Source organism: Triticum urartu, chromosome 1 (assembly GCF_003073215.2).
Source record: "Triticum urartu cultivar G1812 chromosome 1, Tu2.1, whole genome shotgun sequence".
NCBI classification, from domain to species: Eukaryota; Viridiplantae; Streptophyta; class Magnoliopsida; order Poales; family Poaceae; genus Triticum; species Triticum urartu.
This window is the reverse complement of record NC_053022.1, coordinates 34253939-34326027: the sequence shown is the minus strand read 5'-3', so window position 1 is coordinate 34326027 and position 72089 is coordinate 34253939. Positions and strand designations below refer to the sequence as shown.

The 72089-nt window shown below is 45.0% G+C and overlaps 3 protein-coding genes and 1 pseudogene across 3 annotated transcripts; 1 reads left to right on the top strand and 3 right to left on the bottom strand.

Moving 5' to 3' along the window:
- Nucleotides 1–9977: 9977 nt before the first annotated feature.
- Nucleotides 9978–10810, bottom strand: LOC125548055 (defensin-like protein CAL1). Its single transcript, XM_048711774.1, has 2 exons — nt 10634–10810; nt 9978–10538 (listed from the first exon to the last, which is right to left on the bottom strand). The coding sequence occupies exons 1-2, from the start codon at nt 10695–10697 to the stop codon at nt 10354–10356; spliced, it is 249 nt and encodes an 82-aa protein (XP_048567731.1). The 5' UTR covers nt 10698–10810; the 3' UTR covers nt 9978–10353.
- Nucleotides 10811–20018: 9208 nt separating this feature from the next.
- LOC125547946 (defensin-like protein CAL1) lies at nt 20019–20806 on the bottom strand. Its single transcript, XM_048711703.1, has 2 exons — nt 20595–20806; nt 20019–20479 (listed from the first exon to the last, which is right to left on the bottom strand). The coding sequence occupies exons 1-2, from the start codon at nt 20656–20658 to the stop codon at nt 20295–20297; spliced, it is 249 nt and encodes an 82-aa protein (XP_048567660.1). The 5' UTR covers nt 20659–20806; the 3' UTR covers nt 20019–20294.
- An 11817-nt stretch (nt 20807–32623) lies between these two features.
- LOC125533330 lies at nt 32624–32762 on the top strand (annotated as a pseudogene).
- Nucleotides 32763–46280: 13518 nt separating this feature from the next.
- On the bottom strand, nt 46281–48521 carry LOC125547841 (bidirectional sugar transporter SWEET14-like). The gene is made up of 5 exons (XM_048711621.1): nt 48313–48521; nt 47695–47731; nt 47226–47598; nt 47007–47126; nt 46281–46928 (listed from the first exon to the last, which is right to left on the bottom strand). The coding sequence occupies exons 1-5, from the start codon at nt 48362–48364 to the stop codon at nt 46629–46631; spliced, it is 882 nt and encodes a 293-aa protein (XP_048567578.1). The 5' UTR covers nt 48365–48521; the 3' UTR covers nt 46281–46628.
- Between the last annotated feature and the right edge of the window lie 23568 nt (nt 48522–72089).

The following is a 72089-nucleotide window of genomic DNA, read 5'->3' as shown; positions in this document are numbered from 1 at the left end:
ATATTAGTAGACGTCAAGAAATGCCTATGAATTATTCACTTGTTATTGAACCATTTTACGTTTGGGGCTTTGATTATATGGGACCATTTCCTTCCTCTAATGGGTATACACATATTTTAGTTGCTGTTGATTACGTTACTACGTGGGTAGAAGCTATTCCAACTAGTAGTGTTGATCATAACACCTCTATTAAGATGCTTAAAGAAGTTATTTTTTCAAGGTTTGGAGTCCCTAGATATTTAATGACTGGTGGTGGTTCACATTTTATTCATGGTGCTTTTCGTAAAATGCTTCCTAAGTATGATGTTAATCATAGAATTGCATCTCCTTATCACCCATAGTCTAGTGGTCAAGTAGAATTGAGTAACAGAGAGCTCAAATTAATTTTGCAAAAGACTGTTAATAGATCTAGAAAGAATTGGTCCAAGAAACTTGATGATGCATTATGGGCCTATAGAACTGCATATAAAAATCCTATGGGTATGTCTCCGTATAAAATGGTTTATGGAAAAGCATGTCACTTACCTCTCGAACTAGAACATAAGGCATACTGTGCTATTAAAGAGCTCAATTATGATTTCAAACTTGCCGGTGAGAAGAGGTTATTTGACATTAGCTCACTGCATGAATGGAGAACCCAAGCCTATGAGAATGCCAAACTATTTAAAGAAAAAGTTAAAAGATGGCATGACAAAAGAATACAAAAGTGTGAGTTTAATGTAGGTGATTATGTATTGCTATACAACTCTTGTTTAAGATTTTTTGCAGGAAAACTTCTCTCTAAATGGGAAGGTCCTTACGTTATCGAGGAGGTCTATCATTCTGGTGCCATAAAAATCAACAACTTCGAAAGCACAAATCCAAAGGTGGTGAACGGTCAAAGAATTAAACATTATATCTCAGGTAATCCTATAAATGTTGAAACCAATGTTATTGAAACCGTAACCTCGGAGGAATACATAAGGGACACTTTCCGAAACGTTTCAGACTCCGAAAAGGAATAGGTACGTGGTACAGTAAGTAAACCGACTCCAAAACAGTTCTAGTGGCAATATTTCTTCGTTTTGGAATATTTAGAAAAATAGGAAAATAAGAAGCAGTCCGGGAAGGACACGAGGCTTCCATGAGGGTGGGAGGCGTGCCCTACCCCCTGGGCATGCCCCCCTACCTCGAGGGCACCTCGTGCGCTCTCTGGACTCCGTTTCTTGCACGATACTCCTTTTGGTCGGTAAAAATTCATTATATAATCTCCCGAAGGTTTTGACCACCGTATCACGCAAATATCTCTTGTCTTTGTTTTAGCTGTTTCTGCTGCAGATTTAGAGCAAGATGTCTTCTCAAGAGTAAGTCGGGGAGAGTCGGGTGTCTCATCAAACACCAGGTCTAGGGGCAAACAGCGATGCCTATCACTTTGGGCCCTCAACGGGGGAAGAGATGGAAGCTGACTTGAAAAGGATAGATGCCATGGAGGAAGACCAAGAAGTTACTTCTCGTTTCCGGGCAGGATTCACGATGGGGGAACTACAGAGCTCAGCTATTCCAAACTTGGTCATCCCTTCCAATGTTAGATTTCTTTCTTATGAAAATATGAAAAAGAGTGTTACTTGTTCTCCCGCAGCTATGCAACATCCTTGGGTGAAAGGAGCTTTAGCCATCACTGGCAAGCTCCGTAAGGAAATAATGAACCTCAAGCAGCAAGTCAACAAGCTCGAGGAAGAGAATCGTATCCTGAGGGGCATCATCGCCAAGAATATCACATCACCACCCTCGAAGAACGAGACATAATCACACGGGTATGGGCACTCCCCTTGGCAACTGCCAAGCTTGGGGGAGTGCCCTGGTATCGTATCACCATCACTTTATCTTTACCGTTTTTCTTAGTTCGATCCTTCTGGTAATATCTTGATCTAGTAGAATAAAGTTTTAGTATGATCTAGTTGTGAGTTTTGCTTTATGATCCCTCTATATAATCGAGTCCGTGAGCTATATAATAAAGATTAGTGTTGAGTCAAGGGCTTTATTATTTTGATATGATCTTGAGGGAATTAAATAAAATAAAAGAGAAGAAATAAAGAGATCATATGGATCTTATGGAGAGTAATGAGCTCACATATAAAGAGTATGATGAATAAAAGTTGTTGAGAGTTGACAAACATAGTTTTGGCCATCGTTGCAATTAATAGGAAGTAATAAAGAAAGAGAGGTTCACATATAAATATACTATCTTGGACATCTTTTATGATTGTGAGCACTCATTAAAGTATCATATGCTAAAGAGTTGACGTTGCACAAGGAAGAGAACGTAATGGGTTATGTTTTCTTTCATCTGAGATAAATTATATTGTCATGGATCATCAAACATGTTGAGCTTGCCTTTCCCTCTCTTGCTAGACAATTCCTTTGCACCAAGTAGAGATACTACTTGTGCTTCCAAATACCCCTAAACCCAGTTTTGCCATGAGAGTCCACCATATCTAGCTACTCCCTCCTTCCATATATAGGGCCTAATGCATTTTTAAGACCACCTTTGACTATTGACAAGATTAATAGTACATGACATGCACAATGTGAAAATTATATCATTGAAAGCTCCTTTCACACACGAATTTAACGGTGTGCTTTGTGTAAGTTGCATGTCATATATTATTGCTCTAATATTTGGTCAAAGTTATCCTCGAAAAACGCATTAGGCCCTATATAGATGGAAGGAGGGAGTATATGGATTGAGTAAGATCCTTCAAGTAAGTTGTCATTGGTGCAAGCAATAAAAATTGCTCTCTAAATATGTATGACTTATTAGTGTGGAGAAAATAAGCTTTATACGATCTTATGATGTGGAAGAAATAAAAGCAACGGACTGCATAATAAAGGTCCATATCACAAGTGGCAATATAAAGTGATGTTCTTTCGCATTAAGATTTTGTGCATCCAACCATAAAAGCGCATGACAACCTCTGCTTCCCTCTGTGAAGGGCCTATCTTTTACTTTTATCTTCTACCTTCTATAAGAGTCATGGTGATCTTCACCTTTCCTTTTTACATTTTATCCTTTGGCAAGCACAATGTGTTGGAAAGATCCAGATATATATAGCTAATTGGATGTGAGTTTTCATGAACTATTATTGTTGACATTACCCTTGAGGTAAAACGTTGGGAGGCAAAACTATAAGCCCCTATCTTTCTCTGTGTCCGATTAAGACTTCATACCCATAAATATTGCGTGAGTGTTAGCAATTGTGAAAGACTAAAAGATGGTTGAGTATGTGGACTTGCTGAAAATCTCTTATATTGACTCTTTCCTATGTTATGATAAATTGCAATTGTCTCAATGACTGAGATTAGAGTTTGTTGGTTCTCAATAAAGTTTATGATTCATACTTGAAATTGTGATTGAATTGTTATTTTAGCATAAGAGATCATATGACAAGATATATATACATTGTTGTTCTAAGAATAATCATGATGCCCTCATGTCCGTATTATATTTTTATCGACACCTCTATCTCCAAACATATGGAGATATTTTTCGATTTCGGCTTTCGCTTGAGGACAAGCGAGGTCTAAGCTTGGGGGAGTTGATACGTCCATTTTGCATCATGCTTTTATATCGATATTTATTGCATTATGGGCTGTGAATACACATTATGTCACAATACTTATGACTATTCTCTCTTATTTTACAAGGTTTACATGAAGAGGGAGAATGCCGGCAGCTGGGATTCTGGGTTGGAAAAGGGGCAAATATTAGAGACCTATTCTGCATAGCTCCAAAAGTCCTGAAACTTCACAGAAGTTATTTCCAGAATATATAAAAAATACTGAGCGCAAGAAGTACCAGAGGGGGGGCACCCACCAGCCACGAGGGTGGGGGTGCGCCCTACCCCCCTGGACGCGCCCCCTACCTCATGGGCCCCCCTGGTTGCCCTCCGATGCCCATCTTCTGCTATATGAGGTCTTTCGTCCGAGAAAAAATAATAAGCAAGATTTCGGGACGAGACTCCTCCGCCGCGAGGCGGAACCTTGGCGAAACCAATCTAGGGCTCTGGCGGAGCTGTTCTGTCGGGGAAACTTCCCTCCGGGAGGGGAAAATCATCACCAACGATCCTCTCATCGGGAGGGGGTCAATCTCCATCAACATCTTCACTAGCACCATCTCATCTCAAACCCTAGTTCATCTCTTGTATCCAATCTTTGTATCCAAACCTCAGATTGGTACCTGTGGGTTGCTAGTAGTGTTGATTACTCCTTGTAGTTGATGCTAGTTGGTTTACTTGGTGGAAGATTATATGTTCAGATCCATTATGTATATTAATACCCCTCTGATTATGAACAAGAATATACTTTGTGAGTAGTTACGTTTGTTCCTGAGGACATGGGAGAAGTCTTGCTATTAGTAGTCATGTGAATCTGTTATTCGTTCGGTATTTTGATGAGATTTATGTTGTTATCCCTCTAGTGGTGTCATGTGAACGTCGACTACATGACACTTCACCATTGTTTGGTACTAGAGGGAGGCATTGTGAAGTAATAGGTAGATGATGGGTTGCTAGACTGACAGAAGCTTAAACCCTAGTTTATGCGTTGCTTCGTAAGGGGCTGATTTGGATCCATATGTTTCATGCTATGGTTAGGTTTACCTTAATACTTTGGTTGTAATTGCGGATGCTTGCAATGGGGGTTAATCATAAGTGGGATGCTTGTCCAATTAAGGACAGTACCCAAGCACCGGTCCACCCACATATCAAATTATCAAAGTACCGAACGCGAATCATATGAACGTGATGAAAACTAGCTTGACGATAATTCTCATGTGTCCTCGGGAGCGCTTTCCTTCATATAAGAGTTTGTCCAGGCTTGTCCTTTGCTACAAAAAGGATTGGGCCATCTTGCTGCACTTTATTTACTTTTATTACTTGCTACTCGTTACCAATTACCTTATCACAAAACTATCTGTTACCGATAATTTCAGTGCTTGCAGAGAATACCTTAGTGAAAACCGCTTATCATTTCCTTCTGCTCCTCGTTGGGTTCGACATTCTTACTTATCGAAAGGACTACGATAGATCCCCTATACTTGTGGGTCATCAATTTTCCTCTCTTTTCCTTTCTTATCAGGACAACTTATTATTTCCTTCCTTATTGATTCCCGAAACTGCTCCTTGATACCCAGGAAACTCGAAGATATTTTTAAATTACGAAGTTTGGATTGAAGGGAGCGATGTGGGACTATTTAAAATCTATATGAACCTCCAATTGTAGCACAATGGGAGCTAGCGTAGTTGGTCGAATCATGATTTGTTGGGCACGAGATTGCAAGTTCGATTCTGCGCACTACTTTTTGTTGCACTGTTGGGATGGGTAGGCCGGAAAAATTGGTGGGCTGTTCACCTTCGAGTGGGCTTGAAAGAACAGAACGTGGATTTAAAAGATCGAGAGACTTCATTGAGTCTGACTAGGACGAAAAATCGGATGTATGGACGAAAATTTAGGAGAAGGAAGCGATAACCCTTTTATTATTAGGTAAAGATAAAGATAACGATGAGCGGAATTTGACCAAATCAAGAAATAAACCCATTAGGTGACACCACTCTGCAATCCAAATAATTTACCACAATGATAATTATTGGTAGTGACATTGCTATATATGGGCAAGTGAAATAGTCAAAACATGTGAACACAATTGTAGAATCTGATGAAATGCAAAACACACACGCAACACTCACGCACGCACACCACAACTCATACCCAACTATGCATGCCTCTAACTAGATCTACAGCCTCCACGCGCAATATATTTTGAGGAACTCTCGAAGCAATCTAGCTTGAGAGTGGCGGGTACGTCGTCCTCCATGTAGTCGTAGACGTGTGGGGTACATGCAAGGGAAAATATGCCGGGTGAGACACCCAAGCAAATTCCATGGATCAACCTCAGGCGGGCTGCCTCTACTATGCACTCTTCATACCTCTCTTCTTGTATTTTGGCTATGAGATTGGCCCCAATAGCGTGGTGCCTCAACTAAAACCGACTCTATTACTTTTTATCTTAGCACCACATTCCCCAATGTTTAACACGAGTATGAGTGTGTGCTAAGAAACCTTAGCACCCAATGTCGACCAACATTGCTCATGCCATGCTAAGATAAAAAGTATTACCATCGTTCTGCGCTATAAGGGCCATGTCATAGATAAAAACAAGAGCAGCGGGATGTTTCAGTGGGGAAAATGCATGGTGAGGAGAAAAAGGATAGCTAGTGGGTCCCTAAAGTATGTGCTATGAAAAGAGTATATTGAACATTTTTTTTTCTTATACTCAATTTACTTTCCTATTTTGTAGAACCGACACATTGATTTTGCTCTAAGCCTCAAAGCCCATGATCAATTTGATGCATTGGAAAAAGAGATTGAAATCCCCGATATCTGCATCTATACAAAGCCACCAACAGTAATCAAGGTAAAATTAATGATATTTTCTCGTACTAGCAACATGTTTAATAGTTGCATGCATGCAGTCATAATAACAATCAGCTACTTCCTCTACTCGGTTTTCTTGCATGCATGTGGGGTATTAATGATCACAGAAAAGAAAAGCTAACTTTCAGAGCAGACATTAAATTTTATATTGATACCTGTAATTTGAGTTTATGGCCTTGTATATAAAAATGAAGGGAATAATTATTAAGAAGAAGAAACCTGTGGGTAGTGAAGGAATTAATGCCCAGTGAAGCATGCAAGACGGAGCGAGTACGACCCTTAAATAATCTAATGGTTCTGCTGCATTTTGATTATATTATGGATAATATGATCGGACTTGTCATACAAAAATCATAACACAAAGTATCGTATATATGATTCTTAATGTGAGGCTGGTATATATTTGTGCTAAACCTTGGCCTCCGCCTCTTTGCTGCCGCCGGGATGCATCGCCTGAATGTTGTCGTGCCGTGATGTTGAACTTTTTGGTGAACATGTCAAGTAGTACATTGCCATTGCAACGCACGGGCATATGTGCTAGTTTAAAACTATGCATGTTGCTCGTCAGGCAGGCCGAACAGATTATAGCTGGAATCCATCAAAACTGGTTGGTGGCAATGAATATAGTGCATCACGCCATGGAGCGTCCATCAAGGTCCGAGGCAACACTCACAGGCCTGCTGTATGCAATGAATCAGGCCCGTATCTGGGCAGGTGCATCTGGAGCAATGGCACAGGGCCCAAAAAAATTAGGGGCCCCAAAATTTCTCTAAGTACTAGTATTTCCATAATTACCAAGGGGTTAACTGATTCTAAAAAATGGTTAATTGAAGTCTAATGAGCCATTAATCAGTATGGTTGAAAGATGTAAGATTGTTACTAATCAAAAAAAACTAAGATTCCATATTAATATGGAAAGATAGTATACTACTTTTTCTATTTGGCAAATGGTAATTCTTGGAACACGTATGCAAAAAAAAAAACATTTTTAGACTTTTCTACCCATGGGACCTAATTTTAAGTTTGCACAGGGCCCCATGTTTTGGAGGTACGGCCCTGCAATGAATATATAGTGCTGGGTCCTAAAAAGGAAAAACGAGCCTGATGTATGCTACCTGCTGAAATGAATGGTTGCCAACATTTTCCAGTCACTCCTTGTGATGAAGGGTATCGTTGGCCAGCTGCTCAACACAAATGAGACCATAACTCCGCTTAGTCAACAATGCAGGACCAATGCACCTAATGCATGTTGTTATATTTGCCATAATACTACTTTAATCATGGAGCTGCCATCCTCAAACTCACACGTAAGCAGAGCAGATAATGGAGTTTGAAAAGGACCAAAATGGATTTGTGTTGACAGTAGGAGGGTGTGGAAGAGCGGAGTTGCACGTTCTCGAAAACCATGAGCTTCATGTTGTGAAGCCAACCTGCTCCAGCGAGGCAATGAAGTGTGTTCTTCAATGCTACTAACCTGGAAGCCCTAAGATCGAGAGGGAGAGAGAAACAAAATGGAAGAGAGAAGTAGAGAAGAAGGATCACATTGCAATACTACAAGAACTAGAGAAGGGGTTAGTATGGATGGAGATGTGAGATGGAGATGGATTTAAAGGAACGGATACTAAAAAGGAGTAAAAGGCAAAACCTGGAGAAAAACTCTAAAATGGCCGACTAGCCGATTCCCAAATAAAACCGCATGAAAAGAACCCATGCAAACAAGCTTTAAAGGAAAACCGTCCCCTCCCAACGTTACTTAGCTGACCAAGATCAGGAACTCTCTGAGCAGCGCTTGCTACAGACCAAAGACGATACCAGATAAATGAATTGCTAAGGTATTGTAGAAGGTCTTATTTAGAAACAAAGGAATGGATGTGAGTTGTAGCGTGCAAGAAAGCAGCAACAAGGATGATATCTTACTTCAAATAAAGGCCATGAAGAGTTACTAGCGGCTTCATTTTCCAGTTTCTTCCTATGATCAAATGGTGCCAGATCATGTTCTAATTAAACAACATAGTATCCTGAAAGCCCTCTCATAAACTATGTAGTCCATGTAGCATTCTGTAATCAAATGCCACTAAATTAGATTCAATATTTGAAATTGTAATTTGGAAACTCCTCACAATGTGTAGTAGAAGAAATTCTGATTGGAAAATGATCGTGTACGGACCTAATATTTTGAGAAAATATAGAAGGAAATGCAATTAAAATGAATGTCATAATCCGCTTTGTGTACCATTTTCCTAGTTTCTCATGATAAGGGAAAGGTTATCTTCAATAGTTACAAGAAGTCCATCATCGCATGATTGGCAACAAGCACAAAGAATTCCAATTGATTGACCGGTCATGCATGTAAGGGTTTTCGTCTATTAGTGATTAATGCAGATGGACAGAACAGGCATTGATACCTAAACTATATGACTTTTAAATAATATGTGCATGTTTCACGGCTAAATATAATAGACTTTTTGTTTCTTTTATCACATAAGTAACTGTGATAATTCTCAGAGAGAAAATAAAAGTCATGTTCTAACATCAAAGGAACAAAACAATTTTTATTTATATTCATGCAAAATTTTACGGGGCTCGCAGCCGACGAAGATGTCGGACACGCGAAACAGTTTGTCCTAGTTGTGAGTATATCGCGCTGCCTACCTTGTGGTCCGTGTTAAACCGTGTGCAACACAAAGTTTTTAGAGTGGTGCTTGTAAAAGTGACTCAATTTTTTATGTAGCACCAGTACTTACCTGTATAGCATAGACGCCTACTTAGTCACCTCAAAAAAGCATTGATGTTTAAGAGAAAATTATTTATTTATTCGAACAACTCTCTAAACATCTTACATTGTCTATGCTTATCGTGTGATTGGATGGATGTATATCCATCCTCCTATTGCCCCCAGACCCCACGCTAAGTCACTGACACTTCCTTATTACTTGTAGGAGTATCCAGAGAGCTTTACGAAAATATCTCCATACGGTTAGACTCTGGAGGCTTCTGCAACCCAGATTGTTCTTCCAAGGAAATGTTGGTCTATGCATGTTTTTTTATGTTCATGTTCAATTTAATATTTATTAAAAGTAGAAAAAATATGCTTTGTAGACCAGGTTTAATGAAATCCCAATGCACATAAAAATTCGCATAAGATAGTTCATGAGTAAAAAAGAGATTCATACTCATGTTAATGCTCCTTTTTTTTTCTTTTTTGCGGGGGTTATGTTAAACTTGCGCAAAAAGAAAACTTGGTTTCTTTTTGACAAGTCAATGCTCAACATATAGTTCTTCGTCAGTCCATGTAGAGAAATGAAATGGCCAGGCAGCTTCGTAAAATGTCTCGTCGCATAAAATTATACTATCTCCATTTCTAAATATATAAGCCCATTTAGATATTTCAATACAGACTACATACGGATGTATATACACATATCTTAGAATGTAGATTCACTCATTTTGCTTCGTATGCAGTCTATGTTGAAATCTCTAAAATGTTTTATATTTAGGAACGGTGGGAGTAGTAGTCACAATAATAGCATTTCTCTTTGAACACGATCATATTTACACATAGAGAGAGAGAGGGATGCATTGCACATGTCCATCCATGCTGAAATAACGACCATATTTAGTACATCACCACACACAAATCAGGCACAAACAGGCGTACAGCGAACTAAACAACCGAGACCCCGATTGGTTTTCTACTTTATTATAGTTCTATTCTATACTAAGAGGGACACACGGACGAACAGAACAAAAGTAGCTAACGGCACCGATGAACTATCTAACGTCACGGAACAGAAATACTACTACTGACGAACGTGGAGGCACGATACGGATGATCGGACGTCTCGGCGCTGGCCGGCAGGGCGGCCGGGGCGAGCAGGCGGGCTAGCAGACCCTCTTGCAGAAGCACTTGCGCTCGAAGTGCTGCGTGTGGCACTCGCCGCCGGGGAAGCTCTCGGTGTGGCAGACGCCGGCGCAGTTGCTGCTGCTGAGGCAGGCGCCCTTGAAGTTGTGGCTCTGCGACAGGCAGTCCCGCGCCTCCGCCAGCTTGGTCGTCGTCGTCCCCATCTCTGCATGCACATCGACGAGACCACGGTAAGCATCATCCAGGAAACAGATCACGGCTCGCTGGGAAGAGTGAGGATGCATGGGAGGCGGCATTTACCTGTGGCCAGGAGGAGCACCAGAAGCAGGAGGGCGGATGCGGCGCTGCGACGAGAGAGCGCCATCGAGCTGCTGATCTTCTTCACTCGAGACGACGTATTGGACTGAGGAGCTACCCTGCTGCTGCTACGTAGCAAAGCGAATGGACACCAGTGAGTGAGAAGCAAAGAGTGGGCTGGGCTGATGGGGTTTATATAGGCAGACGGCAGATTAGTGTTAGTGTGGGTGCCGATAATCGTAACATCTGTTAAAATAGGTCTAGCGTCTCATGTACACGTACCCTGTACGAATGTAATTGTATGCTGATTGTTATATATATAAAAAAACGTGGAAAGGCTTTGCCCCATGGAAAATCCTAAACCCTATTTTCTAACTTGATATTAGAGCCTACCCTAGCCGTCGCCGCCTCTCCTCCCGCCGCCGCCCCCGCCGCCGCCACAGTTTCCTCGTGGCCGCCGCGATGTCCACCACGCCGACACCCACGATGACCCCCTCCTCTGCGCTCACGCTCACCACCTCCTCTGCGCTCGTCCCGATCGCCCCCGTCATCGCCCCACCCGCCGCGACGGCTCCCACCCCGGTCCTTCCGCCCATCACGGTCTCGCTTGACCGCAGCAACTTCATGCTCTGGAGGGCTCTTGCCCTCCCCAACTTCGCCGGAGTTCGCCTCCACAGCTTCCTCGACGGCTCGGCCACTGCGCCGCCGCCGACCGTGACGACAGGCACCGGCGAGGCCGCCCGCACTTTGTCCAACCCCGACTACGAGCAATGGTGGACGCTGGATCAGAAGGTTCTCGGGCATCTCCTCGGCTCGATGAGTGTGGAGATCTCCGCGCAGCTCATTGGCTGCAGGTCGGCCGCCGCCGCCTGGGCGGCCGTGCACACCATGTTCGCCGCCGAGAACAGTGCCGGCGTGCGCAACCTCCGGCGCCAGATTCAGGCGCTACGCAAGGGAGATCGTCCCGCCAGCGAGTATATGCAGAAGGTTAAGGCCCTCGCTGACTCGATGGCCGCCGCCGGCTCTCCTCTTCGCGATGATGAGATCATCGACTACATGCTGACAGGGCTCGGTTCGGCGTTCAACCCCATCGCCGCCTCCATGAACTTCGCGGGCGTGCCCATCACGTTCCCCGCGTTCTACTCCAGTGTTCTCCACTACGAGGCCCTTCAGCAGCAGCAGTCTGAGCACGAGGATTGGCAGTCCTCCGCCAACGCCTCGTCTCGGCCGGTCTACACCAACACTTCCGGCTGAGCCTCCGATTCTGGCCGCCCGAGCAGCGGCCGCCCCTCCGCCGGTTCCCTCCCGCCCGGCTCGGGCGGCTATGGCAACGGCCAGGGCAACGCCTCTGGTCGTCACAACAACAACAACGGCGGCAATGGCCACAGTGGAGGAGGAAACGGAGGTGGCAACGGGGGTGGTCGCAACCGCCGTTGGCGTCCTCGGTGCCAGCTATGCAAGAATTGGGGTCATGAGGCCGGCGACTGTCGCAGCCGCTATGACCATGACCACCGCGCCGGCAACTCCGCGTCCACATCCTCCTCCCATGAGCCGCCGCACTGGATTCTGGACACCGGTGCGACGGACCACCTGACGAATGATCTGGATCGTATGCACTTCCACGAGCGCTACGGCGGGAAGGATCAAGTGCAAGTGGCAAATGGTGCAGGTTTGTCTATTTCGCATATTGGTCATTCCACTATACCCGGTTCATCCCTTCGTTTACGCAATATTCTTCGTCTATCACACATTCATCAAAATCTTCTCTCCGTTTATCGTCTCGTCCTTGATAATGATGTCTTTGTGGAATTTCACCGTTTCTTTTTCCTTGTCAAGGACACGGTCACGAAGAAAATCCTTCTTCACGGTAGATGTCATGGTGGACTCTACCCCATCCCGTTTGGTCGCGCGTCGTCATCCTCCACCCGCCAAGCGTCCCTCAGCGTCAAGACCACCCCGTCCCAGTGGCATCAGCGTCTCGGTCATCCCTCGAATAATATTGTTCAAAACATTGTTAGGAATAATGATTTAGTGTGTTCTTCTGAACGTCAGTCTTCCGTGTGTGATGCTTGTCGGCGTGCTAAAAGTCGACAATTGCCTTATCATTTATCACATCATGTTTCCACTATGCCTCTTGAGTTAATTCATTCTGATGTTTGGGGGCCAGCTATTGCTTCTTCCGGAGGTTATAAATATTATGTGAGCTTTGTTGACGATTACTCTCGCTTCTCTTGGATTTATCTCCTTAAGCATAAGTCTGACGTTGAGCAAGTAGTTTATGCCTTTCAGGCTAATGTTGAGCGTCTTCTTCACACTAAAATCATAGCTGTGCAGTCCGACTGGGGTGATGAGTATCACCGGTTGCATCGTTATTTCCAGCGCACTGGCATTTCTCATCGTGTGTCTTGTCCGCACACGTCTCAGCAGAACGGCATTGCTGAACGCAAACACCGTCATCTTGTTGAAACAGGCCTTACTTTGTTGGCTCATTCTTCTCTCCCATTGCGTTTTTGGGATGAGGCTTTTCTTACGGCATGATATCTCATTAATCGCATGCCTACACCTGTTCTTCAACAAGATACGCCCATATATGGACTCCTTAAGGTGCACCCTGATTATAAGTTTCTTCGCACTTTTGGGTGTGCCTGCTAGCCTAGTTTGCGTAAATATAATGCACACAAACTTGCTTTCCGATCCACCATGTGTGTTTTCTTGGGCTATAGTCCGATGCATAAGGGATACAAGTGTCTTGATCGTTCCACGGGACGTATCTACATCTCCTGTGATGTTGTTTTCGACGAGTCTGTCTTTCCCTATGCCACTCCCGGGGTCATTGTTGGGGTCTCTTCTTTGGCTGATGTTCTCTCTTTTCCTCCCACTGAACCGGCCACGGGTGACCATATGCGCAAATACGACTTGTCCTATTTGTCTACTGACACGCCTGTTCCAGGCCCTGTTGCTTATGTGCAGGCTTCTTCGGCTCCGCCCTCTCTGGCGCCCAACATGCATGGCGCATGCACGCCCTCTGCCCGCCGCCCTCACGTGGCCGTCGTGCAGCCCTCCTTGGCGATCGACGTGCATGGGACATGCACGTCTCCCCGATCGGCTCCTGCGTCGCCCGGCTCAGTCGTCGCCTCGCCCGGCCTGGCTGGCCCATCGGCTACCGCCTCGCCCGGCTCGACCGGCCCGTCCACGGACCCGGCCGCTTCGCCCGGCTCCTCTGCGGCCTCCTTGCCGCGCGGTGACGTGGTGTCCCCCGTCCCGGTGCTCGAGGATGATGCTCCGCCCTCGCCAGCGCAGCTCGCGTCGCCCTCTGTCGAGGGGAGTCCCGCTCCCTCGACCGCGACGCCCCCAGCTGCTCCTGCACACACCATGGTTACCCGCACCCGCGATCATACTCGTCGTGCTCTTGTTCCTACTGACGGGACAATCCGCTATGATCCCCGTCGCCATGCGTTTCTTGCAGTGCCTGTCTCTCATCGTGATGCTCTCCGTGAGACTGCCTGGCGTACCGCGATGGTTGATGAGCTCACTGCTCTGCATCACAACAAGACTTGAGTTCTTGTGCCTCGGCCGCGCGGTGTTAATGTTGTTGGGAGCAAATGGATCTTCAAGACCAAGCATCGTCCGGATGGCTCTGTGGATAAGTACAAAGCTCGTCTGGTCGCCCGTGGTTTCACATAGCAGCTTGGCATTGACTATGGTGATACCTTCAGTCCGGTTGTCAAGCCGGCTACCGTTCGTTTGGTTCTTGCCTTGGCTGTTTCTCGTGATTGGAGTCTTCGGCAGATTGATGTCAGCAATGCTTTCCTTCATGGATATCTCTCTGAGGACGTCTATATGCAGCAGCCACCTGGTTTCGAGGATGCTCGTTTTCCCTCGCATGTGTGCAAGCTTCAGCGAGCGCTCTATGGGCTCAAGCAGTCCCCTCGTGTCTGGTACGCTCGGCTCAGTGCTCGTCTTCTCGCTTTGGGATTTTCCTCCTCCAAAGCAGATACATCTCTGTTTTTCTTCCGCTATCGTGATGTTCAGATCTATATGCTTGTCTATGTGGATGACATTGTCATTGCCGGATCTTCTCCACGTGCGGTTGATGGTCGTGTTCATGCCCTTGCTGCCAGTTTTCCTATCAAGGACCTTGGGCTGTTGGAGTATTTTCTTGGTCTGGAAGCGTCGTATAATTCAGGGGGGATGACATTGACTCAACGGAAGTATGCCTTGGATCTTTTACACCGTGTGAGCATGGAGAATTGTAAGCCTACTTCCACACCGTTGTCTACTTCCGAGCAGCTTGCACGAGTGTCTGGACGGCCTCTTAGTGCCGATGATTCTTTCCGGTATCGCAGTGTTGTTGGTGGACTGCAGTATTTAACACTCACCCGTCCGGATATTTCATTTGCAGTGAACAAGGTGTGTCAGTTTCTCTCACAGCCCACTGATGCTCACTGGGAAGCTGTTAAGCGGATTTTACGCTATGTGAAAGGAACGTTGCACACAGGGCTGAAATTTCGCAAGGCTATCTCTACTAGCATTAGTATCTTCACTGATGCGGATTGGGCAGGTTGTCCGGATGATCGTCGTTCAACTGGAGGTTTCGCCATATTCGTTGGACCGAACCTCATTTCCTGGAGTTCGAAGAAACAACCAACAGTGTCGAGGTTGAGCACAGAGGCCGAGTACGAAGCCTTGGCAAATGGAGCTGCTGAAGCCATCTGGGTAGAGTCACTACTCAAAGAGCTTGGAGTGTCTCAGCAGCGTGTTCCGGTTCTCTGGTGCGATAACTTAGGGGCCACATATCTGACTGCCAACCCAGTTTTCCATGCACGTACCAAGCACATCGAGATTGATTTTCACTTTGTGCGTGAGCGTGTTGCTTCTGGAGCTCTTGAGGTCAGATTCATTTCTTCTAACGATCAGCTGGCTGATGTGTTTACTAAACCAGCCACCAGACAGATGCTAGACCGTTTTAGTACCAATCTAAACCTTGTACAGAGTAGAAGTTCAGATTAAGGGGGAGTGTTAAAATAAGTCTAGCGTCTCATGTACACGTACCCTGTACGTATGTAATTGTATGCTGATTGTTATATATATAGAAAGACGTGAAGAGGCTTTGCCCCACAGAAAACCCTAAACCCTATTTTCTAACTACATCCACAGAAAACATCAATCCGTAAACTCTGTAGAACCTCGCGTGGTGCCCATTCGACGTTGCTACCCGCACCCAGGTCCATTAATTCATTCCAATTCCATGTCGAAACTGATGGGGTAGGGACACAGGGCAAGGTCCGGTAAATTCAGTGAGCAGAGCAATGACCCGGTTGCTACCTCCCCCGCGCGATCAGCACTGCACAGAAGCAGGCAGTGGACACTCATTCATCCGTTGCCGAAACTGTTGGAGTGGGGACTAGGTGAAGTGGTCATTTCACGGGCTGGATTTCCTTACCGATGAATGGCCCGCCAAGGTCACATGCAGCTCGTCAGGCAACCCGAGGACCTCTACTCTACAGGGGTAAAGATTGCAGCTGGATTCCATCAAAACTGGTGGGTGGCCAGCTCCAAAAAAAAAAAAAAACTTGGTGGGTGGCCTGGCGATGGAGCGTCCATCAAGGTCGCAAGCAACACTCACGGGCCTGCTGTTACTGTATGCAATGAATATAGCGCTGGGTCCTAAAAAGGCAAAACGAGCCTGATGTATGCTATCTGCTGAAATGAATGGTTTCTTCTTCTGCCAACATTTTCCATGCCTGTCCAGTCACTCCTTGTGATGAGAACCAGATCCATGCAGTATGTATTGTGTATGCAATATCTATTTTTATTCCCAAATCATAACAGTCAGTAATTTTACAACAAAGGGGCACATGGCGCACACCGTAAATGACAACAATATTGGTTCTTATCTAATGGAGGCAGATATTTTGGGGTATGGTTCCGTTGGACGCCGGATGATGGACCGCGGGCTCAAGCACTGAGATTCAGGTTTAATAATATAGGGATTTTAGGAATACTGGCCATGAGCTTGACGTGTAAACCTGATAATAAGCACACGAAATAACGTCCAGGCGTGGCCCATGTCTCATAATCTTTTTTACGCATACGTGTTTGTCCTCTTGCTTAAATATAAGTCTGAAGTAGTTATATGCAGGAGGGAGGTACTAATAAATGTTGCAGATAGAGTGGTACAGTGTGTTTAAATGAACAGTTGGGGTGGGGTACCACGTCTTAATAGTTCACACAATGCCAGTGTGGTCTCATGTGATTACGATCGCATTTGATTTTGTTTTCCTCTTGACCATTGTTGGTGGCTTGGTGCCTTTTTAGACTAGGTTTTGTATTACCAAATCAAGTAACTCTGTACGTCAAGATTATGAGCGCCCAACTGTATAACTCATGGGAAGAATGAGATCCCAGTTGAGGTAACTGTAGATTATCTTGACAGTTATTATAAGTCACTAAATTTGGTAAGGAACTATAGCATGGAGGAAATCATCAAAGGGAAGATGCCGTTGTACGAGGACAGTCGACCAAAGTGCGTAAAAACTACAGAATTCCCCACGCCTTGGCCTCCTCCGCCTATGTGATGGGTTGCGTTGTCGGTAGACGGTTCATTCTCGTGCCAGGATGGTCGCGCTTCGATTAGCATGGTGCTTCGCCGAAAGAACGGATCTATGATTTTTGCGGCATACAGATACATTTTCCACTGTAATGATGCCCTGGAAGTGGAAATTCATGCTATTATGCAGGGTATGGCACTGTCCATTCAGCATTCGGACTGCCCAGTGATTGTTCAATCAGACTCTTTAAATGCTCTGGCCATTCTCTCGAGCGACAATCTCTCCAGGTCGGCCTATGGTCATCTTGTTGTTGAGATTAAAGCTCATTTGGTAGTCAGGAAGTTTGTTCCTCTAAAAGTTAGCAGATATCAAAATAGGGTAGCACATCAATTGGCACACTATAGCCGCACTGAAGCTGGTACTGCGGTATGGTTGAACTCAATTCCTCCATGGTGTGAGGAATTGGTGTCTCGTGATTGTAACCCTCTCGTTGTGGAATAAAACATCCTTTCTCCCCGCAAAAAAAAAATTGTATGCTCACAGGAGTGCTACTTAAACATTAACACATGTCGAGTCTAAAAAAAACAACAAGAACCAACATTTAGAGTATATATTTTTGTGCGTAGAATTTGGACCCAAACATTAACCCACAACCAATAGTAGAATATATTAAATGCAGCTAATGTTACGGCTGGAGAAAGTTGGTGGGACAGGTGATCATCTGCAAATATTCTTCGTAACAAAGGTTGTCGTTGGCAAATTGCTCAACACAAAACGAGACTATAACTCTGCTTAGTCAACAGCGTGGTACCAATGAACTTAATGCATGCTCTTATACGGGCCCTAGTAATACTTTTATCCATGGACTCGCCATCCTCAACCTCAGGCACATCCCCTTCCTTTTCCTCTTTCCCACACGTCAAACTCTATGTGGCATCATTAGCAGATAATGGAGCGTGCAAAGGGCAAAAATGGATTCATGTTGATGGCAGGGAGGTTCTGGAAGTGCAGAGTTTGAGATGATACTTTATGGAGCACGTAATTTGGGGAGAGGTGGAAAGTGAGAGGTCCACTCATGGTGGCAATGAACCAGGAGATTTCGATGTTTCACGTTCTCAACAACCATGTGCATAAGGTTGCGAAGCCGACCTGCTCCGATAGGCAACGAAGTGTGTTCTTCAACGGTAGCTTGGAAACCCAAGGGTCCAAAGGTATAGAAACAGAATGAAGCTGGGGGTAATCCTCCTTTTCGAAAAAAAAATAGAAACATAATGAAAGAGATAATTAGATAAGGAGGAGCACATGAACACACTACAAGAACTAGAGGAGGGACTAGTATAGGAGGAGATGCGGGGTGGAGATGGATTGGCGAGAAAATGCACATCGGTGATGGCATCCTTTCCAAATAAATGAGAGATTAACTCCTACCGTCAGCCCGATGGGCCGTGGTCACTAATTGACGCTCGGAATACAAGTCGTTTATATAGGTATACTTCATCCTAAGACATGCATATACGCGACGAGTAGTATGAGGCTGGTTGTAATGGGAGTATCATAGTTAATATCATGCATGCCAAGTAGGCAATTTTGATGATGTGGCATAGAATTAAATGAAGAAAGAAATGGTTGAGTATCATATCATGATACCGTATCATAATAAATGCAATGCTACTATGTGTCATGCATGGAAATAAATAAAGTCATCTATGATACTAGTACATGATACTATGCATTATGGAGGTAGTATCACACACTAGTATCATATGCATGATACTAACTTATGATACTACCCATTACAAGCAGCCTGAATACACCACGAATCACGGCGTAGTGGATGGTGAAGATATAGACCTTGCGTGTCACTATGTCCACCAATGCACTTTGGCTTATCTAATGTGCCTTCTAATTAGCAAGCTTAACGATTAAATGAGTAACTCATTAACTTGGCTCGTTAAACTCGTTCTATTAATGAGCTTAGATTAAAACTCGGTGAGTTCGAGCAAGTCACGAGCTTTGGTTTTTAACTCGAGACCTACATTCATTCAATGCACCAATCATGCGAATAGAATTTTGTACTGATATAAATCAATACTCGGGAGAACCAACCTGAACGGTGTTTGTATGATATAGACATTTCAGTCTGAAAAAAGCATGGCTGGCTTGATGGCTCACAAGGTTGTATAAAGGAAGAAAGCTATAGATCAAACATGATACCAGATAAATGAATTGCTAATGTATTACATAGAAGGTCTTGTTTGAGTAGGGCATTTTAGAGCTCGGCCTCCATGGAGGCCAATTGTTTTTTGAAAAATACAAAATTCAAACTGGTAAGTTTTAAAAAAAATCTTAAAAAATGTGCAAGTATATAAGTATGTCGTGTATATGTGTGTAAAATTTCAAGATGAAATACCTTGAAATGCGAGTTGTGCAAAACAAATCATGGACTTTGACGATGAATAGTGCTTGTACTAACAAGGCGAAGATTTTTTTTTCTTGTGTGTATAGTACTCATTTTAATGTATTTTGTCATGAAAATCGACACACTTGTACTTATGCCTCTAATTATTATTTTTGAAAAAATTAGAACGTACAAATATGACTTTTTGATCATCTCAAGTTCGGCCTCCATGGAGGCCGAGCTCCATTCAACATTTTCAGTCTTGTTTAGAAACAAAGGAATGAATGCGTGTTGTAGTGTGCAGGAAGGCAACGTCCAATTCATCTTGTCACGTTAATATGGAGTAGTCACAGTAATAGTAGTAGCATTTCTCTTTGAAGATAACAAACAATCAGAGAGAGAGAGAGAGAAAGAGAGAGAGATTGCACACGTCCATCCATGCTGAAACAACGACCATATTTATTACTGAATGGAGTACATCGCCACGCACAAATCAGGTGACAACGAACAGGACGCACAGCGAACTAAACTAGCGAGACCCCGATTGGTTCTCTACTTTATTAGTTCTACCGAGCCGAGCGGGACACACGAACAAGTAGCGACGAACGTGGACGCAGTGGCGAACGGAACAAATATAAGCTAACGGCACGGATGATCGAGCTAGCATGGGACGTCTCGGTGCTGGCCGGCAGGGCGGGGCCGGCGCGCGGGCGAACTAGCAGGGCCTCTTGCAGAAGCACTTGCGCTCCAAGTGCTGCCTGTGGCACTCGCCGTCAGGGAACTTCTCGGTGCGGCAGACGGCGGCGCAGTTGCTGCTGCTGAGACACGCACCCTTGAACTTGAAGCTCTGCGACAGGCAGTCCCGCGCCTCCGCCACCTTGGTCGTCGTCGTCCCCATCTCTGCATGCACATCAACCAAACCACGGTAGGAGGGAGTAAGCAACTAAGCATCATCCACGGAGCAAACCACAGCTCGGTTGGTGGGAAGAGTGAGAGGCTGGGAGGCCGGGCGTACCTGTGGCGACGAGGAGGACCAGCAGGAGGAGGGCGGACGCGGCCATGCGACGAGAGAGCGCCATCGATCTGCTCTGGCTCACCCGAGACGACGTACTGGACCGAGCTAGCTAGCAAAGCTATCCTGATGTTGCTGCTGCGACGGGGGACTCTGTTAGCTAGCTAGCAAAGCGAATGGAGGAGAATGGGCACCAGTGAGAAGCAGTGTGGCCTGTGGCTGTGGGGTTTATATAGGCGGACGGCAGATTTGTCGGTGTTTAAGTCGTGGGCTTAACAAACGTACTAGTGTTCTTCACAAACGCAGCCCATACAGCCAGCCATACTGCACCCAGCCATGCAGGTCCAATAAATTCATTCGATTCCAAAAGCAGTGGAGTGGAGAGTAGGAATTTCACGGGCTGGAATTATTGGGTGTTTAGTCGTGGGCTTCACAAACGCATTTGCGCACCGCATTCAGTTGCTGCCCTCCCACCCAGTTGACACCTCCCCCGGTCTCGTGGTAGTGCAGAGCAGAGCAGTGGCTCATTACACGTTGCCACCCACCCAGGTCCATTATTTCGTTCCATTTCCATGTCGAAACTGGTGGATGGGGACTCTGAGGGAGTGGCCATTTCACGGGCTGGATTTCCACGGATGAATGGTCATCAAGATCACATGCTGCTCGTCAGGCAGGCCGAGGACGAGGACCTACAGCTGGATTCCCTTTGGAACTGGTGGGTGGCTGTGGAGCGGCCAACAGGTCAGAGGCGAGTGCGTATCCTGTGCAACGGGTGCACCGTGCACAAAAAATCCAAGATATAGGCACGCACAGAAGTTCAGCTGGATAACAGACATCTTCAAAAGCTTTAGCAGTTGAGGCAGCAGGATGGCGTGCTCTCGCGACTCGCGTGGCGATATGCCCGACGAGAGTTGGCACGTCTCCTTCGCCGCCGACTTGCAGACGCGTACGCTCGCGTTCCATGACGGCATTCTGATTCTCCGGCGGGATGCTCTCTGCCTCGTCTTAATCGATGGGTTCGGGGTCACAATCGACGCAAGTTTTCTCCGCGTGGGAGAACACGTCGACATTGTCGACGTCATCTCGCTACCGTGCCACTTTGCGAAGGTGCGGGATCGGCTCCCGGCGGCGCTAGCAGATGCGGCGCAGGGCCCGACACGAGGAGCGGTACACGGGAGTCGAGCGGGCCACCAGGCGAGCGTGCCAGATCGAGTCGGGGCGGACCCGAGCCCCACCCACCGCCCGCCAATGGCGGATAGGCGACACGTGGGCACAAATCCGAGCCTCCATTCGCAGCCGCTGGTATAAATCCCCTGCCTCGTCCGATTCTTGACCTAGATATCGCCTTCTCCCACTTCTGGGTAGCGGCGGAAAACCCTAGATCCAGGAAGCCGGGGTCGTTCGAGTGGTGGGAGGGCAAGGTGGGTGGAGATCCCCGTTCGTTCGCGGCGGTCACTGCATCACCTACCATGGCGGTGGATGCGGGGCAGGACTTCCGCGGGAGGCGCGGCGGAGCAGGCGCGGGCCGCGCGGGCCGCGGGGCGGGGCAGATCGCTGGCCGCGGCACCGGCCGTGGGGGTGAGCGCAACAAGTTCTCATGGAGGCGCGAGGCCGGTGGCGGATCTTCCTCATCTAACACCGCGCCGGCCTCGGGGGACTCTTCGCGCTGGGACGAAGCGGCGGCAACGAAGCACCGCGAGATCCAGGACGGTGGGGTCTGGGTGCAGAAGACCCAGGCAGTCGTGGGATCGGATGATACCGTGGCTGGGAAACAGATGACATCTCCGCAATGTCGTCCTCGGGGGAAAAACCTTGCTCGGGTGCCTTTCTCCAAAAAACCAGGGGCATGTCCTATTCGCAAATCATATGAGCATCCTCCTACTCGTTGCCCTCAAGCATTATGTGAAAGATGTAGCAAGTTGGGTCACCTAGCATCTCTGTGTGTGGAATTTTTGCCTTATTAGGAATGTATATCCCCAATGTGTGCATTTCAATCTAAGGGTCAGGGATTTTACTACATTCATGATTCATGCACAGCAAACTAGCAGAAAGAGAAAACCCACAACATTGTGGTCACCATTGTTGAGGGGGAGACCTCCACTCGGCAAATGGAACTAGATCTAAATGATTATCTGGCTACGGGCTGGCGTTGTTCTGCACACGCTACAGGTCCAGAGGTATTTGTGGTGCATTTTCCTAACCCTAGAGCTGTTGCACAGATCTGTTATGTGGGAAAAGTGGCTCTGAAAACTAGTGGGGCTGTTATTCATGCCAAGCAGTGGTCGTCAGCCATTGGGGCAAAAGGTGTGATGGAAGTAGCTTGGGTGAGAATTAGCAATGTCCCGTTAGATAAGAGAAGCGAAAGAAACCTTGCTTATGTTGCATCGTTAGTGGGGGTTCCGATGGAGATTAATGCTGCTACGCTGCACCGCCCATCCTATGCTCGGGTGCGGTTGGGATGCAGAAATGTTGATGAAATACCTGTGGTTGCTGAAGCTGTTCTGGGTGGACACTTTTATGATTTCTATTATGAAGTTGATCATGTTCTGGTGAGAGACCCTGATAGAGAAAAAAATGCAGCTCATATGTCTTTTGGTTATGAGAAGAAAAACAACATTGGATCTACCTCTCAGTCGAACCCCGGAGCTACGCATGGTGGTTTACCTACTGGGCTTGGGGGAAAATCTTCTCCCATTCCCTAGGCGGAAAAACTGACCCCATTCGGGATTCGCGGGAGAGTGTGGAATCGGATGATTCACTGCACACTACTTTACTCCTGTAAACCATGGCTGACGAATTGGAGCATGGTGAAAAAGTAAGTAAGTGTGTTGAGAGACCTACTAATGTTTTATGTGTGAGTGAGAAAAAATCTTATTCTGATGTAGTTAAATCTCTACCTCAGGTTGTGGAGGTGGATACCATAAATGATGCAAACCTGAAAGTTATCACTAATTACATGGTCGAGTAACCTGGGACTGGAGTGGAAAATGAGGTGATCCCTACACTCCCTCTAGTTACTGAAGCGAATCTGCGTTTCAGCCTACGCAATGTGCAGAACACGATGGAGAAGGTGGAAGAAAAAGCCATGGCAGCAGCTAAGGAGAGAGACATAGAAGGTACCCCCAAAAACCCCAACTCTTTCGATGCTTTAAATGATCCTGAGCTTATTATTATAGCTATCAAGATGGGTGTGAATATCCCTGATGCTGATTTTGAAAGCATGGATATTATTAGGGAACTGGAGAAATGTAAAAATAAGGATAGTATGAATGATAATCATATCAATCCTGCTGTTGGGGGGGGGGGGCTATGATTGTAACCAATGCTAAAGGAGATCAGACTCCTTTAAATATGAACTGGGGGATGAGAATGATGTTGATGATGATAAATTTACTTTTGTTCGATCTAAAAAGAAAAGAGAGAGAAAGGTTAATGTGGTCATTGCTAGACCTATAACTAGAAGTCAAAGAGGAGAGATTTCCTTGCAAGATGACAATGGTAACTCTACTCAGCTTCCTAGTAGAGTTACCAAGAGGGGGGCAAAAAGAAAAAAATGAATGGCATATTTTGGAACTGTAGAGGGGCAGGTAAGAAGGGGATGACTACCTGCTTCTCTGATATTATTAGAGATCATTCCCTAGATTTCATTGGCCTCCAAGAAACTAAGAAAACTAAGTTTACCCCTAAGTATTTGAGAAAGATTGATCCCTTTGAGAGATTTAACTGGAACTAGGTACCCTCTGTTGGCAAATCAGGTGGCATTTTGTGTGGCATCAAAAAAGAAACCTTGGATATTGTTTCCTGGACGATAGGAAAATACCTCATTCAAGCTAATGTTTTTGATGTTAAAAACAAATGCACGTGGGCCATCATAGTCGTATATGGGGCTCCACGGGAGAATAACAAAGAAGAATTCCTTGAAGAATTAAGAGTGGTATGCTTGCAGGTTAGATTACATTACATTGTGGGGGTGACTTCAACATTCTCAGAGAGAGTAGCGAGAAAAACAAACACCTGACTCACTCTCGCTATGTGGATAAGTTCAATGATGTTATCCATTCCTTAAACCTGCGAGAAATAGATATGGGGGGAGGTAAATATACCTGGACGAACAGTCAAAAGCATCCTACGTTAGAGAAGCTGGATAGAATTTTGATGAGCTTTGATTGGGAAGATATTTTTCCCCTTATCTCAGTCCGCAAGCTGGTTAGGGATGTGTCAGATCACAACCCGCTGCTCCTATCCACGAGCCCTGTGAAAAACAACCCCCTTCACAATCGTGAGTTTCGATTCGAGCTTAGCTGGTTGAAGAACGAGGAATTTTATGTTAAAGCTAAGAACATTTGGGAGCAGCGGGTAAACGTTAGCGATCCAATCAATATCCTCAACATTAAACTGAAACGTCTCAAGAAATACTTCAAGGGTTGGGGTTCTCACTCTTTTGGCCATGCCCGAAAGAGGAAAAATGAGATCAAAGAGGAATTAGAGGAGATTGAAAAGATAGAAGAGGGCGAGCCCCTGACACCGGAGTTGTATGAAAAAAGAACCACCCTATGCGCCAAGCTTAATGACATCCTTGCTGGTGAAGAGCTCTTTTGGCTACAACATTCGAATGAACGTTGGTTGCTAAAAGGGGATCAGAACACAGCTTTTTACCATCGTGTTGCGAATGGTAAAAAAATAAAAAACACCATACACTCCCTGACTGACAGAGAAGTGGTGATTGAGGGCACAAAAAATCTTCTAACTCATGCTACTTCCTATTATAAAGAGTTGTTTGGACCGGCCAGAGGAAATATATTCCAGTTATCTCCTGATACCTGGGTGGAGGGGGGAAAGCTTACTAGTGAAGACAACATCCTGCTCACTAGCGAGTTTACGGAAGAGGAAGTTAAAAAGGCCATGTTTAGTATGGAGAGCATCAGGGCCCCTGGACCGGATAACATCCCGGTTGAATTCTACAAACACTGTTGAGATTTTGTGGAGATCTAATGCGGCTTTTCAAAGCTTTCCATGACAACACCTTAGATATTGCACGCCTAAACTATGGTGTGATCACTCTGATTCCTAAGATGAATGGGGCTAAGAAAATCCAGCAATATCGCCCCATATGCTTACTTCGGTGCCCCTATAAACTTATCACTAAAGTGCTTGATAATAGGGTTGCTGTTTATGCTGATAAGCTAATTAGTTGACACCAAAATGCATTCATTAAACACAGAAACATAATGGATGGAATCCTCACTCTTCACGAGGTGTTGCATCATGCGCATGTCAAGAAAAAGTTGGGGTGGTTTTAAAATTGGACTTTGAAAAAGGTTACGACAAGAAAAACCGGGACTTCCTCCTTGAGTGCCATCGTAGCCGTGGTTTTGGCCCAACCTGGTGCGGATCGGTTAAAAAAATCTTGCACAATGGCACTGTGAGCATTAAGCTAAATAATGAGGTGGGACCTTATTTCCAAAGCCACAAAGGGGTCCGTCAAGGTGACCCCCACTCTCCTTTCCTATTCAATCTAGCTGTTGAGACCCTCTCAAAGATGATACGTAATGCCCAAAAGGAAAAGCTCCTAACTGGGCTTGCCCCTGACTTGATTGAAGGGGGAGTAGCTATCCTGCAATATGCAGATGACACTGTCATTTATTTTGAACATGATAAGAATGATGCTGTAAACCTGAAACTGCTTCTATACATGTTCGAACTTATGTCTGGTTTAAAAATCAACTTCCTTAAAAGTGAGGTCCTCTGTGTTGGGGGGGATGAGGACACGCTGGCCTTTTATGTGGAACTGTTCAATTGTAATATTGGACACTTTCCTATGAAATACCTGTGAGTGCCAGTTAGCTTCTCTACACTGCGCGTCCTTGAATGGGATTTCATGGATGATCGATTCCTAAAGTGATGTGAGGCCTGGATTGGGAATGCAGCATCCTCGGGAGGGAGACTGATATTACTCAATTCCTCACTCATGAACATTGTGTATTACTACATGGCTATGTTTCTTCTTCCGAAGACGGTGATCGTAAAACTAGACAAACACTGTAAACTTTTTTTGGCAAGAACATGATGGGCGAAGACGTTACCATTTGGTGAGGTGGTACAGAATATGCAGATCAGAAAATAAAGGGGGCCTGGGCGTGAATGATTTGCATCAACAAAATGTTAGCCTCCTCACCAAGTGGTGGTGGAAGTTAGAGAACCAACAGGGGCTTTGGCAAGAGGTTATATGGGCCAAATATTTCAAAAAAGATACGGTTGCCTCGGTAAAAAGTAAATTTGGCGATTACCCCATATGGAAAGCCATTATGAAAGTTAAAGAGAATTACTTTGCTGGGAGAAAAGTGATTCTTAATTCAAGCAACTTGGTCAGATTATGGGTTGATCCTGTCAATAATGAGCCTCCTTTACGTGATAAATTTCCTATGTTATACAATATATGCAACGATAAAGAAATCACAGTCTCAGATTTCAGAAAAGGAGTTGATGGGGACTTTTTTAGAAGGAGACTTCACCCACCTCTAATGGAGCAATGGAGGGAACTGTGGGTGGTGGTGGACTCCTGGCCTCAATCAGATGTGCCAGATGAGGTAATCTGGGCTTTGGGGAAGAAGAGTAAATTCACAACCAAGTATGTCTATGAGTATCTAGAAAAAATGTGAGGGGATGTGACTACAAATGGATCTGGGCATCCAAGATTTCCTTAAAAAATTCAAATATTCCTCTCGCAACTCTTTCAAGATGCTGTCCTCACTAGAGATGTGATGGGCAGAAGGAAATGGGCAGGCAACCCTACATGCTTGTTTTGCAACGAAAGAGAAACCTCTCAACACCTTTTCTTCACATGTCCTGTGGCTAGAGTTATGTGGAGAACTGTTGGATGTGTTCGGATCGTTGCCCAAATAATGTGTGGCAATATTTTGCCTAGTGCTATATGTTCCTTCCTGATGGGGAAAAATTCTATACTTTTGGCTTGGCAGTAATGTGTTGGGCTTTGTGGAACTGTCGTAACAAAGTGACGTTTGAGTCCAAACAGATGAGGTCCCCTTTATAGGTGGTTTACTCAGCCTGTGGGTATTTGAATTACTGGGCAGGGCTGATGAATGGAGCTGAGCGCGAGGCCATGGAGCACGGAACCAAGATGTTGAAGATCAACGCGTCGACCTTGATGCGTATATGTGTAGCACCAGGGGATGCAGGACAGGGATGATTCAGACACGGGGAATCAGAGAGGCAGGGATGATTCAAACGTGGTCCCTGTGCGTTGCTAAGTTTAACTTTGTGTCATATGCAAAACTTTAGTGTCCTTGTGGTTCCTGCGTGAGCTTATGTTTGAGCCTCATGTGGCTGATATGATCCTAGACTTTGGTTACTTCTGGGTTGGTGATGCTGGTTCTGATAGTGTCATTGGGTTTTCGCCCCATGATAGGTTGCTCGATGACGAGTGTCTATTGTGGGTTTCCCAGTGATGCGTTGAGCTCGCATTTCCCCTTTCGGTTTCCTTCCAGTCTGACAAACTTTTGTATTTCCGTTATGAAAATAATGGAAAGGGGTTATGCCCGGCTAAAAAAAATCCATGATACATGTTTTCAAAAACTCGCTACATGAAAACAACAAACATGCACCATGTCACAATTTTCTGGTTACCGCTTAAACTCATAGCTTCTGGTTTTTTATTTTGACAATCATATCTTGAATAGTAGTCCGTTGGGTAAGAAGTAACGAAGACATCGACAAGATTTACAGAGAAGTGCTAGAGCATGAAGAATGAAAGATCATATATAAACCACACAAAACATGCATGGGGTTGGTAAGAAGAATAGGAAGATCTTTTGCGATGAGTATGTTAATAATGATTGTAACAGTACTTTTTAGAAGTAACGAATCATGTCAATAATGTAACAAGTCATTTCAGTATGCTAAACGATTTGTAGTAGCAAAACAACATGGTCATGAAAAAACAAGCTATGGTAGTAGCAAGTTAAAGAGGATATATGCAAGAAGGTTTCAAAGAAAATATAAAGCGGCACTTACATAATTAAGGAAAACTAATGACAAGTCATATCGCTATAATTAAGATGAGCGGAATTTGACTAATCTATCATTCTTAAGAAGTTGCTCCCCATTCTCTTATCATGCACATTGTCCACATCAGCGGATTGCCACATCAGCGTTCACATGAGTCCATCATTTTCATTTTTTGTCTAACCACTAATTAATCTCCTACTTTTGAGTGCCTACTCAAATGCACATGCACGTACAGTTCAGCAACAAGAATAGATGCTTAGTTCCCCATTAATTAATTGTTCAGTTTCCGACCGTGAGAGCCGAGCAACCTCCCTCTTAATAGTTCAGTTTCTTTTCTTAAGGCTGGTCATAATAGGCAAGAACATAAGCTAGTAACTTACACACTTCCCTAGACTATGTTACTACCTCCATAGTGGATAGGAACATCTATGTAGTGTCATGCAACGATGTATTTATTAGGTTATAGACTCATTGTTTTTTGGAGTGTGTGATGTTCCGGTAACTTAGCTAGTTACCACAAGCACCTCTCTCTTCATTAAATATGTGCCACATAAGCAAAGTTGTATTGGAGTGTGTGATGTTACTCCTAAGTTCCTCCCCATTGTGACCAGCCTAAACACTAATGGTTCAATTCATAATCGTAAGAGTCAGTCGAACAACCTCTCGCCTTAAAAATCCTCTCGATCTCCCACATAAAAAATAAAAATGAAATTATTTCACGGAAACAACGCTCCATAAGAAAGAGGTCACCTTTTCCTCTACCTGCACACAACTATGATCTCCTGCTCAGAACAAAAGAATCCACTTCTCTCTACAGCAGAATCTGGCGACCACAGGCGACAGGCCATCTCGACGTGAAGTCCACTCTTGCACGTCCGCAGGTCTTCCTCGCCTTGTACTCCTCTCTACGCGGTTGGGCCGCCGTTCTACTGCGGGCCACCAAGATCGTTGAGGAAGGCATAGCCGATTTGGTGTGTGCATGTCGTTGCTCTACTCCTCTGCTCCTCCGGCAAACACCGCAGTCTGCCTAGCCTCCATGGCTTCATCTCTTTGGGCGTTGGCACACGAGCCGGGTGGCCATCCCATCGCCGGCTGCCTAAACTCCCTGATCGTTGATGAATGCACAACGCCACAACCAATGGGACCTCTGCGCACTATTGCTCCGCTCTGCAGCTGTCGAGTAAATGGCACTCGCGGTCTAAGAACTTGTTCTGCGGGTGCACTTTAGTCACACAACTTGCAAACAGAAAAAATCCGTCACGAAACTTGCGTTGCGGGTGCATTTAAGTCACACACACGAGCTGAACCGGTCGGACGCCCGGTTTTCTCTGTTCTGAGGTCACGTGCGGCGCACGTGGCAGCTGTGGAGGGCTGGATTTTTGTAGATAGCCCCCTGAACTCTCACGTAACGCCGCATTGTTACTCCCTCTGTTCGCTGCCGATGGGAGAGGAGACAGGCAGCGCTGCTGCCTCATCGAGCTCGTCCGCGGCCAGGCCGCCGTCGCCGACGGTGTGGTGGCGTACAAGACATGCCCGCGGAAATCCTGCTCGAGGGCCGGCATGGCAGCCGTGCGGGCGATGGCAACCCGCCCGTGCTCCGGCCGCATCTTCGGCTCGGCGCGCTGCCACATCTCTTGAGGAAAGACATTCGAGTCCCAGATGCGAGGCCATGCACGGCGGGCGCCAAAGACCTCGCTTCACCGACGCCGGTACTGGTACATGCATATGTGCTGATCTTAGTTGGTCACTCACTTGCGCGTCCGCCAGATGATTCATGTGGATTCATCCTGTTTTTAGTTGAGCTGAAGCTTTCCTCTGCTGCTTCTTCTTCTTCCTCCTCTTCGATTTGCAGGAGAGTAGTAGTACTATAATAACAAATCCAATGCAAGGAGGAGGAGGAGGCCCTGCGCCTCATGATCAGCAGCCCAAGAGACCGCCGCACCACTCCATCGACATCCCGGCGGAGAGCAGCGCGCCCCTCACACCGACGGCGGCAGCAGAGGCAGAAGCTGTAGCAGCAACACCGGGCTCCAACGCCAGCAGAAAGTCCGGCTCAGGCTCCGTTCCGGCAAGCCGCCGGCGCCGCAGCGCACGCCGTCCTGCCGGGAGGGGGCAGCTTCAAGTCGTCGGTCAGAGGCTATGAGGCGTCCCTCTCCAGGCTCTTCAGCGGAAGGATCGCTAGGACCTCGTCGCTCCTGGCGGCGGACGATGGCGTGCTCTCGGCCTCCGTGCACGCCGCCAGCAAGACGCCGCCGAGTGTTCCTGCCGCCGCTGTAAGCATTTTGATCTAGTTTTATTTTTCTTTGTTTGGATTATGACGACCGTGAACTTATCAGAACTAATTTGGTGGCAGGAGAAGACGGGCATGCACCGGTCGCAGTCCCTCCGGATGAACATGAAGTTGAGCTCGGCCAAGAGCATCAAGAGGATGAACTCGCTCGACGGCGTATACCGCGTCGTCCCCTCCAGGCCGTGAGCCCCCGCCGCCACCGCCGCGGCAAGCAATGTCGTGTCGGACATAGTCCCCATAGAACCAGGTGGGTGGATGCACATCACTCTCCAACATTCAGTCTGAATTCTGCTGCTACCTCTCTAGCATCGGTCTAAATTCCGTCACACAGAGTTCCTGAAACTGTGCACACAATGTGCTAATGGGTGACACCGTCTACCTGCTCCATGAGAATGGAGGGAGTATCAATGCGGCATTACATGAGAGTTTAGGGGGCTATCTGTAAAAATACAGCCCTCCACATCCACCACGTGACCTCGGAACAGAGAAAACCGGGTGTCCGAACCGGTTCAGCTCGCGTGTGTGACTTAAATGCACCCGCAACGCAAGTTCTGTGACGGGTTTTTCTGGTTTGCAAGTTGTGTGACTAAAGTGCACTCGCAGAACAAATTCTTAGACCGCCAGTGCCATTTACTCGCAGCTGTCGGCGGTGGCGACGACCATGGCTGGGTCAACAAAGACGAATTCCACAAGGGCTCCACCTATGAGGATGGCACATCATCTATCAGAGAGGGCCGGCGCACTTTCTTTCAACAATGAGGTGATGAAATCTACAGTTGACATTTAGCAATAATATTCATGTCTAATGGCATGATGTGCAAGAAGGGGTTGCCAAAATTATCACACGCCATGTTATATATGTACCAGTGATGCCTCCTTTTCTTGCACCTGGGTATGATTTATTTGTTAGAATAAGTTGTGTTGAGGTAGAAAAGCTGTTCATGTTGTAATCCTAGTCTATCTCTTCTTCTGTCTTTCTCCATCTTCTTTACCGACTCTTCTCTGTAATAGATCGATCGATCTACAACTTGTAAGCCACGGCATCATTGATATATATAAACGTGCGGCCCGAGCAAAGGGTTGTACGCTTCCATCATAAGTTTAACATGGTCATCAGAGCCTCTTCCTCCTAGATCGATTTCATCTAGCTACAAGGAAAGCCATGACAGGAACTACCTCCTCCGCCCTCGCCAGCACCATGAGTGCCCTCACCACCGATTCATCCGCCTCCCTCTTCGCCCCATCATCCAGCACCAGCAACGCCGTGTCCATTGGACCTCCACCTCAAGAGAAGCTAAACAGGAGCAATTTTCTCCTGTGGAAGGCCGTCGTGCTGCCTCAAATCAAAGGTGCACAGATGTCGCACTTCCTCGAGCCGACGAGCCAAGCACCGCCGGCCACCCTCACTGTCACTAAGGACGGGAAGGAATAACAGATCGTCAACATGGCTAGAGTCATCTGGTATGCGCAGCAACAGCAACTTCAAGGTTTCCTGATGGGGTCTCTTTCCCGCGAGATCTTGGCCCAGGTTGTTATGCTCCAAACTCCTTCCGAGGTGTGGGCTGCCATCCACGCGACGTTTGCAGCCCAATCACAAGCACAAGCCATTAATACAAGGATTGCTCTTCACAATCTTCAGAAGGGAAGTTCAAGCATGGCAGATTACCTCGCCAAGGTCAAATCTCTCACCGATGAGATCGCTTGCGCAGGAGGAGTCACCCTCTCTGATGGGGAAATCACCTCACATATTCTCGCTGGTCTTGACCAAGATTACAATCCTGTAGTCTCTGTTCTTGCTGCTCGGGTAGAACCAGTCACCGTCCAGGAATTATACAGCCAGCTTCTCTCCTTTGATGCCCGCATGAATTTGCTCCATGGTCTGAACCCTCGTCAATCTTCTCCCAATGCCGCCTCTCGCGGGCGCAACACAGGAGGTCGTGGGCAGCAGGGACGTGGTCGCAGCAACAGTAGCAGCGGGCGTGGGCGCGGTGGTTCTCAGTCCTCGCGCTCGGGTACAGGAGGAGGCGGCTACAACAGGAACCAGATTACAGGTGGAGGTGGAGGCGGCTACAATCACAATCAGAACCATAATCATTACGGGCATAGAGGCACATCCTCTTCCAACAACCGACGGCCCCGCTGTTAGCTATGCAAAAAGTCGGGTCACGAGGTGATGGAGTGCTGGCATCGCTTTGATGAAGACTACGTCCCCAACGAGCGTCATGTTGCTGCAGCCATACGAGAACAAGAAGAAGATGCAGGGATGGTGTGGTATGCTGACTCCGGTGCAACGGATCATGTCACAAGTGAGCTCGAGAAGCTTGCTTTCCGGGAGAAATACCACGGCAGCGACCAGATTCACACCGCAAGCGGTGGAGGTATGAACATTCATCACATAGGTCAAGCATTAATTAGTTCCCCTAGTTCAAAACGTGATCTTCTTTTAAAGGATGTCCTTCATGTTCCACAAGCCAACAAAAATCTTGCATCTATGTCTCGTCTAACTGCTGATAACAATGTCTTCTTTGAAACTCATCCGACATATTTTTTTATAAAGGATCGGGCAACGAGGGAGCTCCTTCATCACGGTAGATGCATTGGAGGCCTTTACCCCATCACATCCGGAGCTCTTAGTCGTCATCGTCGTCGTCAAGCCCACTCTATCGTCAAGCCATCTTTGGCAAGATGGCATCAAAGATTAGGACATCCGTCATCAGTTATAGTTAAGCAAATAGTGAATAAAGACAATCTTCTATTGTCCCATAGTCAAGTTGAAGAGTCTGTTTGTGATGCTTGTCAATGTGCCAAAAGTCACCAACTCCCTTATCCTAAGTCAACTAGTGTTGCACATGCTCCTTTAGAACTTATTTTCAGTGATGTATGGGGTCATGCAAGAGATTCTTTTGGAAGGAAAAAATATTATGTTAGTTTTATTGACGACTATAGCAAATTTACTTGGATATACTTGCTTAAGTACAAATCCGAAGTCTTTTCCGTCTTCCAAGAATTTCAAAAACTTGTTGAACGACACTTTGACAGAAAGATTCTCACAGTCCAAAGTGACTGGGGAGGAGAATATGAGAAACTCAATTCTTTCTTTCGTGAAATAGGCATAGAGCATCATGTTTCTTGTCCCCATGCTCATCAACAAAATGGTTCTGCTGAACGCAAACATCGTCATATTGTTGAAGTAGGGCTATCTCTTCTTGCTCATGCGTCAATGCCTCTCAAGTATTGGGATGAAGCTTTTATCACAGCTACATATCTCATAAATCGCTTGCCCAGTAAAGTGATTGGCAACTTCACCCCTTTAGAGTGATTGTTTCATCAAAAACCCGATTACAACTCTCTCAAAAAATTTGGGTGTGCTTGTTATCCTAATCTTCGTCCTTATAATCGTCACAAACTAGAGTTTCGTTCTACTCAATGTGTCTTTATTGGTTATACCAATCTCCATAAAGGATACAAATGTCTTGAAGTCGCAACTGGACGCGTCTATATTTCTCGTGATGTTGTTTTTGATGAAACTGTCTTTCCTTTTACAAAGCTTCGTCCCAATGCAGGAGCTCTATTACGTGCTGAAATAGCACTACTTCCAGATTTCCTTCCTAATCCAGATCACGGGGGTGAACTAACTAATGCTGATCATGTGATTAGTTCAAAAGAAAAAGAAAGTTTTGATTTTATTGATGAATGTGCAGCAACAGGCGTCATTTTATGTGTGAAGAATCAAACGAGGAAAGAGACAACACCAGATCCGAGGATGATCCTGCTGCACCTGTGCCTGCCGCTGCCAACGCGTGATCCGAGGAGAATCTCAGCGCCAGGTACACGGATGGGCGCGCTATGGATTTAGGTGGCGCTGTGGCGACAGCGTGGAGCCCAGCTCTGGGGCGGATCCTCTCCGTGACTCGTCGTGTGCCACGAATGAGTGGGCCGATCTGTCGGGGAACCAGGAAACAGGTGTGGGGCCCAGCTCCAGCTCTCCGTGTTGCACGCCTGGGCGCGGTTCGCCTGGCGGTTCTCTGGACCAGCCTTCTCCCTTGAATCAGGAGCCCACGGGAGACCATGCGGGATCTTCTGCGCCTGCAACAGACCAGGAGGGATCTTCTGCGACAGAAGGTTCGGCTGCAGCTCCTGTTACGCCCAGATCTTCTGTGGCTAGGTCAACAGTTCCGCCCCGTGTACCAGAGATTCCAACACATATTACAAGGTCAAAAACATGTGTTTTCAAATCAAAGGAATACAAGGATGGTACAATAAGGTATGACAAGATCAAGCGTGCTTTTCTTACTAGTACCGGTGAACCAACTCATTTATATGATGCTCTAGCTCATGAGGATTGGAAAAAGGCTATGGATGTTGAGTATGATGCATTGATGAAAAATAAAACTTGGCATCTAGTACCACCGGGGAGAAGTAAGAATATAATTGATTGTAAATGGGTCTATAAGATCAAAAGAAAGTCTGATGGAAGTATAGACATATACAAGGCTAGACTGGTTGCAAAAGGGTTTAAACAAAGGTTTGGCATTGATTATGAAGATACCTTTAGTCCCATTGTGAAGTCGGCCACCATTAGACTTGTGTTATCAACTGCTATTTCTAAAGGTTGGAGTCTAAGGCAGCTAGATGTTCAGAACGCGTTTCTTCATGGTGTTCTGGAGGAAGAAGTGTTCATGCGGCAGCCACCAGGTTATGAGAATAAAAGCAAGCCAGATTACGTTTGCAAATTGGATAAAGCTTTATATGGGTTAAAACAGGCACCCCGAGCATGGTACTCAAGGTTGAGCACTCAGTTACAGAAACTTGGGTTTACTCCATCTAAAGGAGATACCTCATTATTTTTCTACGGTAAAGGCAACATTACCATATTTATACTTGTTTATGTTGATGATATAATTGTTGCCAGTTCTAGTCCAGATGCCACTACCTGCTTACTTAAAGATCTGAAGCTGGAATTTGCACTAAAGGATTTGGGGGATCTCCATTATTTTCTCGGCATAGAAGTTAAGCAGATAAAGGACGGCATACTTCTTACACAGGAGAAATATACCACTGATATACTCGGGAGAGTAGGGATGGAACGTTGCAAACCTGTAAGTACACCGATCTCAACCTCAGAAAAATTCACAATTGAGAGTGGAGAAGTACTTGGGTCAGAGGATGCAACAAATTATAGAAGTATTGTAGGTGCATTGCAGTACTTGACTCTTACCCATCCTGATATTTCCTATTCTGTGAATAAAGTATGTCAGTATTTGCATGCTCCTAGTACAGCTCATTGGACTGCAGTAAAAAGAATTTTGAGGTATCTAAAGTTTACAGAAGGACTTGGACTTCAGATTGTCAAGTCATCGTCTACACTGATTACTGCTTATTCTGATGCAGATTGGGCAGGTTGTGCTGATGATAGAAGGTCCACAGGTGGTTTTGCCGTATTTCTGGGAACAAATCTTGTGTCATGGAGTGCAAGAAAACAGGCTACTGTCTCAAGGTCAAGTATTGAAGCTGAGTATAAAGCATTGGCAAATGCTACAGCTGAAGTAATGTGGATACAGACTTTACTTTGTGAACTTGGGATTCAAACTCCACAGGCTGCGAGACTATGGTGTGATAATCTTGGTGCAACCTATCTTTTAGCTAATCCTGTTTTTCATGCACGCACAAAACACATTGAGGTTGATTTCCACTTTGTTAGAGAAAGAGTAGCACGGAAGCTACTTGACATTCATTTCATACCTACTGGAGATCAACTCGCTGATGGCTTCACAAAACCTCTCACTATGAGAAGGTTGGATGAGTTCAAGTACAATCTCAACCTTGGTAGAATTCCCTAAGGTTCAGATTGAGGAGGAGTGTTAGAATAAGTTGTGTTGAGATAGGAAAGCTGTTCATGTTGTAATCCTAGTCTATCTCTTCTTCAGTCTTTCTCCTTCTTCTTTACCGACTCTTCTCTGTAATAGATCGATCGATCTACAACTTGTAAGCCACGGCATCATTGATATATATACACGTGTGGCCCGAGCAAAGGGTTATACGCTTCCATCATAAGTTTTACATTATTTTGGTGGCAGATTGAATTTTCATCCCAAATTAAACCTTCACTTAAATATCTTTGCTGCAGTTTTTTTTCTCTTTATACCCACTAAGGTGCAGTCCTTTTCCTTTGAATTTGATAACTATTACTCCATCTGTTCCTAAATATAAGTCCTTTTAGAGATTTCACTATAGAGACTACATTCGGATGTATATAGACGCCTTTTAGAATATAGTTTCACTCATTTTGCTCTGTATGCTATAGTGGAATCTCTAAAAGGATTTGTATTTAGGAACGGAGGGAGTAGTATACAAGTTGCAATTTATACTCCATCCAACATGTTACTGTAAAAGTGCTCCTCCCAGTAGGTCATTATGTAACTACTAAAATTTAAGCCAGCTCTTTATATGTATTTACAGAGTCTATAATATATGGAAGCATCGAAATTAAATATGTGCCCATCCCAAATATGTTGAAATTTTGCATACTGTTTTTCTTCCTATTAACAGAGTCACGAAATGATTCACTGAGGTAGCCAAATACATTACTTATGTATAAGACATATACATGCTTCCTTTTTCTTTGTTAATAGTTAGACATATTATTGTTAATTGTACTAACTGATCTTGATTTTTCATTTGCCGACGCATTATTTCTTGCCTGCTGCATCTTTTCCATTTGGAGAAGGAATTGTAAATTATTATTGCACCCTATTCTTTCTTTGATGATTTTTCTTACACTTATATATATCTAGCAGAATGTGGCAATATATGTCAGTAGTTCGTCGTTGTGTTTCTTATAGGGTATATACGTCCGCTCTGAATTCAGTGCTCCGTGCTCTGAATTTTAAAGGATGGTTTCCTGTTAATGTTTGCATCTTACAATATTTGTATCCGTCATTGCTTTCAGAACTGAAAGTAATATTAGTTTGCATCCATGCAGCAAAGAAAATAAATTCGCATGTGGATAATAGTTATGTCTGATGCAGCAAAGGTGACCCATTCATTATTGTCTGTGAGACTCCATAATTGAAGTGAGGTTCTATGTTTCGAAATGAAATTTATTTTCGTTTAAAGTTAACAGAAAACTTTCATGTTGATGAGAATGATTCTTAATATGGGGTGCCAGGGATCAGGACAAATTCTGATAGCGAGTCACATTTTACAAGCATTCAAACAACTTTTTTTTTATCCAGATGGTTGGTCTTTCCTCTCTCTGAGACTTGTTATGCATGGGAATCTTTTTGTGCTTGCGGCAATATACAAGGCATGTAGTAAATGGGTTTCTATACATCATTCAATGTTACTCAAAATATTATATATAAAATATTTTGCATGTAATTTTATAAATAGGTGTCGATGCATTCCCGCAGCAACGCGCGGGGTATTATCTAGATAAATCAGGAATTAAACCCATTAGGTGACACCACTCAGCAACCCGAATAATTTAATACAATGATAATTATTGATAGTGACCTTGCTATATATGGGCAAGCGAAATAGTCAAAACATGTGGACACAATTGTAGAATTTGATGAAATGCAGTAACTCATACCCAACTATGCATCTAACTAGATCTACAACCTCTACACACGCAATATGTTTTGAGAAACTTCCGAAGCAATTCAACTTTGAGAGTGGCGGGTACGTTGTCCTCCATGTTGTCATAGGCTTGTGGGGTACATGCAAGGGAAAAACGGATGAGACACCCAAGCAAATTCCATGGATCAACCTTGGGCGGGCTGCGTGTACTATGCACTTTTCATACCCCTCTTCTTGTACTTTGGCTATGAGATTGGCCCCAATAGGAGTCAAAGATGCCTTTAGACGTGGCGCTTCTACTAAAACTGACTCTTATCACATTTTATTTTAGCACCACATTCCCCAATTTTTACTTTAGACGTGGTGCTTCTGCTAAAACCGACTCTATTACTTTTTATTATGGCACCACATTACCCAATGTTTAGCACGAGTGAAAAAAATGGATGGCTAGTGGGTCCCTAAAGTATGTGCTATGAAAGGAGTATAGTGAACAATTTGTTTTCTTATACTCAATTTACTTTCCTATTTTGTAGCACCGATGCATTGGTTTTTCTCTAAGCCTCAAAGCCCATGATCAATTTGATGCACCAAAATATATTTTTGGAAAAAGAGGTTGAAACCCCCGACCTTTGCATCAAAAGACGCACACAATTATTTTTGTTAAATTATTGAATAAAGGTCTGACAAAAACATAGATCAAACAACCCCAAACCATCATGCTGCACCTACAAACTCAATGATGGAAGATGCCGTCACAACACCCCACTAGTTAGATCCAGAGTCATCAATTCGATGCACCAAGTGTTTACATGATTAACAACGTATACAATAATGTCACGGCTGTCCTTATCAACAGTCCCATATAGGCTTCCTAAGGGCAATCATGTTTCTGCAATGGCTATATTTTGAATTTTTGTTGACCACCTGACCTGAGTAAATATCTTCAAAAAAAACAGTACTTTATAGAAAAATATATATTATAATTTACATCTAGTCGCGCTCACCCTGCTGGTTCCTTATAATAAGATCATTGCATCTAAGCGATGGATGGATACACTAATGAACACGACCAGAATAAAATAAGAACACTTTGCAACAAGCTACCACTACTAGGAAAAGGGTTATAGATGAAATTGACACTAATGACGCACCAGAAAGTGATGCACCACTACTATATACTAATGGCGCACCATGTGGCGATGCGCCATTAGTGTGGAAGACACTAATGACGCACCGGGCACAAGGTGCGCCACAAGTAACTTTTTTTTTCATTTTTACAAACATACTAATGGCGCATCCGGGCAAAGTGCGCCATTAGTAGTTCTAACTAGTAATGGCGCACCAGCCATGGAATGCGTCACTACTGTATTTTTTTATTCTGTTTTTTGCAAAACTACTAATGGCGCATCGTGGCAAAGTGCGCCATTACTAGTTTAAACTAGTAATGGCACATTCTGCAACGGTGCGCCATTAGTATATTAGGTTACTAATGGCGCACGGCCAGCAGGTGCGCCATTAGTATGTTGGGTTACTAATGGCGCATGGCTGTATGATGCGCCATTAGTAATCTGGGACCAGCTAGATATTTTGGACAGCCACACCTACACACTCACTTTCCTCACTTCATTCCCTCCACCTCCTTCTCCAAGCTTGTCGGCTGCCCCCTCTCCTCCTCACCTCATTTGCACCATAGATTTATCAAAATTAAGTGGTGAAATTACCTTTTTTTGATAGGTAAGTAAGGGGAAAACTATCTTCATGTTGTAGATCTATTTTTTTTTCTCCCTAGCTCGCTCCAACAATGTGCACATGCACTTTTTGTGGCCTAGCTAGATCTATGTATGTTTGTGGTGTTGCATATATGTTTGTGTTTCCAGGTACCGGTATTTAAAATGCGATAGTTGCCAATATTTTGCCGGAATGTTGATTCATTTCCGTTTCGGCGAGAATTTTGGCACTATGCATTCCTTTTGGTCCTATTTTTAGGGAAAGTCATGCCAAATTTTTTCTTGGATCTAAAATATTGTTTTGCTCTACCCCGCAGGCGACCATGGTCCGCACGATGACCGAAGGCATCATGAATAGGTTTTTGAGCTCCGCGAAGGCCGAGATGCTTCAAAAGAACGAGAAGGAGATAAGATGCCCGTGTCGAAGATGCAAGCTGAAGAGCCTTATTGCGGACACGGATTCCGGGCAGGTGGGGGACCACCTGCTCTTGTGTGGTTTCATGGATGGCTATCGGTGGTAAGGTGATGAAGATGACTATGAAGTCGTCCGTGGGGGACGGGCAAGAAATGAGGAAGGGCGGCAAGACAACCACCGCGGCTCGGGCGGGCGAGAAGACGAAGAATCTCCAGGACATGATCACGATGGTGATGTTGTACACAGTCATCATCTAGAAGATGCCGGACATGATGATGAGGAAGATGCCGGAGCAGACGAAGGGCATGATCATGAAGATGAAGATGCCGGCGGAGCAGACGACGATGGACCATCGATGGGCTGGGTGCAGGACCCTCATATTCAAGAGCTGCTTCTTAAGCAGACGGATAACGCAAGAGCTGTCGCCCGAGAAAAGCCAAACTGGATCAACTAGAGATAGACGCGGTTACTCCATTGTATGAAGGATGCAGACCCGAGGATACCCGCCTAAAAGCAATGCTCATGTCTTTGGAGATGAAGGTAAAACACAAAATGACCGACGCATGCTTCGACGAGAACATGTCATTCTGGCACGAACGTCTTCCCAAGGGGAACAAGTGCCCGACCAGTTTCGAGGAGGCGAAGAAAGTCGTGTGTCCTTTGGATTTACCGCACGTGAAATACCATGTGTACATGAACAATTACATCATTTATCGGGGCGAGCACGCGGAGTCTACCATATGTCCGGTGTGCGGCGTCACTCGATACAAGAAGAGGAAGAAATCTCCTCGAAAAGTGGTGTGGTACTTTCCGATCACTCCTCGTCTGCAGCGTTATTTCGCGGACCCTAAGGTAGCAAAGCTCCTGCGTTGGCACGCGGATAAGGAGGAGAAGAAGCAAGAAGATAACGCAAATGATCCGGAGATAAATAAAAAAGACAAGATGCTGAGTCACCCTAAGGATGGGAGCCAGTGGCAAGCGTTGAATTTCGAACACCCAGAATTTGGGAAGGATCCAAGGAACATCGTGCTGGGCGCGAGCACCGATGGAGTCAATCCGTTTGGCAGCCAGAGAAGCACATATAGCACCTGGCCTGTGTTTGTGTGGATGTACAACCTTCCCCTCTGGTTGTGCATGAAGAGGAAGTACATTCACATGAGTATACTAATTGAAGGGCCGAAACAACCAGGGAACGATATCAATCTGTATCTGGGGCTGCTGAAAGAGGAGTTAGACACGCTGTGAAAAACGCCAACCAATACGTGGGACGCCGCAGATCAAGAAAAAGAGCCGAAAACGGAAGACTAAAAAGGGCGCCGGTGCGAGCCAGCCGACACCGAGTACGATCCGTGCTCAGGACGGGCCACCTTCACCTAAGGATATCTCGAGGAGGGTGCATGTGGTGGGTAGGGCGATGCTACCGACAAATATGCTCAATGCTGTAACCGGTGCTATGCGGAGTCTGCACGACAGTGTTCTTTCTTTGGAGAAGCGGCGTCTCAGAGAGAATGATGTGGCATACCCGGTTTTCGTGGCCAAGGTGCCAGAGGGCAAGGGCTTTGTGGATGGCGACATTGGGGGTACGATCGTCCTGCGGTTTGATGACATCTTTACTATGTTTAACCTTCATCCGCTGCACTACACCTTCGTTCGGCTGTTTTCGCTGAGTATGGAGATGCGGATCATTAGAGACAAGACCCCGGACATCGTGATAGTCGACCCCTTCTACATGCGTGCCAAGCTCTTGAGCAGCGCTGGGGACCGCCAAGTCGCGAGTTCACACCTCGAAGGCGTCATTCTGGCAAACCCAGATAAGGATAACTTTTTTGTGGCTTACTTTTCCGAATAAGTCATCCCTTAACCGCCCCGTAACATATGATTTCTTAGATTTCGATCGTTCTTTTTTTCTAACATTCCGTGTTCTGTGCAGTGACACACATTGCACACTCATCCTTTTAAGCCCGAAATATTCCATGGCCACGTATTTTGACCCGAACCGTGACTCCAAGATAGACTATACAAATATTAAGAAAGTTCTTGATGATGTTCTCCCCGGCTACGCCAAATCTGGAGGCACCTTCACCAAGGCAGTTCGTAAGTACGGCAAGCACGTGTTCGCCCACAATACGACGTTCTGCTGCGTCAAGCAGCCGCCTGGCGGTCAGAAGGATGCCTACTACGCCCTCCATCACATATGGGCGATCGTAAGGGACCTTCATCACCTTCTGCTACCAGATAATCTCAAAGATTGGGCCGCAAGCTTGTCGGCAATCCAGGACGCGGACATCAGACAAGAATTCTTTCGCATCCAGTCAGAGTTTGCGGACATCATCCATCAAGACGTCCTTCATACCTCGGGGCAGTTCTTTCTCAGATATCAATTGTCCAACAGTGAGATAGACGGAACGCTACAAATGCAGGCTGACAACGCCCGCGATTTCATGACCATCACGACAGACGACGGCTTCATCCACGCTCCTGTCCCATGAGTCGAGTCGAAAGTAGTGATGTGTAGTTCTGAAACATTGATTGGCTCATGTTGTAATTAAACTTTAATGAATTGTATGTCTTTTTGGTTTGGACAGTCGTTCAACTTAGATGTAATCGATGCTATTTATTAGTAGGACCATGAATCGTGCTATTAATGTCTTACTTTTCTCTTTCGATCCTTTTGTTGCATACTAATATATTGCTTATGTATGTATTGTGTGTTGTTTGGCTTGTGCATAGAGATGTCGTCGTATGTCGTGTACAAGGGTAAGGTTCCTGGAGTCTACGACGACTGGGAGGAGTGTCGGAGACAGATTCACCGTTTCAGCGGTAACAATTACAAAGGGTACACCACTAGGGCGGAGGCGGAATCAAGATACGTCCGCTATCTAGCGGGAGAGAGGAGGGAGCATGGGAGGAACCGGATGAAGACCAGTTTCATCGCGATGATGCTCATCGTGATGACCGCAGCTCTCTTCTATGTGATGGTAGTTTAGATGATCGATATCGACTTGTAATGTGAAGACAAACTGAATACTCGCAGTCTCGAGACTTGTAATGTTTTACCTTTGTTCGGTCTTTTGAATTCGGAGACTAATATGATGAATTGTATTCGAAGACTAATCTTCTATTGTATTCGATGAATCTGCTGTTGCTGTGTACTGCTGTTTATATTCTGTCAAATAATATATTTTGTAACCTGTGCAAAAATCAGAAAAGTAAAAAAACTAATATTCATATTAATGGTGCATCACTACAGAGTGCGTCATTAGTATGCCAAAGTATACTAATGACGCATCACCCAACAGTGCGCCATTAGTATGCCAAAGCACATGGTTAAATATGACCCCCTGGGAGGCATACTAATGGCGTATGGTGTTCTATACTAATGGCGCACTACTGATGCGCCATTAGAAACTGGTGCGCCATTAGTAGCCCTTTTCCTAGTAGTGTACGTACTACTCCCTCCTTTTCGGTTTATAGGGTTTATCTTGAAATTTTAATTTTTCCATTTTATAAGGCTCAATTTGATTTTTCCTCATCACAAGTTCAGATTCCAAGGTGCATTAAATCATTGCATGCAAGTATTAAGAGAAAATTGACCAATGCATGTATTTTATGCGTGCATGCATTGCAATTAATGCATTAATAAACACAATTTTTTTGAGAAAACAAGAGAATTAATTAGGTGCTTTTGCAAACTACAAAAAGTATTCCATCATTCATCATGTATTTTGGTTGGTGGGATTTTTGAATTGAGCCTTATAAACCGAAAGTACGTACGAATCACCACTTGAATTCGAATGGAGCATCGACAGTAGAAATTACTGGTGGACGGGGACTCGCCCATTTCACAGGTTGGATTTCCTTACCGATGATGGTGGTTATCAAGATCACATGCTGCTCGTCAGGCAGGCCGAGGACCTACAGCTGGATCCCCTTTCAAACAGGTGGGTGGGTGTGGAGCGGCCAACAGGTCGGAGGCGAGTGCGTATCATGTGCAACCGGTGCACCGTGCACCAAAAATCCATGATAAAAATGAAAGATCATATATAAACCACACAAGACATGCATGACGTTGGTAAGAAGAGTAGGAACATCTTTTGCGACGAGTATGTGTGTGAGCAATGTTTGTACAAAGCTAGAAAATAGTGTTGTTTACCACTAACTACAAAAATAAATGATGTTATGGTTGTAACAATACTTTTTAGAAGTAAAGAATTGTGTCAATAATGTAATAAGTCATTTCAATACGCTAAACGATTTGTAGTAGCAAAACATAGTCACGAAAAACAAGCTATGATGGTAGCAAGTTATAGAGGATATATATAAGAAGAAGCGGTACTTGCATAATTAAGGAAAACTAATTACAGGTCCTATCACTATAATTAATATGACCGGAATTTGACTAAATCAGGAATTAAACCCATTAGGTGACACCACTCTGCATCCCAAATAATTTACCACAATGATAATTATTGATAGTGAAATTGCTATATATGGGCACGCGAAATAGTCAAAACATGTGGACACAATTATAGAATCTGATGAAATGCAAAACACACACACATGACACTCACACACGCATACCACAACTCATACCCAACTATCTAGCTAGATCTACAACCTCTACACATGTAATATGTTCTGAGAAACTTCCGAATCAATTCAACTTTGAGAGTGGCCAGTGGCGGGTACGTCGTCCTCCATGTGGTCGTAAACGTGTGGGGTACATGCAAGGGGAAAATACCGGGTGAGACACCCAAGCAAGTTCCATGGATCAACCCTTGGGCGCACTGCATGGAGTATGCACATTCCCTACCTCTCCTCTTGTATTTTGCCTATGAGATTGGCCCCAATAGGGGTCAAAGATGCCTTTAGATGTGGTGCTTCAACTAAAACCGACTGCATTACTTCTTTTTATCTTAGCACCTCATTCCCCAATGTTTAGTACGAGTGTGAGTGTGTGCTAAGAAACCTTGGCACCCAATGTCGACCAACATTGCTCATGCCGCGGTAAGAAAATAAGCATTACTATCGGTTCTTGTTGAAGCACTGAGTCTAGAGGAATCTTCACCGCTATAGGGGGCATGTCATAGCTAAAAACAAGAACAAGGGGCTGTTTCGGTGGGGAAAAGGCATTGAGTGGACAAAAAATGGTTGGCTAGTGGGTCCCAAAGTATGTGCTATGAAAAGAGGATATTGAGAAAAAACCATTTACTCAGTTTACTTTCCTATTTTGTAGCACTGACATATCGGTTCTCCTCTTGGTCCCAAAGCCCATGATCAATTTGATGCACCAAGTTTTTTTTCTTTCGAAAAAGACCCCGGACCTCCGCATCAAAAGATGCACACAGTCATCTTTGTTAAATTATTCAATAAAGTTCTGGCAAAAACATACATCAAACAACTAAAAGCTACCACGCCACACCTACAAGCTTGATGATGGGAGATGCCGTCACAACGCCCCACTAGTTAGATCGGGAGTAATCAATTTGGTGCACCAAGTGTTTACATGATTAACAACGTATACAATAATGTCATGGCTGTCCTTATCAACAGTCCCATATAGACTTCCTAAGGGCAGCCATGTTTCCATAATGGCTATATTTTGGTTAAATTTTGAATTGTTGTTGACCACCTGACCTGGGACGAGAATATCTTCAAGAAAAACAATACTTGATGGAAAATATATATTATAATTTACATCTAGACGCGCTCACCCTGCTGGTTCATTATAATAAGACCGTTACATCTAAGTGCTGGATGGATACGCTAATGAACACGACCAGAATAAAATAAGAACACTTTGCAACGAGCTACGTACTAGGTACGAATCACCACTTGAATTCGAATGGAGCATCGACAGTAGAAATTACTACGTACAATTTACAAGGCCCCATGCATGCACGCATGCATTCTCCACCGCTTGTTTGCTTGATCCCCGTCATGGCTTATTTGGATGCACGACATATACACACATCCGTGTGTCATGAACGCATGCATGCCTAGACTTGCTCGACATGGATTGCCTTGTCAAGCTTCTCGAGTGTCCCCTTGGAGTCGTCGCTGGCGGAGGCCACGCCGCTCTTCTTGGCCGCCCCCTCCTTCACCGTGGGCAGCTCAACGGCGGCCGCCGCCGGGCCGAGCTTAGAGATGTTGACGACGTGCTCGGTCGCCTTGACGGCACCATCGTCGGACACGGGGGCATCCACCTCCTTGGGCGCCGGCCTGGGCGTAGCGTTGCGGTAGAGGGCGTAGAGCCCCATCTGGATAACCCCGAAGGCGAACCCAAGAATGTTGGGCAGCTGCATGTAACGATCAAATCAAAAAACAGCTAGCGTCGAAAGTTGAGTGACGAAGTGATTTTTGTTTGTGTTGCTTACGGCGACGTATTTGTCCTTGATGAGGAGGCCGTAAAGGAACCAGACGACTGCGCTGGCGGTGAGGGAGAGGGAGAGGGAGAAGGGCATGAACTCCACGCTTCGGGTGCGCACCACAAGACGCTGCATATTATGCAAAAGCAACGAGGCAAGCAGCTAAGAGAGAGATCGATTATAAATCAAGATCAATGGTAACAGACATGCGAGAGTTAGGGTGCTCACGATGACGCTGAGGGGCGCGACGAAGACGCTGACCGAGAAGCCGACGCAGACCCACCCGAGCATGACGATGCGCCTCTCACCCGCCGTGAGAAGCAGGGTGAGTAGGAGGATGAGGCCGAAGACGCCGACGTTGAGGAGGAGGAGGATCTTGGCGGTGAAGATCCTGGCCTGCTTGTGCGCGTAGGCGAGGTAGAGGACGATGTAGATGGTCTCGATGACGCAGCCGGCTGAATTGATGGTGATGAGGAGGTACTCGTCGGACTTGAGCAGCGCGTAGTAGATCCACAGCATGGCGCTGAAGAGCGCCACCACGTAAGGGACGGACTGGAAGCCCTGCGTCGACTTGTTCTTGTAGATCCTGTAGAACGTCGGCCTGCATGAGCGCCATGCACCATTGGTGTGCACGCAGTCAGACGAGAGAGACCATGCAACAAGCAAAGCTGGAGAGGGAAACACGTAAGAGGCTTACAGTGGGGCCAGGTAGGTCATGAAGGAGATGACGTTGCCTGCAGGGAAGCAAAAGTGGCACGTTAGTACGTTACATTACATACGACAGTTATCCAGCGAGAACAAGGGAGATATGGATGTTGCGCACGCTTTCAATCCCCAGTTAGCCAGCTTTCAGTAATGGCTAGCTAGCTGGTGAGATGTCACACACGCTACACCATAAGAAAAATCCACTCCTATATGTATTGGAGCCCTTTAGTTTACATCTTTCTTTCCCTTTTCTACCTTTTTGTTAGCCGTCGCCACGCATTCCTCCAACGCTTTTGGTGTTTACACAAAAGAAATTAACGGCCGGGGGCCTGCAACAATATGGCGATCGGGGACAAAAGAGGAAGGATCACTACGTCGCAACAAGAGAAATCTTTTACTTTTGGCATGCAACCCGCACTATCTTGGATGCTCAGAATACTACCACAAGTAGGTAACACCCCCATGCGTATGTTGACACAAGAATCCACTAGCTCATTTTGGCAAACCATATTGAACAAAGATGAAAATAAAATAATGGGCAATGAGATTAAACATATGGAAGCAAATTAATTTGGGAAACATCTATATATTGAGGTAGACAACGATATACCTAGGAGGCCGAAGGTAAAGGCCCACGGGTGCTGAACAGAGAGGCCACCCATTGCAAGACCTTAACTAGCTATGAACTTGAGACGGTCGAGTTGATGAGAAGAGCAATGAGATGGTTCAACCAAGCTATGGCTTATAGTTGGCTGAATGGGAAGAGAAGAATTGCCAGCTTACTACTCGAGGTTGTTGCTTGAGAGCTTGAATGGAGCTGGAGCTCAGAAGGGTTTATATAGTGCTGGGAAGGAAGCTCCGGAGGCAAGAAAAAGTGCACATGCCTTATCGCGTGTGACTCCATTGGCACACACAAACTATTCCTGCTCAATCATGGAAACAAATACAGAAAACTAATGCATGGATAATCCCAACCAGCCATGGGACCGCTTTAAACAAAGGACAAGATAATCATCAGGATGCATGACACAAAGCTTCCTATGTCGGTACACTTTTCCTCTCGCAATTCCCTCCATAATGCGTGGATTTATATTAGGGAAATTGCAGTACACTTCAAGTTAACTGTCCCAGGTAAGGCCAGCTTGGCTACGTGCCCTACAAGGCAGAGAGCTATAGCGCGCAGCCACTAAGCCGCAAATTACGGATCACACGCGTTTAAGAGACTCAGACCAGTGTCCAAACTCAAGCCAGTTAGGACTTAGGAGTTATCAGTCACCACGCGGTTACTTGCGCTCGTTGCACCGTTGCACACACGAAGCGGCAGCTGAGAAACAACACGTAGTACATAAGTACTGGCTGTACGTAGTGCGGATACGTTACAATGTGCGCACACGTCAGTGCCCTTTGCTCGCTGCCATGATCCATCTTGGGATGGCTTCTGGCTTGTGGGACACACATAAAAAAGTTGCTTTTTAGCAACACACAAAAACATAAGAAAGTTGCTTGACTCAGCTGGCTTCTTGTGCTAGCTAATAATCCTGGTTTCTAGACGACTCTGCCAGGCTCCTCCTGTCTTTACGGATGGAAGAGAGCTGATAAGTCTAGCCGTTTTTTCATGATTCAATGCTGCATAGTTTTGTACTCTAATGGAGAGATTTGGACTAAGAAAGGCGTTTAACGTGCGTAGGAAGGAGGCTGCATGGTAGCACAATCTTTCACGTCTTTGACTGCCTTTGACCACGGTTCGATAGATCCATGCATGCTAGCATGCATAATCTTTGGATTTCCTTTTGACAAAGGGGTGTGTGTTCTCTGTTGTTGTTCCAATCGATTTTTCAGATAGTGCATGCAACAGATAGCCGCCAGGCTTTACGGCCACAAGCGTGCAGTTATTCAGGTGCTTTTCAGTCCACTACCAGGCTTGTTGCGTTCATCTACAAATTAGTCCTACTAGTCTTCTTTTAGGTTGCTGATTTGCATGCTTTGCTGGCTGAATAGTGCATCTGCTAATTAACGGACCGTCAGGGCATCTCTAACCGTGACTGCAGACATACACATCCGTACGACACAATGGTTCAGGGTTGGACACGCCCATTTATTTATCTAAGAGTCAATTACACTAGAGATGCTATAACTTGACATAAACGATCACTTTGACGCTAGAAGTTGTGGTATACATCGAAGTGGTGCAAAAACTTGATACTAACATGCAAATACAGCGTTTATCTCGTTTGTATACGAAGTCGATGCTGACTAGGCGCATGGGGCCCGCTGTCAGCCACTGCACCAAAGAGAAAGGATGTGTGGCCTGATTTTTTGGAAAACACCCTCGAAATATATATTTTTCACAAAAAAACACCTATTGACATGGGAGAGGTGGCATGTTTTTCACCTCTATCAACAATGGGTCCCGCCAGTCAGACGAGAGTGAAAAATAAACTAAACTTCAGGACTCCTAGAATCGAACACACGACCGAACCTAGTTACCAAATACGGCTAGCCACCACACAAAAGCGTTCTCATGTTGAAAACGAGTGTAATGACATTACTTAACTAATATATACTCGTTTCACCCGCAAAAAAAAATACACTAACCAGTCCGCATGCGGAGCTTATATGGATCGCAGATACTGCGGCCCTTTCCATAACTGTTCACTTTTTAAAATATATTTGTAAAACATAATTAATAAAAATTATGTTCAAATATTTGTGTGATACAAAATTTATACATAAAATGTATTAGTAAGTTATAAAATTTAAATATACATCCGTGCATGATATAAAAAATATTTACTTAATACAGACATTTTATAAAATTCAAATGTTCAATGAATACAAAAATATAGTCGCGGTTTATATTTAAATTATACAAACTTAATATCTATATGAACAAACAATGAACTATACAAACGTGCGTATAATTATTGAAATGTTGTATAATAAAATATTTTTCTAAATTTTATTTTAAATTCTTTTAGTTATAAATTATGCAAACAATTTTATAATTCATAAACATTATTTGGATATATGAATATTTTAAAATAATATGTGAACAATTTTATAAAATAATTTATTCTGTTTGCATGTCACAAATATTCATTCATTATTTTTATTACTTAGATTAAAATTTAGAGTTTTTAGAACACTTATAATTTAGATACTTTCTACAGAAATATCAGAAAGAGAACTGACAGGTGCAAAATGGGCCACAAGATCTGCAGCCCCATTCACCTAGTTAGCATCGACTCCGTATACAAACGAGATAAGCACTGTATTTGCATGACAATGCCAAGTTTTGTCACCACTTCAATGTACATCACATTTCTAACACCAAAATGATCGTTTACGTCAAGTTGTAGCACTACTAGTGTAATTGACTTTTTATCTAATGATGGTTTGCTAATTTACCATATGTTAGTTAACTAATCCGCTTGTGCTAATCATATTCCTAATCAACCCTACAACCTCCTTGTACAACACTGGTTATTGAATAATCTGCCATTAATTGAAGTCTTTAATTCTTTGATATTCACCATTCATCAAGAGAGATCCTTTGCATGATCTTGACTCTTCTCCAAAAATACATTGATGATAGCTTTAAACTAAGCAGAAAAATAAAAAGAAATTGATCCATGTGTAATGACTATTTGTCTCATGATAAGTCATATGAGAAAAACATTTTAAAAAGGAAAACCCCATTAGTTATAGTTTCGAGAACAATAAGTATGACATGTGGTCTTGACACGGTGTGCATATGCCGGTGCCTATTGTCATTGTGGTGAGAGCATCTGCAGCCGGACGCCTCAAACCATCCCTCATACGCCCTCGGACGCGCCCGGTCAATGATAGGACAGGAGACAAAGGAAAAACGTGACCCAACCGGACCCCTCATATCATCCCTATACGCCCGGTCTGTCCGCGAACCTCCATATCCATCTCAAATATGGGGAGGGTATCAGGGCTCGCGGACGCGCCCGGTCATTCCGCCACATAGGACGCAACCCCATCCGGACCACATTTTCTCTTTCTTTATTCATTTTTTTATTCCTCTCTCTTCATTTCCACCAATCACGTGCTAGTGACCAGACATATGAGGAAGAGAATAAGAATTGTGGCTGCATGGATGGACAAATATGGGTTCAAAACAGACGCGCCCGGTCATTGATCGGGCGTGTCCGCGGACGTTTGAGGGATCGAATTAAAGGTATGTGGCTGAAGATGCTCTCACGTCTCTCGTGATGTCTGTGTTGCAACACACGTGCAAGGATGTGGTGCCCGATTCCTTGGACGATGACCTACCGATTTGTGGTGGACATGGTGTCCGCTCGACACTCATAATACATCATTGTCATAATACAGCTTATCATTAACAACTTATCATCATAATACATCATTGTCATATAACAACTCCTCATGATCATCATTTTCGTCCATGGGACATCATATAACAACTTGGTCACTAGTCATAATCACAACTCGTCCTTATCATCATCATCAACTCTAACACATTGTAGCACATAATAACAGATTGTACCTAGGACCTACTCCTCTCTCATAGGACCTACTACCCTCTCTAAGGTAAAATGGCATAAAACAATATAGGCCCTGACTCTCCATTATGGAGAATGGAGACTATCCTGTCTCCAATTCTTGTGCTTCATAAAATGTTGGTTCCATGTAGCTCTCTACGTTTGTCCATACATTTTTTCCATGCTTTGATTGTCATGTCTTCATCGGTTTTAGAAATCCGGTATGAACAGTAGTGAAGCCTAGGCAGACCTGGCCGTAAGCTAATAACATCAAGGCGACCTTTCGGAAACATGAGATGAGGAACACAATCCTTCGGGATTTTCTGTTGAAAAACATAGTAATAACGTCGTAGTTAGCAATGTAGTTTAGCTTTAGAAGAATTTATGTAAAAGATGGACGGATGTCATAATACTAAAAAATCTTACCATGCCATCTCCATAGATATTACAGTAGTTCAACATGTGCGCTAGTGGCACGTATTGACCATAATGTACAGGAGTTTGATAATTGATATTGTAATTCTCAACATCAATAATAAATTAGATAAGATGATCTTTCTCCTGATAAGTTAATTCTGCGCCATCGGTGTAGTAGGTTCTGTCTACCATCTTCCGCGCATTCTTTGAAGAATGAAAATAAGCTATCAATGAAAATAAGTTGTCAACTATTTTGAAATAAACAATATAAATTACTTAATAACCATGTTTGAGAAACTCACATAGCGATAGGATTGGAAGTATATCAACAAGAACCCAAATGTCCATATTATGTTCGTCGATGTCAGGATCATCAAGATCCAAGGTGACAAGCATACCCTCTTGAAAATCATACATCTTGGAAAGTGCTTCCCAATTCGGGCAACCAAAATGGGATACGTTGTATAGATTTACATCAAAATCTATACCATGATGGGTCCTTAGGTGAACTATCTTTGTTTCCATACTTTCATGATATTCAAAATCCATCATTTCCAAGACATAGCATCTTGCATGGCATGAGATAAGCTAGTCGAATTATAAAAGACGAAAATTACACGTTAAAAAAAGCAAAAGTCGTGCCTAATTACAGAAAAACATTTGTCGTTGTTGCGTACCATTTCAACATCGAAGGTCTTCTGGAGTGTAATACTGAAGCGCCGACCTTCTACCAGGTGAGGCCTGTCACACAGACCCCGGTCATCGCCGCACCAGTCGCACTCCGGGAGCCTATCGTCGTCGGACGACATTTCCTATGTTCATAATTCAAAGATTAAACTTCTAAAATTAAATATATGTACTAAAAAAACTAAACTAGATCATTATTATTCATCACGGGTTGACTATCGGTCTGTCGAGTCTTTTCTTGAAAACTCTCAGCTCACGTGGTGTATATATTCGACCGTCGATGATGGTCGCTCCTCCCTTCGTCCCCGAGTGCATTACACCAAATTGTCTAGCACACGGGAACGAAGGAGAAGCGACCCCCACGACAACAGTCGGGATTCTTTCTCTCTGACATTTGCGACCGTCGCTGATGGTAGCTACTCCTGTAATTCCAAAGTGCATTACACCAAAATGTCTAGCACCTTGGAATGAAGAAGAAGCTACCCACACGACAACAGTCGGGATTCTTCGTCCTCTCATATATATGGTGGACTCCCGACAGACTTAAAGTCAACCCGAAATGTCGTTTAATTATCTTTCTACAAAATCTGGGCCACTCGATTTTTGATACATATTCTAGCACAAGGAATGCCAAAATTCATGGAAAAGTCCGGCATGACCTTTGCTAAAAAGGACATATATCGAGCGCCTGAAATTTGCCGGAATGAAAATTGATCAACACTCTGGCAAAACATAGGACACTATGAGGTGTTCCCTGCAAACATAGGCCACTTGGGCAAGCACTAGTACTACACAACACTACATATCACATGTCTAAATCTCCATCATATTTGAAAGACCTACATTGAAAATTTTGTATTCCATGGAAATTGTCACAGCTACTCATCTACTACTCTACTACATCTATGAAAACATCTACATCATCATCAACATGGGGATTTGGCTGGTCTCACCTAAGGTCGGAGGGGGTCGGTGTTGGGGAGGACGGCGGGGATGATGCAGGGCTCCTTGATTTCTGCAAAAACAAAAAATATACAAAAACATTATTATCCTCATTTTAGTACTTAGTGAAACCCTATAAGATATGAACTAAACATTATTATACTGATTCAAAAGACGTACATTTACTAAAAAATTGTAAAGCCTAGTTCTAACCCTAAACAGCTATCCATCCATCCATCTATCTATCCAAAGCATTACTAAAAAAACTAGTTTAATCCATCTATCTATCCAAGCATTACAAAAATTAGTACCAATGATGAAATGGGCTCATATATATGAGCACCTAGGGTTAATTACATATAACTAGTTTAGTGCTTTAATGATGAAATGGGCTCATATATATGAACACCCAGGGTTCATATATATGAACAAAATTAGTAAAATACTACCTACCTATTCTACAATCAAATGCTAACTAATTTTTACTACTAAAAATTTGTATACCTAATTTTTTTTACTCAAAATTTCTATACAGAGAGAGGTGGGAGGAGGGAGGAGGGAGGAGGAGGAGGAGGTAGGAGTTAGGGGCAGTGGGAAGAGGGAGGAGAGAGGAGGAGGGCAGTGGGAGAAGGGAGGAGGGCGACCGGATGCGGAGAGAGGAGTGAGGAGGGCGCGGATGGAGGAGGAGGAGGGCGCCGCCGGAGGAGGAGGAGGAGGGCGCTGTCAGAGGAGGAGCTAGGAGGGCGCGGCCAGAGGAGGAAGTGTCTAGAGGAGGAGGAGGAGGGCGCGACCGTAGGAGGAGAGAGGAGGGCACGGCCGGAGGAGGAGAGAGGAGGGCGGTGGAAGGACGGAGGAGGGGGCATGCCGAGGAGGACGACGGTGGCGGCAATGCGGCGGCGACGAGGAGGATGGCCGGGAGAGAGTTGAGAGAGTTGAGAGGGAGTGTGAGAAGAGCGGATGAGAGGGAGGAGAGTGAGGGTCGGCCGCGCAGGGAAGACGGTAAGCTAGGGTTAGTAGCAATGCGGGTTGGGAACAAGCGCTACTACTACGGAGTATAATAGTAGCGCCGGATATCGACCTGTGTTGCTGCAAAGTGGGGCTCGTCATGCACGCCCAGTTCAAATGTAGTAGTAGTGCGTTCTGCTACCACGCGCTACTGCTATGTGGATAGCAGTAGCGCCTTTTTCTCCCACACGCTACTACTAAATAGCAATAGCGCTTTGTTTTAACAAGCGCTATTGATAAGTCTCTGTGTATAAACTTTTCCCTAGTAGTGCTACGGTGTCGCTTCGCTCCTAAGGACGTTGTTGTGGGTTTCCACATGGTGCCAGGGCTCCAGGTAAAACCTCCAGCTCATCTTCTCGGGCTTGACGGCGGTGGCGTTTGGTGTTTTGGCGTCATCACCCTCTTAAGGCCTGTGCGGAGCGCCAATCCCTTTCGGTTGCAGCTCGCCTATGGCTTCGGGCATGCATGTCCCTCACATGTACTGCTCTCGACTATTGAGTGGGGTAGCCACAGTGATTTCCTATCTTATACATGTTTCCCCGTGATTTTCTCTCTTGGTCCTTGCTATCTCCTTGCAGGAGTGGTGCTCCATGGCCTAGAGCAAGGGGACAGTCTCAATAGCCAGCTTGCCCCCTCCAAAGATGGCTCAGTGTGTTTGGTTCTAAGGTGTCCGGTGGTTTCTCGAGGCGGCTTGGTTTTGGTCCTGTTCGGTAGTCTTTGGCGTCTCTTGCTAGGTGTGGCGTTTTTGTTGGGTTAGTTGTACCTGTGCCCCTCGCTCGGATGCAAAAAAAAAAAAAAAAATTGATCTGCCTGTATGAGGATTTCTTCATCACCTTGTATTAGTTCGACCGTTAATGATTTATATCAAGTGGGGTAAAAGTCTGTTTCAAGACTACAAAATGCAAATGATGAAGACCAGAGATGACCTAAAAGTTAAAGATGACCAACACACTAGCTTGATAAATAAAGAGGCGCCAACTAAAAAAATCGTTGCAGCAAAGCAATTTTAGACTAAAGTTCAAGTTTTGGGCAGTCATTCACAAAACGTACTATACATATATACAGAAAATAATTCACCGGAGCAACAACTCAGAATACAAGCATTTTGACGCCACTAGTACTTACCAAGTTACGTCGGTCAATCGATCAGTCTTAATCAAGATATGCGTTCACTTTCATCAAAGTTGTTCCACAATGATCCTAGCTATACACTGCAGAGAAAGGGATCCCAATATGTGAAGTTATGAAGTCACTCTCAGAGTTCCAAACTTTCAAAAGTATACACAAAGATCAGTGGCTGCCCCCGCAAAGATTCAATAAAGGACCGGCATCATGGCCTCATAATGCGATTAATTAAGATATTAACAAAAAGGAGTGGGAGATATTCCAATGGTAACAGTGCTGCAAGCGTATGGAATTGGCAACTGGTATGAGATTGCCAAAACGCAACGTCACCAATCTGATCGTCTTCGAGGAAGGCCATGAAGAAGCACGTGGATGGCTAATTAATGTCCTTAACATCCATCTCCAAAGATGTGTGCGTCCTTTTCATGTAGAGACTGCTCGATCGAGGAGATTACAAAGTAGTATATAATCATAAGAACTATAGGCATAAATGTTTGGACGAAGTAAAAGGAGCGAATGTAGGTATGATCTGCCTATCAATGTAGATGCCGAGAGACACTTTTGTAGTCATCAGATAGCAACTATGAGAATTCTTTCTGGTGGTTAAGAGCATCCGTATCAAGTCTAAAATTTGAATCCGAAGAGCAGGTTTCACCGCAAGGAACCTAATTAATTGAACTAGGTACCTCAGTCCATTGGGAACACACATATGCTGAAACTATAATCTAGTATAACTCATGTTAGAGTTAGAGATAGAATCTAGTTTAAACTCATGTAATCTCAACCTCTGTCTTATCTCTCTCTCTCCCGTATCTGGTTCGATTTCCTCTCCTCTGTAAACCATTGTATCCTAGCGATAGATGGAAACTTGTAAGCCACGACAGGGGCTTCCTGTCTCGATCAATAAAACCCAACGCGGCTCCCTTACGAGGGAGTAGGAACGCTTCAATCTTACATGGTATCAGAGCCTATTCTCTTCCCGTCTAGCTACCAGAAGCCAATTCCCATCGCTACCAGAAGCCAATCCCCATCGTCATGTCTTCCAGCTCGGCACCGGTCGTCCTCAACCTCGGACCTCCACCAGCGGAAAAGCTTAGCAAGGGAAACTACCTCTTGTGGAAGGCCCAGGTCATGCCCGGCCTGCGAGGAGCGCAGGTCACGCGGCTCCTGGATGGAACCGACGTGGCGCCCCCGACCATGGTGGAGCAGCAGAAGTCGGACAAGACCATGGAAGTGGTACCCAATTCACTTTATGCGCCATGGCTATCAAAGGACCAACAGGTCCTCAGCTACCTGATGAACTCCCTCTCCACGGAAGTCCTCGCGCAGTTCGTCGGTAAGGAAAATACCTATGATTTGTGGACCGGCATCACCACCCTGTTTGCATCGCAGTCCCAATCCCGCATCACCAACTTGAGGATCGCCATCACCATGACAAAGAAGGTCAGCATGTCCAGCACGGCGTACATCTCCAAGATGAAGAGTCTCGGGGATGAACTCGTGGCGGCAGGACGCCCGGTCTCCGATCCCGAGATGGTGGACTACGTGCTCGCCGGATTGAATCGCGACTATGATCCGGTGGTGGCGGCCATTGGTGCTATCAAGACCTCCATCAACTTTGACGAGCTCTTTGCTCAGATCGCCGCCTTCGACCAGCGCATGGAGATGCTGGGCGATGGAGAAGAAGGAGGCTTCAACACTTCGGCGAACCTGGCGTACAGAGGTTGCGGCCAGTACAGGTCTAGGGCGGGCGCACGTGGGACCAGGGGCGCGGTCGAGGGAGGCACTCTCCCTCTGCTCCAAGCAGCAGCAACAGGGGAGCTCGAGGTGGCCGTCCCCAACAACAGAATCAGCAACGTCAACAGCACCGGGATTATCCCGAGTGCCAGATCTGTCTCAAGCATCATCGAGGAGGCGCTCGTGCATGCTGGGATCGTTATGAGGAGGACGAGGAGTACGAGGAGAAGGAGGCAAACGCTGTCACTGACTCCTACGGCATCGACACAAATTGGTGTGCGGATACTGGTGCTACCAACCACATCACGGGGGAGCTCGACAAGCTGACCATCAGGAACAAGTACCGTGGACATGACCAAGTACACACTGCAAGTGGTTCTAGTATGGACATTACTCATGTTGGTAGTTCAATTGTCAAAACCCCCTTAAATTTTTTAATCTAAACAGAATTCTATATGTGCCCGAAACATCAAAAAAATCTTCTTTCTGTTCATAGATTTACCCTTGATAATTGTGTTCTCATTGAATTATATCCTTACTTCTTTTTGGTTAAGGACTTGGACACGAGGAGAGTACTTCTTAGGGGCAAGTGCGTGGGAGGTCTCTACCCGATCATATCCTCATCATCGTCATCAAATAAACATGCCTTTGTTGCTGTCAAGCCGTCTTCAGCAAAGTGGCATAGTAGATTAGGTCATCCTTCATCAGTTATTGTTAAGCTTGTTCTTAGTAAGAATAAACTTCCTCATTCGCATGAGTCTAGCATTGAGTCAATTTGTGATCCTTGTCAGCAAGCTAAGAGTCATCAGTTGCCATATCCTATTTCTATCAGTATTTCTACTGCATCCTTACAACTTATATTCTCAGATGTTTGGGGGCCTGCTCCTACCTCTGTTGGTAGACACTCATATTATGTAAGTTTCATTGATGACTATAGCAAATTTACTTGGATCTATCTTCTTAAGAAACGGTCTGAAGTGTTTCAAGTGTTCAAAAATTTCCAAAATCTTGTTGAGCGGAAACTAAACACTAAGATCATTGCCATGCAAACGGGTTGGGGAGGTGAATACAAGAAACTCAATCTCTTTTTTCAGCAACTTGGCATCTCACATCATGTGTCGTGTCCCCATGCACATCAACAAAACAGTTCTGCCGAGAGAAAACATCGTCATGTTGTTGAAGTAGGACTAGCTCTATTGGCAAATGCATCTATGCCATTAGAGTTCTGGGATGAAGCATTCTTGACTGCTACATATCTCATAAATTTACTCCCTAGAAAAGTCATTAAATTTGAGACTCCCATCACACGTCTTTTTGGTACTACTCCTGACTATAACTCTCTCTGTGTGTTTGGTTGTGCTTGCTGGCCCAACCTTCATCCTTACAATACACGCAAGCTTGCGTTTCATTCCAAGAAGTGTGTATTTCTTGGCTATAGTCCTATTCACAAAGGCGTTAAATGCCTAGATGTTTCCACCGGCCGAGTGTATATTTCTCGGGATGTTGTGTTTGATGAATCAGTGTATCCTTTTGAGTCTCTTCATCCTAATGCCGGAGCCCTCCTTAGGAAAGAAATTCTCCTTCTTCCACCTAATCTCCAAAACTTTGATCAAGGGGGCGACGATTGTACTAACCCAACTGATGATCCTACTAGTACTAGTCATGTGCAGGACCATGCAGAAGTTGTAGCAGAAAACGGTACAGAAAATGATCAATTTTTTGAAGAAAACGGAGCTGTATTTCATGTGCCAGAAAATGACGAAGCGGGGTGGAACACGAGGAAGATTTCGCATCGCCTGGAACTCCTGTGCTGCAGTCTTCATCGGATCGCGCGCGCAGATACGCGCGGGATCACGCGCCAGGCAGAAGCGCTCTGCACCAGCCCGTGAGCGCCACGTCATCACCTGCCACCCCACCCTCCGCGCGTAGGCCCACGGCATCGCCAGAAACTGCGTCGCCAAGCGCATCCCGCACTGATTGTCGGCTCCGCATGCATGTGCAGGGTGATTCCATGGGATCGTCTGCGGCCGGTATAGATGATGTAGTAACTTCTTCCGCCACACCACAGGCTACAGGATCTCTTGTGCAAAGCGAGTCCATATTCTCTCCAGGATCTGCTGCGGCTGAGTCTTCTACACCACCTCCTATACAGAAGGTTATAAGGCATCAACCACAAGTAACTTCACGTGTTACGACTCGTCTACAAAAAGGTATTAGAAACCCAAAAGTTCGAACTGATGGCACTATACGATATGGAATGTTGTGTGTCGCATGAGAACCAACAAAGTTGGAGGATGCACTGAAGGATCAGAAGTGGAAAATTGCAATGGATGAGGAATACATGGCACTTATGAGGAACAAGACATGGGACCTTGTACCGGAACCAAGAGGTAAAAATATTATTGACTGTAAGTAGGTTTACAGAATCAAAAAGAAGGCAGATGGCTCAATTGATAGGTATAAAGCACGTTTAGTTGCAAAAGGTTTTAAACAACGTTACGACTTGGATTATGAAGATACTTTTAGCCCTGTTGTTAAAGCAGCGACTATTAGGCTTGTATTATCTATTGCTGTGTCCAGAGGATGGAGCTTGAGACAGCTAGACGTTCAGAACGCGTTTTTACATGGTGTTCTGGAAGAGGAGGTTTACATGAGACAACCACCTGGCTATGCAGAAAAGAGTGCACCTCATTATGTGTGCAAACTTGATAAGGCACTTTATGGACTGAAACAAGCACCAAGAGCATGGTACTCAAGATTAAGCTCTCAGTTAAGACGTCTTGGCTTTGCTGCATCAAAAGCTGACACGTCTCTCTTCATTTACAACAAGGCAAACGTTGCTATACTTTTACTGATATATGTTGATGATATTATAGTTGCAAGTTCTTCACAAAGTGCCACTAATGCTCTCTTGCATGACCTAAGTTCAGAGTTTGCTTTGAAAGATCTTGGTGATCTACACTTCTTTCTAGGAATTGAAGTCAAGAAGATTCAAGATGGTATAGTACTTAATCAAGAGAAATATGCTACTGAACTTCTGGTTTGTATGGGAATGAAGGATTGTAAAGCTTCACCTACACCATTGTCTTCTTCGGAAAAGCTTTCAGCATTTGAGGGAGAGCCACTTAAGGAAGAAGAAGGCACAAGGTACAGAAGTGTCGTAGGGGCTTTTGTGAGTGCATCTAGTGCCACCCCTATTTGGTTTTGGAGTATTAACGACAAACCTAGTTGAGGGACTAATGTGTTTGTGAGAATTGTAGGATAACACAGGTAGAAGTGCCTCATTGATTCGGTTTTCCTACCAGAGATGACCCCTAAAAATGTATGAAGACATTGATATCAAAGGTGGTTTATGAAGATATTCTCATTGAAGACTATGACAAGAGAAGACATTGCATGAAGCCTATGGAGCTCGAAGACTTAGATCTTTCGTAGTTCTTTTTTCTTCTCTGTTGAGTCATAGGAACCACCGTACTGTTAAGTGGGGTCCAAGAGAACCAGTTAGAATGACTGAAGTGATGCTTAACCAAAACCTATGTCTTCGAGTGAAGACTATGAGAGTGAATCTTGTCCAGAGTCGGACAAGTCAGCTTTGCTTGTAGCCCAAGTAAAGTTGTCGTTTGAGTTTGAAATCGGACCGTTGGAACACGTGTCAGTTCCTTAGTGACCCAGGGTCATTTAGAACAAATCAGGTCGGGTTGCCTAGTGGCTATAAATAGCCCACCCCCTACAACCATAAACGGTTGGCTGCTCAGAGTTAGAGTACGGCTTTTGTCATTTGAGAGCAACCCACCTCGAAGCCTTTGAGAGAGAGAATTCCTTGCGAGGATAAAGCCCTAACCACCCAGAGCCAAAAAGTGTTAGGCATCACTTAAGTCTTCTTGTCTGTGTGATCTGAAGACTTATTACACTTGAGGACTGTGAATCCTCCAGCCGGTTAGGCATCGCTTCTGAGCATCCAAGAGCCATTGTGGATCGCCGGTGAACGAAGTCTGTGAAGGTTTGGGAGTCTACCTTGAAGACTTACCAGAGTGATTGGGCAAGGTCTGTGTGAACTTAGCTCAAGGGGAATACGGTGAGGACTGGGTGTCCTGAGCTGCGTGTTCAGGACTGGGTGTCCGGGACTGTGTGTCCTCAGGTTTAAATACCTAGCCGCCCTAACCAGACGTACAGTTGTCACAGCAACTGGAACTGGTCCAACAAATCATTGTCTTCAACGAGTCACTGGTTTCATCCTTCCCTTCCCTTTACTTACTGTTGGTACTTGTGAAGTCATTGTATGATTGCACTATCTTCTGTCTTCACTAAGTGACTGAGTGTTCTGTTTGGCTTCATAATATCTTCCTACCTGATCCTTACTACATTGCTGCTATTAGTCATTGTGCTTTCACTTCATTGAATACATGACTATGGTTTGCCTAGTGTATTCTACCTTCCGCTGCATGGTAATAGGTTTATCTTTATCGTTTGTCTTCGAAACTTCCACGTTTTGAAGACTTTCATAAAAATCACCTATTCACTCCCCCTCTAGTCGATATAACGCACTTTCAATTGGTATCAGAGCAAGGTACTTCCTTGTTCTGTGTGATTCGGTTTAACCACCTGGAGTTTTAGCTATGTCGACTGCAGGGACAATCAAAGTCTCCGCTGCGTGCCCCGTCTTCTGTGGAACTGAATAGCCCTACTGGAAGAATAAGATGCGCATGCATCTTGAAGCCATTGACGTCGACCTATGGTATGTCGTCAAGAACGGCGTTCCCAAGGCTGGAGAAGGTGTCACTGCTTCTGACGTCAAGAAGTTCGTTCAACTGGACTCTACTGCCAAGAATATCATCTGTGGTCATCTGACCAAAGGACAGTATGGCCGCGTGAGTGCTTTGGAAACATCTAAGCTAATCTGGGACTGGCTCTCCAAGGTCAACGAAGGCGTCTCAACCCAGAGAGATCAGAGAATCAGTGTCCTTCGCAACTTCTTCAACCGCTTCAAGCGAAATGACAATGAGAATGTCCAGCTCACGTTTGATCGACTCACTGACATCACAAATGAGCTTCAAGCCCTCGGCGCTACTGAGATCACCAAGCATGAAGTCGTCAAGACACTACTGAGATCACTTGACAGTTCGTTTGACACCCTAGCCCTGATGATTCAAGAACGTCCTGATTTCAAGACACTCGATCCATCTGACATACTTGAGAGGCTCAACACACATGATTTTCAGCTTTCTGAGAAAAGAGATATCTACGGTCCCAACTATGGGCGAACTCGTGCCTTGAAGGCAAAAGCTGTCTCCTCATTTGAAGAAGAATCTGACAGCAGTTCTGATGATCCTGAAGACATTGGAAAGGAACTTGCTATGCTTGTGAAGAAGTTCCAAAAATTCACCAAGAAGAAAGGCTTCAGAAAGTCTTCACGATCAAGCTCAAGGAATGATGAAGTTTCTGCTCATGACTACAAGAAGAAAACATGCCATAAGTGCAAGAAACCTGGCCACTTCATCTCTGAGTGTCCACAGTGGGACAATGAGAACAAAAAGAAGAAGAAGAGCAAGGAATATGACTGACGACAAAAAGAATAAGAAATACTCAGAGTCTTCTTCCAAGTCTTCCTCAAAGTCTTCATCACACAAGAAGAGCTCATCTGGCAAGGCACGTGCGTTTGTTGGCAAGGAAATGGATTCAGAGGAGGAGTCCACTTCTGAGGAGGCGGAGGTGGAGTCTGAGGAGCAGTCCGATTCTGGCGTTGCAAGTCTGGCTACAGCATACGTTGCCAAGTCCATCTTCAACACTGAAGACAATGACTTCATCACCGACACCGATGCAAATGACAAGGACTACTCCGCCCCTACCTACTGCTTCATGGCACGCGTTGCCAAGGTAAACACACGCACTACTCACTATCAAACATCTAGTGAAGATGACTCTGATTGTGGTTCAAGACCCAGCTAGAAAACACTTGCTAAAATTGCAACTGAACAACAGAAAGCTATGGAACATATTCAAAAACTGTTAGACAAAAGCGATGATCTGTTAGGTGCTGAAATGACTCGATCTGAGTCCCTAATTGAAGACATAAAAAATCTTCACGTTAAGTATGAGGAACTTGAAAGTCGTCATGAAACGCTCTCAACAACTCATGAAAAGCTTTCCTATGATTATCTTCAAAGAAAGCAAGATCTTGAGAAATTGAGAGCGGCTCATGAAGATCTTCAAAAGGAAAACGAGTCACTTTGCACCGAACAGATCAGTTCCGCTCAGGAAGGATTTGAACCACCATGTCTTAAATGCATTGAGCGTGATAATGCTACTTCTGTTGCTGAATGTTCTACTGCTGCTACTGTTGCAATATCTTCAACTGTTGATGTGGGAACTAACCCCTCTGCTGAGGATACCACTGCTATTGCTGATGAGAATGCTAGGTTGAAGACATTGCTTGAAACAGGGATGTACAAAAGTCTTAAAGGGCATCAGACACTATGTGATGTCCTCAAAAAGCAGATCCTGAACCGAAACCCGAGGAAAGAGGGTGTTGGGTTCGTAAGGAAAATGAATGTTGATGGCTCTTACTGGAAACCTGAGCAGTACCCCAAAACCACGTGGGTTGCTGCAAAGGAACTTTCAGCAGATCCATCCACTCTATCTGGCTTCACGTGTGCTAACCCCATTGTCATTGATGAATCCTTTGATGCAAACTATAAACTGTTTAAGAATCAGAATGGTGAAGTGTTTGCCAAGTATATTGGTACTAACTGTAGGAATGGGCCGCCTATGAAGAAGATCTGGGTGCCGAAAAAGTGTTTGGAGAATCTTCCTGTGAATGTCATCATGACACCATAAGTGAAGAAGACAAACCCCAGACCACAGGCTTCATATGGTCCAAAGGCTTCATACAGACAAAGGACTCACCTGAGTCGCACTAACGCAAATGTTTTGCAGGGAAACCATACTCAGGCCTATGAATATGAGCGCGGTTCATCAAACCGCCATGTTCATAAGACCAAGAACTATTCTGCTTATTCTTATGAGTACTATTGTCCGCCTGCAAGACTGTTTGCTAGGGCTCCAAAGCCAAAGTTCTCAGATGCTGCACTTAGACTTATTGCTTCTAAGCCACCCTTGAAGATGTGGGTGGCTAAGAAAGCTTAACTCTCTTTTGCAGGGAAGGGTCTCCAGCAGAAAACCAAAATCGTCTGACGCTATTGCTGGGGACCTTAAACATCTTGTAGGGCGCAAGATCAAATGCCCGAATGGTCTTACTATGTACTTCGTTCCTGAATCGCTTGCTACTCTCCCTATCAGTCCTAATCTGGATCTAAGCTTTCATAACCCACTGGTCCGTCAAATGTTTTTGCTTCACAATTCTCTTCGTGAAGCCTATCCCCCTAACTGCACTGTAGGGTACGACACCAGCGTCTTCAGAATGGATTATTGATAGTGGGTGTACCAATCACATGACGGGCAAAAGAAGCCTTCTTATGGACTCAACCTTACGTCCATCCGACAAGAGTCACATCACATTTGCTGACACTGGTAAAAGTAAGGTATTGGGTTTAGGTAGAGTTGCAATCTCAAAGGATCAACACATGGATAAAGTCATGCTTGTTGAATCCCTTGGCTTCAACTTAATGTCTGTCTCAATGCTTTGCGATTTGAACATGATCGTAATGTTTGGAAAATATTGTTGCCTTGTTCTAATGGAATCTGACAAGTCTCTAGTGTTTGAAGGGTATCGGAAAGATGATTTGTACGTGGTAGATTTCTCAGCAGGACCACAGCTTGCCGTATGTCTTCTAGCAAAAGCTTCAGAATGCTGGCTCTGGCATCGGAGGCTAGGGCATGCTGGCATGAGGAACCTCCATACCCTTGCAAAGAAGAAGCATGTCATAGGCATCGAGGGCGTCAAGTTCAAGAAAGATCACTTATGCGGTGCCTGTGAAGCAGGAAAGATGCATGACGAGGGCCAAACATCCCTCGAAGACAATCATGACAACTACTCGACCCTTCAAACTGCTCCACATGGATCTTTTCGGTCCCACTCATTACTCAACTATTACTACTACTGCTTGTCTCTATGGCTTTGTCATTGTTGATGATTATTCTAGATATACTTGGGTAAACATGATCCTCTACAATACTGAAGTGCAGGATGTCTTCAGACGCTTCGCCAATCGAGCAATGAACAACTATGGCGCCAAGATAAAGCACATCAGAAGTGACAATGGCACTGAATTCAAGAACACTGGCCTTGATACATATCTTGATACTTTGGGCATCACACATGAATTCTCAGCCCCGTATACGCCACAGCAGAATGGCGTCGTCGAACGCAAGAATAGAACACTCATTGAGATGGCCCGAACGATGCTTGATGAATACAAGACTCCAAGAAAATTCTGGCCTGAAGCCATTGATACTGCATGCCATACAATCAATCGTGTTTATCTTCACAAGCTTCTGAACAAGACATCTTATGAGCTCCTTACTGGCAAGAAGCCAAATGTTAGTTACTTCAGAGTATTTGGCGCCAAGTGCTGGATCAAGGATCCACATCACACTTCAAAATTTGCACCAAAAGCACATGAGTGTTTTATGCTTGGATATGGAAAGGATTCGCACTCCTACAGAGTCTTCAATCTCTTTCATTATAAAATGGTTGAAACAGTGGATGTGTGGTTCGATGAGACTAACGGTTCACAAAGAGAGCACCTGCCAAATATGCTAGATGAAGTTCCATCCAGTGAATCAATCAAGCTAATGGGAACTGGAGAAATCATACCCTCTGAAGCTCAACCTGAAGAGGAACTTATCATATCCGCACCTGATCAACCTGAAGACAATGCTCAACCTGAAGAGGAACTTATCATATCCGCACCTGATCAACCTAAAGACAATGCTCAACCTGAAGACAATCCTTCTAACAATGACAATGATCAGCAAGAGCAAAATCTTCGCCCAGTACATCCTCGTGTTGCCAATGAAGTGCAGATTGAGAGAATAATTGATAGCATCAATGCACCCGGTCCGCTCACTCATTCAAGGGCAACTCAGCTAGCAAATTTCTGTGGGCACTTCGCATTCATTTCAATAACAGAACCCAAGAAAGTTGAAGAAGCCTTCATGGAACCTGAATGGATTCAAGCTATGCAAGAAGAGCTTCAACAGTTTGAGCTGAATAATGTATGGGAACTGGTTAAGCGTCCTGATCCTCGGAAGCACAATATAATCGGCACCAAATGGATATACCGCAATAAGCAAGATGAGCATGGTCAAGTTGTCAGAAACAAAGCTCGTCTCGTTGCTCAAGGATATACTCAAGTGGAAGGCATTGACTTCGATGAAACATTTGCTCCTGTGGCTCGACTTAAAGCCATACGCATACTGCTGGCCTATGCAAATCATCATAACATACTTCTATATCAAATGGATGTGAAGAGCGCCTTTCTCAATGGCAAGATTGAAGAAGAAGTGTATGTTGCACAACCGCCTGGCTTTGAAGATCCAAAACATCCTGACATGGTATACAAGCTCAACAAGGCACTGTATGGCCTCAAACAAGCCCCTCGGGCTTGGTATGACACACTCAAATACTTCCTGAAGAGCAAAGGCTTCATACCTGGTTCCCTCGACCCCACTCTCTTCACGAAGACATATGATGGTGAACTGTTTGTATGCCAAATATATGTGGATGACATTATCTTCGGCTGCACCAATCAGAAGTACAGTGAAGAGTTTGGATATATGATGCAAGAGCAATATCAGATGTCCATGATGGGAGAGCTGAAGTTCTTCCTCGGTCTTCAAATACGACAGCAACGCAACGGCATCTTCATATCTCAAGAGAAGTATCTCAAAGATTGTCTGAAGAAGTTCGGTATGCAAGACTGCAAAGGCTTCACGACGCCAATGCCAGCCAAACATCATCTGGGTCCCGACGACAATGGTAAAGAGTTCGATCAAAAGGTATACCGCTCCATGATTGGTTTTTTACTTTATCTATGTGCATCTAGGCCAGATATTATGCTTAGTGTTTGCATGTGTGCTCGATTCCAAGCGGCACCAAAGGAGTCGCATCACTTAGCTGTGAAGCAAATTCTTCGATATTTGGCTCACACCCCAACTAGGATTATGGTATCCAAAGGGCTCAAAGTTTGATCTGGTTGGATTCTCGGATGCTGATTATGCTGGTGACAAGGTGGATCGCAAGTCTACATCAGGCACATGTCATTTTCTGGGACGATCACTTGTATGTTGGTCTTCAAAAAAGCAGAACTGTGTATCTCTCTCCACTACTGAATCTGAATACATTGCTGTTGGATCTTACTGCGCTCAGCTTCTGTGGATGAAGCAAACACTCAAGGACTATGGCATTTATCTGAAGCAAGTGCCACTCTACTGCGACAACAAAAGCGCCATCAAGATTGCCAACAACCCAGTTCAGCACTCGAAGACAAAGCACATTGAAATTCGTCATCACTTTCTCAGAGATCATGTTGTGAAGGAAGACATTGATATCATACACGTCAACACTAAAGAGCAATTGGCAGATATCTTCACCAAGCCCTTGGATGAGAAGAGATTTTGCAAGTTACGATGTGAGTTAAATATCTTGGAATCCTCAAATGTCCTGTGATCAGGCACACATCCTAACACTTATGCATATTGATGACTTAGATGTGCAATACACGAAGTAAAGTATATCTTCAATCAATGAAGACATACATTCTAAGTGTGAATACATTAATGTGGAATTTGACTTCGGAGCGTCACGATAATTGTGCGCCGTGTCTGGGTCTAATACTTCCTATACAGTGGGTAACGCCACCACCAAAGATTCTGTTTGAAGTGTTTCACTCATGGCGTTACATTTGCTATGTCTTCACATTTGGTTTGACTTCAATCTCAACATGTCTTCATAATTATCTTCATTATGTTGATTATATATATATACTAGTGTTTTGTCCTCTACAACATTCACTTATAGCTATGTCTTCGTGTTGAATCTTTTGAACTAAGTGAATGTGATCGGACCCTAACCTCTCTATGCTTTCTATCTCAAACTCTATCTCTCCAAATCATATGCATTCTATTGAAACTGTCGAATGTCTTCTCTGCATCCTTGTCAGCAGAAGATACAGAGACAAACATTAAGTCCGTTTTCAATGCTCATTCCTTCACCTGAAACCCGGAGAAGTGGGAATGACCACCCTACAATCCAGGCGTGCGTGGGACGTGAAACAACCCCCGATATGCTGCATGATGGCCACGTGTTTCTCAGATGTGAATCGCCAGGGACACCTGTGTAATAACACTGAGCCGCCCCTGTACCTATAAATACACGCCTCACCGCAGTCATTATCTCTTCTTCCACTCTCGCACGAACCCTAGCGCCACCGCTAGCTCTCGACGACGCCGACGACGAAGCGCTTCGCTGCCGCAACCTCTCCGACGCCGTTTTCACGCCGACGGCGGACATCGTCTTCTCCGCCGTCGCCATAGGTGTCCTCCGTCGCCAAGTTAGGGCACAGACGATCGAACTGCTCGGCCTCCTCTTCCACTCCGTCTAGCAGTTCTTCGTGTGGTAAATAAAACTTCCTTTTTACGGCCCCTTTGATCCTATAGCTTCGTCATTTTCTACCACAAGCAGTTTCTATTCACACAAGTTGGATCTCTTTCATTCTGCATCTCATAATATGCCTAGTATATTCACTTATGCTTCACAAAGTAGTTAGATTTCTCACTTGTACTGATCCATGGATTCGTACAAATCTGGAACCAACTCCTTATCTATGAGTGAATGTCTTCGCAAGATGAGGTCAACGTCTTCTAAACTGATTTATCTTCAAAATCTTCTGAGAATGCATATGACCTCTTCCCCTTCCCTCGCACCTTAATGCTGTCACAGGTACATATCCGTGGGAGAATCCCTTGGTTCTCATAGTCTGCATTCATTTGCAGAATTCTTACAGCATCATATAAATTCTCCCGAAGCCAGTTCTTGTTTGTCCAGCAAGCGAAAGCCTTTGAAGCCTTTGAACGTATTGAAGCCTTTCAGTTTAAAGTTCATGGCTATAGAGAAATCTGCAAGGAAGGGAGGCAGACAGCGTCGTGGGGGAACATCAAGAGATTTGCCTGATGACCTCTCAGAGCTTTACAAGACAGATCCTGAAGAGGATTACAATCAGCGCAAGACCCGAATCCAATGGATTCGAAGATATTGGGCAGAACAATGGTTCAAATACCGGTTTGTGACCCAAGAATATGCTGAGAAAAATGCCATCAAGCGACCGTGGGGAGACATCCTATACAAGAATCTTCAACCCAGGTCCAGAGAAGAAGCCATTGAACAAGGCTTCTATCCCTGCATGGTCCGTGGGCCACAGCCTGCAGATGCACACCCATCGTCACTACTATGGTGTCGTGACGACAATCTGTTCAAGCGCAACTTCCAGTTTGCCAAGAACTCAGCGAAGCAGAACAAGAAGTCTTTGGGATTAGACTTCAACCCTGGTCCCTCTGCTCCCCGTGCCGATGGAACTCGCGAAGCTGAACCCAATCTTCTTGGGCCCTTCTACAACTTGGAAGGTCTCATCACCCATATCGTGGTTCAAGGGACTACCGTGAATGATCCTGCAGATGACGCTGAATCAGATGAAGCGCCTGCAGCGCCGAAGCCAAAGAAACTGAAGCAGCCAAAAGCTTCAAAGCCTGCCTCTGCACCAAAAATCTCACGGGCGAAGCCACTGGCCACTGCACCTCCTGAAGACAGTGTGCAGTCTGAAGACTTGTCACGCGTCTCCAAGCCCCAGAAGGTCAAGATGCCTCTGCCACACACCGGCCAAGAACTGACAGATGCTGCTATTCTGCGCAACGATGCCATTGATCTGTCCAGTGATGAAGATCTTGTAGATGATGCTCTTGAGCAACTGATCAAGAGCAAAAAATAAGCAGAAATCTTCAACAATTTGCCTCTTTTTGACGTGGCAATCATCCACGACTTCATTGATGAGTGGTTTGAAATGCCCAACCTCAGCTTCAAAGACCTGCAACTTCCCATTGGTCTCAGTGTCGCCTTCCATGGCGCCATTGCTTCAGAGCTAGCTCTAGCTCAGCGCATCGTCGAACTGAAGCAGAAGATTGACTTTGAGAAAGCTCAGTTCAAGAAGCATATGGCCAAGCTCAGCGTACAAGAGGTCAAGAACTTCAAGCTCATGCTGCACGAGCTTAAAGAAGCCTTTCTCAAGAAGCGCGAAGAAGCTCAAGGTTCTCGTGAGCGCATGAAGAGCCTGGCTGACAAGTGTGTGCAAGCCTACAATGAGGCTGAGAAGCAAAAGGCCCTTGGGCGTCCTGGCATCGACCCCAGGATGGATGCAAAGAAGAAGAAGAAGCCCGCTATGGCCGAACCCGACGCACCAAGACAGGAAGCAGATCCCATTGTCTTCCCAACTAGCATGACTGTCTTGAAGCCAAAGGCCAGGTCAACCGCTTCAGAACTGAAGAAGACGAGGACTGCTGAGGCTGAGGCCAGAAAGAGGAAACATCCTGAAGCCTCTGCTACTGCTCCCTCCAAGAAGAAGCGGAAGACCAAGAAAGAACGGGCTGCTCCCACAGAGCCCTTGATTGTTGAACCCATCTCCATGGTTCACCCTGACGCTGAACCTCAAGAGCGCCAACTGACTGTCCATGAGCCTGCTTTCACAGAGGCTCATGAAGCTGAAGACTTTCCAACAGCTGATCCCATCGCTGCTGAAGACATTGGTCACCATGACCATGTTGAAGATGATGCAGTTCTTCCTCAGCTCGAGCACCAACAGGTATCATCGCCTGTGCTAACGCACAGCGAGCTCATCAGCATTGGTCGTCCTCTGACGCCAATTGCTCAGGATGCATCATGGGCTGATCACCCACAAGCACAAGAGAAAGAAGACTTTGAGGCCCAGCCAACTCCAAC

Coding starts and splice junctions, on each gene's coding strand:
- LOC125547841 (XM_048711621.1), bottom strand. CDS start 48,364: ATGGGTGGCCTCTCTGTTCAGCACCCGTGGGCCTTTACCTTCGGCCTC. Junction 47,732..48,312: donor CTTTACCTTCGGCCTCCTAG/GTATATCGTTGT, acceptor GCTTCCCTGCAG/GCAACGTCATCTCCTTCATG. Junction 47,127..47,225: donor TCGCGCCCCTCAGCGTCATC/GTGAGCACCCTA, acceptor CATAATATGCAG/CGTCTTGTGGTGCGCACCCG.
- LOC125547946 (XM_048711703.1), bottom strand. CDS start 20,658: ATGGCGCTCTCTCGTCGCATGGCCGCGTCCGCCCTCCTCCTGCTGGTC. Junction 20,480..20,594: donor GGTCCTCCTCGTCGCCACAG/GTACGCCCGGCC, acceptor ATGTGCATGCAG/AGATGGGGACGACGACGACC.
- LOC125548055 (XM_048711774.1), bottom strand. CDS start 10,697: ATGGCGCTCTCTCGTCGCAGCGCCGCATCCGCCCTCCTGCTTCTGGTG. Junction 10,539..10,633: donor GGTGCTCCTCCTGGCCACAG/GTAAATGCCGCC, acceptor ATGTGCATGCAG/AGATGGGGACGACGACGACC.